Below are 68,536 nucleotides of genomic sequence, written 5' to 3'. Positions count from 1 at the left end.
AAGTGGGCCCTTTCCAGTCATGGTAGTGCAGGCATATAATCCCAGTAATTTAGGAGGCTGAGGCAGGAGGATCATGAATTTGGGGCTGGCCTTGGCAGTTTGGTGAGAACCTGTCTCAAAATAAAAAATAAAAAGCTTGGACTGTAGCTCAATGATAAAACACCCAGGGTTTAATCCCCAGTGCCATGAGTAGAGGAAAAAGCAGGGCTTTTGGAAGGTTCACTAAGGAAGAGCCCTATGAATGGGATTAGTGTCTTTGTTTTAAAATAAAAAATATCCCTGCAGCAGGAGTTATCACAAGTTCCAGACCAGCCTAAGCAACTTAATAAGGGCCAATTTTGAGAGACCCTGTCTCAAAAAAAAAAAAAAAAAATTTTTTTTTTAATTTAAAAATGTCTGGGAGTCTGGGGATATAGCTCAATGATAAAGCACCCCTGGTTTCAATCCCCAGTACCAGATGGGGAAAAATAATTCCAGGAGAGCTAACACGTGAGGGCACAGTGAGAAGTCTACAGTTTACAATCTAGAAGAGGCTCCTCACCGGGACTCAGCCATAGTGCACTCTGATCATGTTACTCAGCTTCATGTTGCAGTGACAAAATACCTGATATAGACAATTTTAAAGGGAGGGGGAGATTTATTTTAGTTCACAGTTTTAGAAGTTTCAGTCTATGGTCAGCTGACTCCATTGCTGTGGTCCTAAGGTTAAACAGAAGATCATGACAGAAGGTAATGGCAAAGGAAAGTCGCTCGGCTTATGGCAGCAGAGAGGGAAGACAGAGAGTGTCAGAGAGAGAACAGGTACAAGCACCATTGAGGATGGGTCCAGGGAAAAGATATAGTCTTCCTGAGCACATCCTCAGTGACCTACTTCCTCCACCAGGCCCCCATCTTCTACAATTTTCACCATCTTCCAGTAATGCCAGCAGTTATAAATCCCCTCAGTGGATTAATCCACTGATAGAGTACTAATTTGATTCTCTCTCTCTCTATTTTCTGGCTACATGAGCTGAGCAGCTTTCCTCTGCCATGCCCTTCTACCATGATGTTCTGCCTCCTCTCAGTCCCAAAGCAATGAAGGCAGTTGATCATGTCTGAAACCTCTGCAATTATGTGCCAAAATAAGTCTTTCCTGGGCTGGGGTTGTGGCTCACTGGTAGAATCTTGCCTGGTATGTGTGAGGCACTGAGTTTGATCCTCAGCACCACATATAAATAAATAAATACATACATACATACATAAATAAATAAATAAATAAAATAAAGGTCCATTGACAATTAAAAAAAATATTTTAAAAAAGTAAGTCTTTCCTCCTTTGTTTTTCTCAGGTGTTTTAGTCACAGTGACAAAAAGCTGACTATCATACTGATCTTGGACTTACCAGCCTCCAGAACTATGAACAGTTTTGTTGCTTATAAACCACCCAGTATTTTATGGTATTTTGTTATAACGGCACAAATGGACTAAGACTCCGTGCATATTGTTTTCTCTGTGAACTTGCTTTGTCAGTCATGCTCTTTGTCTTTAATTTCTTCCTTTTACCTGACTCTCTTCTTTCAACAGATTTATAGGAGTGCTTACTATGCAGCATAAAATACAACCCTGTGTCCAAGCCTAGGAACATGCTCAAGCCATGAACATACAAAAGCCTAACACAAAAAACTTCCCTTGACCTTTAATCCCTCCCTAGGTCTATTTTCTCTCACTTCCTTCTCCAAATCAGATTTTATCACTTTCCTCCCTAAACCTGTTCATTTCTTAGTTTTCTCAGTCTCAGTTCATGTGACCATGATCCAATTTAGAAACATGGATTTTTCTTTTTATTTATTTATTTATTTATTTTTGTACTAAGGAGTGAACCCAGGGACATTTTACCAATGAGCTACATCCTTAGACCTTTTTATTTTTTATTTTGAGACAGGGTGTCTCTGAGTTTCTGAGGCTGACCTGCAATTTACAATCCTGCCTCAATCTCCTGAGTTACTGGAACTAAAAGGATGTGACACAATACCTGGCAGACATGGACATATTCTAGATCTCTTGTTCTCCTTCTTTACTCATTAATCAAATCCTTGTTCTCTTCTGTTCTTCAAAATTTTTTCATGGGCACAGTGACACACACCTATAATTCCAGTGGCTTGGGGGGCTGAGGCAGAAAGATTGCAGGTTAAAGTCAGCTTCAGCAACTTGGCCAAGCCCTGAGCAACATAGTGAGACCCTGTCTCAAAATAAAAAAATAAAAAAAGGGCTGGGGATGTTGCTCAGTGGTTAAGTGCCCCTGGGTTCAATCCTTGGTACCAAAAAAAAAAAAAAAAAAAAAAAAACAAAGAAGAAATTAAAAACCACTATCCTGAAAAAAAACTAGTGCCTGGGGAAAGTGTCAGTTCTCCCCTTCTTCAGGAAACCTTATTAACCACAGGTCCCTACCTTTTGGATTATAAATAACTACCTCTAGGAATCTAACTACTCCCCTTTGAAGTGTAAACACCCCTTTGAGGCTTGGAACACAAGACCTGTGAAAGGAGCCAGTTTTTCCCCTTATCATTCTCTGCTTCTGTACACAGCACTTCCGCTAGAAACACCAGGCACAGCCCTTTATCATGTGGACTAGAAATTTTATGGCACCAGAGAGCCTATAAATGTTGTGAGAAGCTGGGGATAGGGGCTCAGAATTTGGAATTAGATCTACTCTGGGTTCTCTGATGTAAAAATAAAGTTTGAGTTCTTCCACTCTCCCAGTGAGGAGTACAGCTTCTTGATCAGTCTGATTCCTGCAACGTAATCAGAACGGTTCATTTCAAGTCAATTCTGTGGAACTCTCTTTAAGGAGATTTCCAGTGAGATTCTCCACAGGAGGCTTGATAAAAACTTTTAATTAGATTATAAGATTTCTTATCATTGAATATTTGCTGCTAATCTTCACAAGAGTGCATTTTCTCAAGTGTTAAATCGAGTTTTCAAATTGTCACTGAGGCCTTTCCAAGGGGGTGTTCCCAAACTAGCAATGTTCAAAGGATCATCTAGGCCAAATGTCTCAAGTAGAAAGACCTGCCTTCTCATTCACTAGCTGCACCAATCCGCCTGCAACTCAGGTGGAGCTCCTGAAAAGAACTTCAGCAGATAATCTTGGCAGGCTCTGGCTGGGAAATGCAGTGGTCCCAGGTATTGGATGACTTCCTGAACGGCTCTTTATTCTCTTCCAGGAACAGAGTACTATGAATGGGACAAATCTTCATATCCAGGGAGAACAAAAACAGAAATTATTCCTCTTCTCAGAGACTCCCATTTTGAGTCTGAGTGATTGAGATATACATGTCTGTCTGGGCTGCCTGGGGCTGAGATCCTCCCCTGCCTTCTTCCCAGGCTTGGCTCAGCTAGCCTGGGTTGATGTGCCCTCTTGTCCCTTCCCAAACCAATTACTCTCTCAATTCATCTCTTCAGGTGGTGCACCAAGGCCAGAAAGTTCCAGAAAGTTCGATCTACTTAGAATGTGCTTCCCAGTGTAGTCATGTGGGCCAGAAGCCAGTTCATATTGTTCAGGGGCTGCTGGACTTAAAGCCTCATGGGAGAGGACATGTCTCCAAAGGCTCCAAGGAGTTCCCTGAGAGAAGAGGGAACTCAACTCTGGACTAGTGGGGCTCTTGGCATATGTGATGGAAAATAATTTCCCACGTGCCAGGCAGAGGCGTAGACAGAGGTTTATTTAGGAAAGTAGATATATATTCAAGGGAAAATGGGGGCACCCTCAAGAGAGATGTTTGTAGGTAAAGCAAGGAAAATATATTCAGGGAAAATGTGCTCTCTAGCAGGACTAAAACAATAGACTGGTTCACTGATGTTTAAGAAATCCATGCACAAAACGAAATATCAGTATTTCTCACCATCCTAATAACATCTCCACTGACAGGAAGAGTGCTCTCGATACTCCTATTTCCTGTGCGAAAGTACCTGGCAACTTATCCCCACATGGCAGGGTAAAGCAGAGTGATCTGGTGGGCAGCTCAGTTTCAAATTAAAAAATAAGCATAAGAGATGAAGCAGGAGAGGTTTGGGGACAGTGGCTCAGTCTGTGCTGAAAGTCTAAGAGAACCAAAGGTGGTAAGCAAGCTGTATGTACAGCTCTTCTCAGGGGCTCAGGACAGACAGAGGGGATAGTAGTATGGGGTGAGGTAGGAACTTTGGTACAGAACAATGAGATTTCTTATACTGATGTTTGATATAAAAGGTTGAGAAAAGTTAGTCTTATGCACATGCACACACAGATTTTTGTTGTTATTGTAAAAGTATTTGGCTAAGAGCCAGAGTTCTCGCCAAAAATGGTTCTCTGCATAGACAAAACCTCAGGAAGAAACATCATACTTTAGAGTATATATGTGGTCAGTCCAGTTCAACCACATTCCTACCATGGTCCTTTAAGCCCCCTTCCCCATCCCAGATCAATTCATTCTTTTTCAAGGCCTTGCCAGCATGATCTTAGTATTCTGGCTATCTTACAAGTCTGGGGAAGTCTGGGGAACCAAGGCAAGTTATTTATCCTTCTATGTATCATTAACATTTTCAAGCAGTTTGATCTAGATAAAATCAGGGAATCCTTCAAAAGAAAAGAAAGAGAAGAGCCATACGAAAGGGAAGCTTCCAGACTAAGAAAAAGACCTCATAAACCTGTTCTTCTTCCTGGTGCTTCTATGTTAACATCTCAGGTGTGTCTGCATACACCTTCATATCACCTTTCTTTTTTTTTTTTTTTAAGAAAATTCTTTAATTTTTATGTATTTTTATTTTTTATTTTTAAATTTTTAATTTTGGGGTGGGGGGCACCAGGGATTGAACTCAGGGGCACTGGACCACTGAGCCACATCCCCAGGCCTATTTTGTATTTTATTTAGAGACAGGGTCTCACTGAGTTGCTTAGTGCCTCACTTTTGTTGAGGCTGGCTTTGAACTTGGGATCCTCCTTTCTCAGCTTCCTGAGCTGCTGGTGCCCGACTGTATTTATTTTTATTTTTTAAAATATTTTTTAGTTGTAGATGGACCCAATCTTTATTTTATGTATTTATTTTTATGTGGTGCTGAGGATAGAACCCAGTATTCAAGTGCTTCATGTACCACTGAGCCACAATCACAACCCTTGTATTTATTTTTAAATGGTACCCAATAGTGGGATTCATTATTTCTTAATTATATCTGCATATACCGACTGAGCTATATACCCAGCCCTACTTGTGTCACCTTTTACCCTTTTAGTCCACTCCACAGTTCCCTAAGCTTCAGCCACTTCATCATGATAGGGTCTCCCTCACCCAAACAGTTGAACTTTTCTTCCAGGAAAGGCAGTTCTTATTCCACATTTAGATTTACAAAAATCATTAATGAATATGAGTCATTTAACAAATACGTATTAGGCATCTGCTTTTTTGCAAAGCAATATAGAAATTCAAAAATGAAACAGGCTTTGTTGAAGCTAGCAGTTCTTAACTCTTGGTGTGCATCAGAATCAACTATGCCTGTTTAAAAATATGCAGATGACAGCGGAGGAGGTCAGGGAAGAATGGAGGAAGGATGGATTATGTAGAGAGAAATGAGGGGTGGGTGGGGGTAGGGCAGGAAAGATAATAGAATGAGACAAACATCATTACCCTATGTACATGTTTGATTACACAAATGGTATGACTTTACTTTGTGTACAACCAGAGGAACAATAGTTGTACCCCATTTGTGTATAATGAGTCAAAATTTTTAAAAAATTAATAAATTTAAAAAATAGTTATTTTTGCCTTCTTTCCTCGTTCTCAGCAGCTACTGCCATGAAGGTCAAGCTGTGCAGTTTTACTGGATACAAGATATACTCCGGACACGGGAGGCGCTACTCCAGGACCGACGGAAAGGTTTTTCAATTTCTTAATGCAAAATGTGAGTCAGCATTCCTATCTAAGAGGAATCCCAGGCAGATAAACTGGACTGTCCTCTACAGAAGAAAGCATAAAAAGGGCCAGTCAGAAGAAATTCAAAAGAAGAAAACCCGACATGCAGTCAAATTTCAGAGAGCCGTCACTGGTACATCTCTTGCAGATATCATGGCCAAGAGGAATTAGAAACCAGAAGTTAGAAAGGCTCAAGGAGAGCAAGCTATGAGGGCTGCCAAGGAAGCAAAAAAGGCTAAGCAGGCATCTAAAAAGACAGCAATGGCTGCTGATAAGGCTTCCACAAAAGCAGCACCTAAGCAAAGGATTGTAAAGCCTGTGAAGGTTTCTGCTCCCCCAGTTGGTGGAAAACGCTAAATTGCTAGATCAGATTTTAAAATAAAGATGTATCTGTAACTTAAAAAAAAAAAAAAAATTAAAAAATATGCAGATAACTGGGCACCAATTGGAGAAATTCTGATTCCTTTGGTCTGTGACATGAAAGTGTTTTAAAAGTTCACACGTGATTTTTCATGCCCTCCAAAGATCAAAACTATTGGAGTCATCTCTAATTCTTATAGAAAAACACTAGGCTATACACAAATAACTGAAATGTAAAGTAGAAAATAATAGGTATCTTAAAAGGTGCTGACAGTGTTAAAAAGAATTGAAAGGAGCTGTGTGTAATGGCATGCATCTGTAGTCCCAGCTACTTGGCAGGGTGAGAGCTAAGGCAGGAGGATCACAAGTTCCAGGCCAGGTTGGGCAATTTAGTGAAACCTGTCTCAAAAGTAAGGTCTGAGAATTTAGTTCAGCCTTAGAACACTTGGCTAGGGTATGCAAGGTCCTGGGTTCAATCCCCAGCATTGAAACAAACAAACAAACAAACAAACAAAAAGAGTCGAGAGGAGAAGAATATTACTTCCTGTTTAAGAGATTAGGGCAAAGTCCATGGAGTAAAGTGGAATGAATTCAGAATGAACCAGGTCAAAAGTAGTTTCTTATCTAACCTCTTCCACTCAACAATGACGCATGAGACACTGAATAGGCTTCATAACAGCAAAGGCACATTTTTTCATATGTAAATGACAAAGCCTGGCCATCAGAGGATTACTGTGACAATTTTAAACAATGAAATGAGATAGAAGCACATAGAATAATGCTGGATGCAGAGTTAATAATCAATAAACCATAATTTCATCTGAACTTGAGCTGGCATTTGAGTCAGGCTTCGAAGGATGGAGAGGATTTAAGCATTCAGAGAAGAGAGGGAAAGGAATTCTGGATAGAGGAAATCAAGAAGAGTGTTTATGTGCAATTTAGAGAGGTCCTAAGCAATTTAGGAAGTCCCTGTCTCAAAATAAAAATTAAAGGGCCTGGGTATCTGGCTCAGTGGTTAAGTACCTGGCTTAGTGGTCAAGCACCCCTGGTGCTGTCCCCTGGTGCCAAAACATAGCCCAGGCAACATAGGAAGACCCTCCCACCTCCACCAACCCCATACAACCCTTCCTCAAAAAAATTTGTGTTAGAGGGTGCAGCGTTCTTTTAAAATAATATTCATGAGTCACAAAAAATAGGGAAATGTTTATAAATTTTCCCTTTTTTCTATCAAGTATAATAAAAGCTAACGAAAATATATTTTGTGTATATTTAGTTTTCCCCATCAGGAATTCAGACAAAAAATAATTATTTAACATGTGAAATTCATTCTAGCAGGACTGGCAATGGTTCTAGACTTGAAAACACTGTAGAATATATATATATATATATATATATATATATTTTTTTTTTTTTTTTTTTTTTTTTTTTTTTTTTTAAGGGTACTGGGGGTTTGAACTCTGATCTATATCCCCAGCCACCCCTTTTAAAAACATTTTTTTTTGAGACAGGTTCTACATAAGTTGCCCAGGTGGTCCTTGAACTTTTGATCCTTCTGCCTTATCCTCCTGAATAGCTGGGATTACAGGCATATGCCACCATGTCAGGCTGCAATGTGACATTTTAAAAGGTGCTTTCCTTTTAAATTCATTCCACTTTACTCCATGGACTTCGCCCTAATCTCTTAAACAGGAAGTAATATTCTTCTCCTCTCGACTCTTTTTGTTTGCTTGTTTGTTTCAATGCTGAGGATTGAACCCAGGACCTTGCATACCCTAGCCAAGTGTTCTAAGGCTGAACTAAATTCTCAGACCTTACTTTTGAGACAGGTTTCCCTCCCTTCCTTCCTTTTTTCCTCCCTCCCTCCCTCCCTCCCTTCCTTCCTCCCTCCCTCCTTCCTTCCTTCCTTCCTTCCATTTTTAAAGATCTTGGACTCCCTGATTATCTTCTACAAAATCTTATATTGTACATTATTAACATAAATAAGGGGGTTGGGGTTGTGGCTCAGTGGTAGAGCCCTTGCCTTGCACACGTGAGGCACTGGGTTCAATCTTCAGCACCACATGAAAATAAATAAAATAAAATAGAGGTATTGAGTCCATCTACAACTAAAATTATATTTTTTTAATTTTTGTTTTTTAGTTGTTGATGGACTTTTATTTCATTTATTTATATGCGGTGCTGAGACTTGAACCCAGTGCCTCACACATGCCAGGCAAGCTTTCTACCACTGAGCCACAACCCCAGCCCTAAATATTTTTTAAAATATATTTAATAAATATTTTTAAATATTTTTAAAATATATTTAAATAAAGTCCTAAATATATTTAAAAAAAAAAAGTATGGGTTATAAGTTATATTATTGGTAGTACAGTAGAGTTTTGGTTCTCACCAAATTGTTTGAGTATTAACAAGCTTCCCTATTTTCAGCACAACCTAAAATATGTTTCCGAGTCCTATTCCTGTAAGAAAAACTTAAGATATGTTCAAATACTAAACCTTGCCTGTTAGGAAGACAGTATGCAATATGCTTCTCTCAGATGATACCATCTTTTCCAATCATTGCCAGGAATGCAATATGTTCACTGATTGCCTGTTTCATCTGCTTTACTTTGTATTCCCATTTTTGAAACTCCATTGCACTACTAAATTGACAATGCTAATTGGTATACCAGTATGTCTAGATATACTACATAATTAACAGTATATCTAAAAACTTGAAATGAACAACTTTTATTTGCTGATATAAGCTCTAAAATTACTTTTATTTATTTATTTATTTTTGGTGTCGTACTGGGGATTGAACCCAAGGAAGTTCTACCACTGAGCTACAGTTGGGCTCAAACTTGCAATCTTTTTGTTTTAATCACCCAGATTGCTGGGATTACAAGAATACACCACCACATCCAGTGATTCCATTCTATTTTTTAAAATTAATGTACTTTAATTCAAATTCTTTAAATAAATGTTTTTAAAATTAAAAGCCAGCAAAATATTAAAGTATTCTATAGTCCTGGATATTTTATTCCCAAAGCCCTTAGAAATGGCAATGCAGCTTGTTTCTTTGACTTTCTCTTTCTGTGTCTGCTTACACACATGTTCATCTGAGGATGATGTAACATGCTTGCCTTCAGCAACAACCTGAATTAGAACAGGGGTTCTTCCAGCAAGTAGACACTAGGACTGAAGGATCAATTTCTTATTGACATTTTGAAAACTGAGTAGAAGAAATATTGATTCATGGGCTGGGGAGATAGCTCAGCTGGTAGAGTGCTTGCCTCGCAAGCACAAGGCCCTGAGTTCGATCCCTAGTACTGCAAAAAAAAAAAAAGAAAAAGAAAAAAAAGAAATATTGATTCATTGGTTAAATGAATTGCAGTCTAATTATAGGGGGGTTTGTCGGAGTAAACTTTGGCATGCAACTACTTCCTAATTGTACATAACTTCCTAATCTATAGGGCTTTAATCCTGATTTTTCTGTGTCCAACACCGAACATCATCTTTTCCCTCAAATGGCACTTGTATGTGACTTTTTATTCAAAGGCATGCTTTTTCTCATGATCATATCTTTCTCCACCACACCAAGTTCTTGGCTGTCTCTAAGGCTTTGTTCCTGAAGTTGCTTCTGGTTCAAGACTACATGCCTTCTACATTCCATGATTGTTCTTATACTGCTCATCATTTTATTATGGGAGCCTGGAACATAGTTTATATTCAGTATCTGTTGAATGAATAAATGAATGAATTTGTGTTCAGGTTCAAATCCCATCCTCTTCAAAAAGACTTTTCTAACCTTTCTTGCTACAGTGATAAATCCCTCTCCTGAGCTTGAGGCACTCATTGTTACTACCACTATAATTTAATTACAGATTCATAGGATTCAAAAAGAGTTTAAAGGTTAGCTAATTTATTTCATTTTTTGCAAGGACTGGGGATCAAATCTTAGGGCCTCACACATGCTAGGAAAATGCTCTATGACTGAGCCACATTCCCAGCCCTACCTTTATATTATAAATAATGCAATTCATTAAATGGAATTCTTTTTTGGGTGGGAGGGGAGAGAATACCAGCTATTGAACCCAAGGGTGGTACTTAACCACTAAGCCACATTCCCAGCCTTTTTAATTTTTTGGCGGGGAGAGGGTCTTGATAAGTTACCTAGGGTCTCACTAAGTTGCTGAGGCTTCCCTTAAACTTGTGATCCTCCTGCCTCAGCCTCAAAAATCTCTGGCATTATGGGAGTGCACCACCTTGTTTGGCTTGAATGGCTATCTTGAAGGATGATGATCTTGGTTTTGTTTAGTGAATATCATTAGTGATAGGGAGTTGCCTTCTTAGTACCTCGAATCATTCTTGGAACATTAGTATATTTAGAAAAATTTCTCCTGAATTGAGCAACATTCTTGTGTCCTTCCTTCCTCCCTTCCTCTCTTCCTCCCTCCCTTTCTCCCTTCCTTCCTTCCTTTTCTAGAGATTGAACCTAGGAGTGCTTTACCACTGAGGAACATCCCTAGCCCTTTTTCTTTTTTATTTTCAGACAGGATCTCACTAAATTGCTGAGACTGACTTGGGATCCTCCTGCCTCAGTCTCTTGGAATTATAGGTACATCACACATGGCTCTTGTAATTTTCAAGACCAATTTTGTTCCAAAGTATAAAACAAGAAGTCCATTTGTTCTTCCAGGAGTTCTTCAGATAGCCAAAAATTGCTCTCTTGCTTAATAAAAACACACCCCCCCCCCCATTGGTACTTGCCTAGCTCCCATGAGACCCTGGGATCAATCCCCACAACAAAACAAACAAACAATCCCCTTTTGTTACTGCTTTTATAATATTATTCCCATCATTTTCGTTTTCCTGATTTACTCTGCTATAAACTCATTCTAGTTTCCCAGTGTTCTTAAAGTAATTTTGATATTGATAATTTTACTTTTTAAAAGTATGCTATTTAAAGTCGTAAAGAGGCTGGGGAGATAGCTCAGTCCGTGGAATGCCTGCCTTGTAAGCACAAGGCCCTGGGTTTGATCCCCAGCACCAAAAAAAAAAAAAAAAAAAAAAAAAAAAAAAAAAGTGGTAAAGTGCCCCATTCAGAGAATATTCTTCATAATAATATTTGTGATAATCCTTTAAACTCAGAACTTTGAAAAGTTAATTTCAAATAGATACCTTTAACAGGCAACTGACAACAGTTGGAGGACTAGGGTATCTTTGATGGAATAAACAATTCTGTACTTTGCAGTGTAAAATTTCCTTTCTCTTATCACTCACTATTTGAAGGTCAAAGGGATTTAAATAAATGAGTGACAAAATACTTATTTTGATGTGAGGAATAAAGTTCTTGGTTTAGTCTTTTTTCTTTTTTTTTTTTAAACTGGGAATTGAACCCAAGAATGCTTTACCACTGAGCTACCCTCCTTCCTTCCTTCCTTCCTTCCTTCCTCCCTCCCTCCCTCCCTCCCTCCCTCCCTTCCTTCCTTCCTTCCTTCCTTCTCTTTCTTTTTGCTAAAGGACCCAGAGGGACTTTACCATTGAGCCACATCCCCAACCCTTTTTATTTTATACTTTGAGACAGGGTCTCACTAAGTTCCTTAGGGCCTCCATAAATTGCTGAGGCTGGCCTCACTTGCAGTCCTTCTGCTTCAGCCTCCCAGAATTGCTGGAATTACAGGCATGTGATACCATACCCAATTTATGTAATCCATTTTTACACACTTAATGTATTATTAATATCTTTTGATGTGTCAGTATATATAAGCAAACTCATTCTTTCCAGGAAGGTTTGTAAACATTTTTCCAAATAAGCAAAATCTAACAAGGGCTTAGGCAAAATCATATATATAATCAGAGCTCAAACTTGGGGGCATGTCAGTCATCTCTGAGAGGTGTGTGTCACCTCGAGTGTGAATTCATTTGCTATGATTCATTTGCTATTCTTTTTTTTTTTTTTTGCGGTACTGGGGATCGAACTCAGGGCCTTGTGCTTGCGAGGCAAGCACTCTACCAGCTGAGCCATCTCCCCAGCCCTCATTTGCTATTCTTAAATAAATCCTTTTTTTTTAAACCTCATTTTTTTTGGTGGGGTTCTTTTTTTGTGTGTTTTTTTTGAACTGGGGGTCTTGCTTACTGATGCATTCTGCAGTTGTGTCTGGGACTAAGTTTCCAAATTGATGTCTCCTTCATTTAGGACCTCCTTGGATCTCCTCTGGTGATACTTTAGTTTTTCTATAGTAGGGACTGAACCCAGGGTTGCTCTACCATCAAGCTACCCCCAGCCCTTTCATTTTGATTTTGAGATAGGATCTTGCTAAGTTGCCCAGGCTGGCCTTGAACTTAGGATCCTTTTGCCTCAGACTCCCAAAGAGCTAGGATCACAGGTACCTGTCACTGGGCTTAGCCCAGTGATATTTCTGATGAGAATATTATCAGCCTTCTATTTGTTTGTTTGTTTATTTATTTATTTAGGCACTAATAGGGACTGAATCCAAGGGTGCTCTACTACTGAGTTACATCCACAGTTCTTTTTTTTTTTTTCTTTCCTCTTTTCTCCATTTTTATTGGTGCATTATTATTATACATAATAGAGAGATTTGTTGTTACATATTTATACATGTACATGATATCACAATATAATTTGGTCAATATTGTTCCTTAGTATTTCCCCTTTTCCTCCCCTCCTCTCTCCCCCTGGTCCCCTTCTGCTGCTCTACTGGTCTTCCTTCTATATTCATGAGATTTCCTCCCCTCCCCCAACAGACTCCTGCAACCTTTCTTTTCCTTTTCCCTCTCTAATGTACACATTTGAGAAAAAACATGTGACCCTTCACTTTCTAAATTTGGTTCATTTTGATTAACATAACGCTCTCAAGTTCCATCCATTTTCCTGCACATGACATATTTTCATTCTTCTTTATAACTGAATAAAACTCCATTGTGTATATATACCACCTTTTCTTTATTCATTCATTCATTGACAGAAACCTAGGCTGGTGCCAGAGTTTGGCTATTGTGAATTATGCTGCTATAAACATAGGTATGCTTGTGTCAGTATAGTATGCTGATTTTAATTCTTTAGGATAAATACCAAGGAGTGGTACAGCTGGGTCATATGGTGGGTCCAGTCCTAGTTTTGGTACTGGAGATTGAACCCATGAATGCTTTACCACTGAGCTACATCAACAGGCCTTTTTATTTTAAAAGAAGATCCTGCTGAGTTGCTGATCCTTGCTAAGTGGCTGAACCCAGCCTCTAAGTTGTAATCTTTTCTCAGGCTCCCAAGTTGCTGAATCACAGAAATGTGCCACCATATCTGGTCATTTATTTTTATTTTGAGTCAGGTTCTCACTAAGTTGCTGAGGCTGGTCTTGAACTTGTGATCCTCCTGCCTCAGCTTTCTGAGTTGGTGGGATTACATATATGTGCTGCCATGCCCAGTTTCAGCCTTCATTTAAAAACAATACTTTGAATTGTCATTATAAATATTATTAAATTGCTGATAATATCCTTCATTTCCAAGCAAGAATTGTCTTTCAATTCTTTGTATATGATTTATCCTTCATTCCAAGAATATTATCAGAAATGTTAAAGTTACTGAAAATAATTAAATCTCAAAACAAGTAAATACATTCTACAGAAAAAAAAGGTAGCAAGTAAAACAGAATTATAGAAAAACAAATTAGAAGAGTGGAGGGAGCCAGAGCCCTAGTTCTCAAATGATTTTACAATCTGGCACATAGTTATGATCATTAAATGTTTGCTAAATGAATGCAAATATTCAAGCTTACTAAGGATATTCTACAGCAGGACAATACATTATAATAAAAATGTTTGTCTTAACCAAAGTATCAGGTTAGTTAGCTATTTTCGATTTCAAAAATTTTGAGAACTTATTATGAGTTCAACATAGCACTACAGTCGTTAAAAAGACAGACATTTTCCTAGCATGTTGTAATTCAATGCCCTATAATCTAAATTTATATATTATAAATTACTTATTTTCTTTCTTTTTTTATGATGAAAAATTCACTTGGGTTGTTTAGGTATTAGTATTTTAAAGTAGCCCATAAATGAGCCATTGGTCCTGGATAGGGCCAGCCATAACAACATGTTCCAGCAACAAAATGAACAAAAGAACCTTTGGAATGCACCTGGTTGGTTCAAAAATAGCAGGTGGTTGTTTAAAGAAAAAAAAAAAAAAAGGACTGAGGAATTCAAAATTTTCTTTGAGGATTTTTGTTGCTACCCTTCCTACAATTACCCAGATTACTTTTTGACATCTACTTTGAAATCAGAAGAAGTCTTGCCATATGAATTAGCTCCATAGCTCTGGAAATTCTAGGTTTTCTTGACAGTATATTCTAAAAATGGTGATTCCTGCATTGCTTGCACATTTAAACTCATTCTATACTTCGATTACTACACACACACACACACAAACAGATATATATGTATATATATATATATATATTTTTTTTTTTGCAGTGCTGGTAACCAAACTCAGGGGCCTATGCATGCTTGGCAAGAGTTCTACCACTGAACTACACCTCCAGTTCTACAAACACATATGTACATGTACACACACACACACACACACATACATACACATTATATAAATTTTCAAGAGAAAGGGCATTTAAGGTACTTTTTTTTTTTGGTACTATAGATTGAACCCAGGGGCACTTAACCACTGAGTCACATCCCAGCTCTTTTTAAATTTTTTTATATTGAGATAGGATCTTGCTAATTTGGTTAGGGCCTCTCTAAATTGCTGAGGCTGGCCTTGAACCTGGGATCCTCCTGCCTCAGTCTCCCAAACTACAGTCCTGAGCCACCATACCTGGCTTAAGGAACATTTTTCTATCTTATATATAGATGTGTCTCTGTTTAGTAATAATTGAAATTTAAAAAATTATGATACTTTCCATTTTCCCACTTTCAGAGGCAATTAATTAAAATTATTTTTGGAGAATCTGTCATTAACCAATCAAGTATTTGAGACAACTCAGAACAACTTTTAAAATTCTCTTAAAAAATTAGAAGGTAATGGGCTGGGGTATACCTCAGTGGTAGAGTACTCGCCTAATGTAGCAAGTTTAAGACTTTGGGGTTCATCCTCAGTGCCTCAAAAAAAAAAAAAAAGTAGTACAAATTTATGCTTACGGCCAACAATGAAAGTGCAGAAACAGTTAATATTGGGGGGGGGGGGCGGTGGTGGGAGAAGGGAGGATTAAACCCAGAGGGTTTTTGGATTTTTACCACTGAAACACATCCTCAGCACTTTTTGTTTTTCTTTTTTAAGTTGGGTCAGGGTCTCACTAAGTTGCTTAGGGCCTCACTAAGTTGCTGAGGCTGGCTTTGAACTTGTGATCCTCCTGCCTCAAGCTTCCTAGTCACTGGGATCACGGGCATATGCCACCATGCTTGACCAGAAACAATTTTTATTTTTTAATTTTTATTTTTTGGTACAGGGGATTGAACCCAGAGGCGCTTAACTACTAAGCTGTATCCGCAGCACCTCCCTCTGTTAATTTTTTTTGTAGTTGTAGATGGACGACATGGCTTTATTTTATTTGTTCATTTTTTTTGTGGTGCTAAGGATCAAACCTAGTGCCTTGCACGTGCTAGGCAAGTGCTCTGCTACTGAGCTACACCCCCAGGCCTCCCCAGCCCTTTTTATATTTTATTTAGAGACAGGGTATAGTTAAGTTGCTGAGGTTGGCTTTGAACTTGTGATCCTCCTACCTCAGTCTCCCCAGCCTCAGGGATGCAGCACTGCACCCTGGTCAGAAACAGTTTTAAACCTATTTATTTTTATTACCATAAGAACTGAGATGACATTGAATAAGAATATCAATGGTCAGTCTTATTCAGACACAAGAACCACCCTTTGAGGCTAATTAGTAGATATATTAATGAGCATCATCAAGGCTTATTTCAAATGTAAAGAGACTCACCTGTGGGAACACCTCCAGCCAACTTCTTTTTCCCCAAGTTGGAACATGGAAGGTGGAGGTGAACCCAGATGGAAGTTATAGGAAGGCAACAATAGCCTCAATTCTTTTTCCATGCCTGTTTAACATACATTTTGCTCCATGCTCTACCCAGAACCATATATGAACTCCTAAGCTGGCACATCAAAATCGTTTTTTTTCTGTTATCCAGCCCCCTCCTGCATGACAGGAGTTCTATATTTTGCTTCAATAAATCCTACTCTTGTTTACTCTTCTCTTCCATGATAGACTGTCTGTTTTATTCTTCAAAGTTTTCGGTACAAGAACCCAGAGGAAATTGGTGAAGCGCAGAATCTAGTCTCATCTTAAAACTCCAGTTTCAGCATCATATAACCTCCAAATTCATTTTAGGTCACATAAATAATACAAACTAACTGAATGCACCACTGGAGCCACAGTGAACTCATTTTAGGTCAAACACAATTGTAAAGATGTTTTAACTTGAGATAAGCGTTTAATAAAAGTTTATTTTTCAGTGCTGGGGATGCAACCCAAGGTCTCACACATGCTAGGCAAGTGCTGTAAACTGAGCTACATACCTTGCCCAACCTATTATAAATGCTAAAATGTACATTGATTTATTATTTTAAAAGCAATTATCCAGAATTCAGAATTTTTGTGCACTGTTTTAGGCACTGGGATAGAAAAATGGGTAAGATGAAATCCTGCCCTTGGGCTGGGGATGTAACTCAATGGAAGAGCACTTTCCTAACATATGCAAGACCCTGGGTTCCATGCCCCCCAACCCCCACAGGACTGGTAAGGCTAAGGCAGGAGGATCGCAAATTCCAGGCCAGTTTCAATTTAGGGAGACTGTCAAAATGCAAAATACAGATTGGGGGAATATAGCTCAGCCATAGAGTGTCTTGGGTTTTTAAATCCTCAGTAACACAAGAAAGAAAACAAAAACAGAGAAACAAACAAAGGAAAAACCTTAGTAGAGGACTTCAGAAGTGGGTTTGTAATATATGTTCAACAAACCGGCTGTTGTATTAAATTAGCGTTTAAGAAGTATCTATTTAAATTCTTATTGTTGACACTATAGTAAAAGCGGTGAAACTTGTCAGCAGATGATAAAGTTTTATGGTTGATTTTCACACTTTTGTAGCTTGGGACCAATATCAAGTTTCTGGGAAAAACATCCTCTTTCCCCATCCTTCTATTACCATTAAACCAGGTCTCTGCCTTTGGGAGTAACATGTGTCCTTGGAACAAAGATGTATCACAATCGTTCATTTACTTTTTTCATTTTCCATTTTTCCATCTGAGAAGTTACTTCAGCCTCCGCCCCCTTGCCCCGCGTCTAGAATAGTTTAGGTTGTTAGATTATCATACATTCCACAGGGAAAAGCCTGCATTTCACTCACCATTTTTTCAATTTCCAAGACCACCAGTTAGTGGTATTATTTCTGGGTGACTGGAACACCTTTTACAAGCAGCTGGAGGAGGTATGCGAGTCCCTAGATTACTGGCTTTCCACCGACTAGTCTTTTAAGAAAGCGGCACTGTTCCCACGGAAATTAACAACCATTCAATTCTGAGAGGCCTGAAATCTCACTGCTGAAGTGGAGGAAAAAAATGGATTGTTATGGGTTGGGTGATTATGTGAGAAGGGCAAGTGGGAGTTGGTGGACGGGATGTCAAAACTGGACTTCATTAAACGAGTCATTCAAACTACGAAAACTAAATCTTTGCTGACGTAGAGGATTAAAAAATAAAAACCCAACTTAAAATTCAGCAAACGTGGGATTAGTATGAATTCAGTCTGGTGCTTACGAGACCACCTTCAAGTCACCGCAAGCCAGAGTCTGGGCACAGGTGTCAGAATTTTGCAAAAGCAGCTTTAAAACGACTTTCTGACCCCAAGTCGTGCGCCCCAAGAACTTTGGGCGTGCAAAGCCCGTCACGCAGCCTAGTTTTCTCTCTCGGTTGCTAACCTTTCCGCCTTTCCATCCCGCCACTCCCCCTCCGCAGTCGCCTCCAGCTAGGAGGCGTTTGTTTATGTGACGTCCGCCGTAGTAAGCTGTCCCCGCCCTCGCTTCCCTCTGGCCGCCCCGTTTCCCGCGCCGCGGTACTTCTCCCCTTAAAAGGACAATAGAGGTCCCGGGAGCGCGCGCGGCCGCCGGGCCTTCTCCCCTCCCAGCCCGTGACGCGCGCGCGCCCGTATGCAAATAAGTTCGATTCAAGAGAATTTTGTACCGGGAGCCGCGCGTGCGCAGAGGGAAAGAGGAATCTACACCTTCCCGTCCGGCGGTAGCAACTGCAGAACTGCAGGAGACAATCTTTCTAGACAAGGCAGTTGAGGAGGAGGGAGCGCTTGGAGGGGGTTGGTCTGGCGTGCACTCCGCACCTCGGGGACGCTATTGCGCGTGGATCGGCAGTTTTGGGAAGGTGAGTGACTCTAATCACTACTCTGGTGCAAAACTGTCTCACAAGGCTTTGATTTCAGAGTGTTTTTTTTTTTTTTTTTTTTTTTTTTTTTTCCTCTTTCACCTCACTCACCTCCCCCCAGCCCTTACACACACACACACAGGAAGTTTTATCTTGGAGATGGCATTGCTGGGAGCGCTGTTTCCGTGATTTTCAGACCCCGGGGTCTTTTGTGTGTACATGTTTAACGTGTACTTAATAATCGGGGAGGGTATGTGAGGTAAACCGAAAGTCGGGGGGTGGGGGGAGTGAGGATCCTGGGAATGACCGGGGAGTCGCGGAGTTGAGGGATCCACGCTGAAGGTGACAATGACTTTTCGCAGCCGCAGTGTTCCCTAGCGAAAGGGAGCCCGGTGGCTGGAAGGCCCGGCAGGAAAACGACTTGCTGGCAGTCGCGGGGCGGCCCGGGGTCGTGCGTCCGCGTGGGCGCGAGCCCGAGGAGGGTCGGGCGCCGTTGTGAAACCTCATTCCGTAGTTTCATCGCAGCCCCTTGCGAGTGTTTTGATAGGGTGGACAATAAACGCCATCGCTCGAAAACTAAGTTGCCATCTCCTTCCGAGCTGGCGGCGCTAGGGGGTTTAAATCGGCCTTCGGTGGTCAGCGCCGGGCTCGGCCGGAGCGCACGCGGCGTGGCGTTGTTTGCCGAACTCCGGGGGGATGCGGATGCGACAATGAGAGCAACACGCGGTCGCTTAAAAACAGCCTGGCTCCCACTCGCCTGCTGTCCGCGGACCGCGCCCAACAGCGGCGGCTGGCCGAGGTGTCTTGGCAGCCGAAGTTTTGCTCCCCATTTATTCACCTGTGGCGTAGGTGTGGGCTCTACGCGAGGGCTTCCCGTTCGTAGGGCGACCGCCCGCGGTGTAAGATGGCCAGTTAAGCTAAGTTACGGGGGGAGGGAGGCAGCGGCGTTGTCGGCGCTGCGGGAGCGAGCGAACTCCGGAGGGCACCGCTTTTTGTGCTCAACATGACAGACCACGTGCTTCGGGCAGTAACCCTGTTCTTGGTCTGAATGTCCAGCTCCTCGCGAGCAGTGGGATGCGGTCGCCGTCGGGCAGGTCCGGCCGGCAGGACAATGTGATTCGCTGATGATGGCGTCCTGCCAGTTTAAAAAGCAGAGTGAAAGTCGCCAACTCTCAGCCTGTGCGGGGCGGGCAATCCGGGCGTTTCTCATCAAGGACACTGCAAAACTTTGATTAAATGGGCTCGTTGCCGAGGGGAGGACGGGAGGACATTGCCCCGGACCCTCCGGACGCGGGTTGGGACCCTTCCCGGAGGTGCTCGTCATGTGTCTCGCCCCTGAGAAACACTCAGACATCCTTGATGCTGCACGTAGGCAGCGCCGGGCTGGACAGAAAACAAAGAGCTGCATGTGCCCGTGCGGGCCCCGCGGCGCTCGGGGCGACCGCCGGGCGGAGGGCCCTGCGGGCCGAGGGCCCCGAAGTTCGGGCGAGTGTCGGGAGGGGCTTTTGTCCCCCAGGCCCTCGTGGGGAAACTTTGGCGGCGCTACTTGTGCTAGGTGCCATGCTGCTGCGCTGGGAGGCGGCGTGCTTCCCTCACTCCGGGCGCGCGGGTGAGGCGACCGAGTCCGGCCCCCGGCGCTTCGGCCCCGGCGCCGGGGGCCGCGGCCAGCGAGGGTCGGGGAGAGCTAGGGCCGGACTTGTCGGCCCGTTACTGGTGGCCCGGGAGTCTGCGTCTGGGAGGTCTGTGGATTCGCCTTTGAAGTCGAACTGTTGCCATGTTTGAATTACGTCAGGGCAAAGCCATGAGGAGGAACAAGCCCCGGCAGCGCGGCGTGCGGGAGGCGCGGCCTGCGGGAGGCGCCAGGCGGGCCGGGCGGGCGCGGGGGCCCGTTGTTCCCACTCAGGTGAGGGAGGCGGCGGCGGGGACGCGGTTCACCTCCCGCTGCCCTCGCCCCGCGAGCGGCCCTTCACAGGAACTTTCTTCCCGACCCGAGATGTCTTATTTACCAACAAATCCACCAGGGAGCATTTCTATTTGCCGATCTGGTGTCTCTCTCCGCGGTGGCCGCGTGCCGAGGGGACGCGCAGTTTGGCGTGGGGTGAGACCCTGGGAGCGCACGCCGGAGGCATTTTGCTGCTTTCGGGGAAACGGGCGAGTGCGGCCGGCCCCTCCTCCCCGCGAGCGCGGTCTCACGTCCCGGGGCCCAACCCCGACGGCACCGAGAAAGCCCCGCGGGAAGTTTCGGGGCTCCGGGCTGCCCTACGAGGGAAGCGAGGGCTGTGGGCGAATTGTGGGCTTTGTGTACTTGGGTGTGGGAGGGGAGCCGAGAAGGGCAGGTTTGTTTTGATCGGGGTGGGTTTCTGGGGTGGGAAGGCGGTGCGGAGTTCGTACTGGTAGCTATGACCCCGTCAGCTTCTTTGTTTTTATTTTCTCCTTCTAACCTTCCATTACCGCAGGCCCTCGGAAGATCAGGAATGACTGTTTAGCCCAACAGGGACTCGGTACAGTACAGACAGTTTCCCCCCAGCAGTCCTTCTCCCTCTAACTCAGGTTGACCTAAGGAAGTTTAAGACAACTTTTTTCTTTTTCTTTTAATAATTAAAATGAATTTGACCTTGTCGTTAAAAGTACACTGAAAAAGCACCTGCTTTTGAACTGCGAGTTTGCCAGACTTGAAAAGTCCTTTAATAATTGATGTTGCAAAACTGAACACATTTAGTTACCCAATCTAAATTAAAGTCTGGGAGTTTGAAGTTCCGGAGCAAAGGCTGATAAAATTTCATGTGATGATTTGGGGGAAAAGAATCTTTTTTTGGCCTAGGTATGTGCGACTTAAGTATTCACTGCATTATCTTAGGGTGACCTTGAGGAAGCTAGCGTTGGGGGAGTTGGGCCTTTCAGAGATAACTGTAAGAGGCTGGTGAGGAAGCTGCTCCGGAAGATGACACTGGTAATGGCTAGCTAGCTAGCTGACCCTCCTAGCTTCTCCTTAGTTCCTGTGAACTGGCGTTGACCCCCACTTTGTGTGTGTGTGTGTGTGTGTTTTGGGTATGTGGCCCCAGGCGTAGCTCAAAAAATTATGCTGGTTTGACACATGGATGCTTCTTTGGTATTTGGGGTTTGCCTGCAGTCTAGACGTCAGATAAGCAGCACATATCCGTTGCTTCTTTCTTGATTTCTACTGTTTGAATCAGTTTGAGGGTTAGTCTAGAAGTGATCATGACTGGAAAATAATGTCCTTAATGTTTTGTCCATACACACCAAAAGTTCCATATAAACTGAAAGCCAGCTTTTCATTGTTTAATTTAATAAGTACATTCCTCCCAAGTTTTGGATGACCAGATTACAAATAATGAAAGGCAACCAGTGTTAGTACATTTCTGAAGTGAATAGCAAGAGCAGGTCAAATGAAAAACCTTAAACGTAGTAAATTTTGGTTTTCCTTCAGGCCACTATTTCTCTGGGTTATGTATTTGAAATACCTATGAGGTGCTTTGCACATAGACTGAGATTCTTTGATTTGTTTTCTTAGCGATTCATAACTCAGTTACTGGTAAAATTTCAGTAGCTTGGGAAATCTTACATACCATATAACTTAATGTTTTTGTTCTAATAATCAGATGGTATGTCCAATAAGATATTTGGTTTATCAAGGGGAATTAGGGTGGGAAGGACACAGGCAAGGCCTCCACTACCTCCTTTTTGTATTACTTTTGTGGGAGGTTGGAGATGAAAAGTCAGTGGGTAAAATATTCTAGAATCTTGATGGAGAACAGGCTGGAAGGCTGCTGTTTCACAGTATTCTTTTTTATTTCTGTATATCTGAAATCTGTATGGTCTCAAGCCTCCCAACCCCCAGTGTGTAAGTCAGATCTTGGGAAAATATTTGACCCTGAGCTTGGACTCAGGAACATTTATGTCAGCAACATAATTTGAGTGTGATTTTTACTTGTAAAATAAACTTACGCTTATTTGAAACCCAAACCAACTTTATAAGGTTGTTACCAGGACAGGTACATAGGTTGCTTTAGAAATGTCATTTTCTATTTAACTTAAGAGATGGTAGGAAGAGAAGAAAGGGAACACGTTTGCTTAAGTGCACTTAGGCTAGTGGTTCAGAAGTTTCTGGACTTAAGAACGGACACCTGGTTTCCAAAGCTGTGATCATCCATCTCTGAGTTACTCTGTGGTCCAGTTTTCTCATCTGTGAAATGGTAATCGTACCTATCTCATGGAGTTGTAAATTATTAAGCAAGTGATATGGTTAATAAATACTGGCTGCTCTTGTCCTCAATACAACATTGGTAAGTAGACATTTTACATAAGATAAAACTGAGACCTGTGTCAATTACCTTGCCCAGAGAAGCATTCAGTAAATGTCAGTGGAAAGAGTGAATGTTTGGCCCCTTCCCCCACTTTCAGAAACCGGTTCTGGGAAGACACTGCCCTCAACTCCTGGTTGCCTTTCCTATTCTGATTCAACCATTTTACATCAGAAAGTCCAGTGAAGACCTAGGAAAGGTCTTTTTCCTTTCTTGCTGATTTCTCCTGCCCACAGGAATGTCCTGTGTTTTTTACACTCAGTTTTGATTCTCTGGGGATTTTTGTTGTCTTTTGGTTCTCCAATTTTTCTTTTAATTATATATGCAACTAACATTTTTTTTTTTTTTTTTTTTTTTGTGGTGTTGGGGATTGAACCAAGGGCCTCATGCTTGCAAGGCAAGCACTCTACCAACAAATGTTAGGCAAGCCCCTAACATTTTTTTGTGTGTCCTGGAAATAATCTGGAAATCTAGTTCAAAAGACAGGTACTTGTTTTCAAGGTAGGGAGGTTTTCTTTTTGCAACAGTGATGTTCCACATATAATTTGCTGTTATATATTCAAGTATGAAAATTGCAGCTGAGCTAACTTAATTCATTTCTAGTGTTGTATTTAGTTGTTTCCACTTATTGATTATTGTAATTTGGTTAATATAAGTGTATGCTTAATTGTAGTAGTTCTCATTTCTTCCATTGTGGGGAGATTGTGCTAATCTCCCCACAATCCCACTTGAAATAAGCATGAAATCTCTTTTTCTACCAGTTGTTTTGAAAATTGTTGACCATTCATTCTTCTCTTTTACTAATTCATGCATTTTACTTTTCCTGGAAATCTTTAAACTTAACAATTCATAGACCAAAAGGTTATAGAAAAGTAACTCCTTTCAAAACATTAACTTTTTAAGAAAAATTTTATTTTCATCTTTATTGTGATCACCATTCTATGTCCTTCAGATTCATCTTGGCCAATCTACTCTTTGGGTAATTAGCAAATTCCACTCTTACAGTACGCACCTGGTTGTAATGTAAGACTCCCTGCCCTGCAACGGTTTACTATTGAGCTGAGGAGATAACGCAAACAAGTAGTGAAATCTTGTTTGGCAGGTGTTCTAAAACTGGTATGGAATAGTTTTGTAAAAATTCTTAAAAGAATTCTTAAAATAATTTGCCAGGTTTAGGGAATAGAAAAGATATGAGTAACAGGATGGCTAGTTATTAAAATTGGTCTGACATTCTTAGAATAGAAAAGCTCCAAGTTGGGAGTAGCTGGTAGGCAGGACTAAATCCTGAAGAGCCTTGAAATCTTTGGCAAGGAGGTTAGTTAGATACTATCCTGAAGGCAGGGTTGATATTGTGGAAGGGAAGATTTATATTTGAGTTTTAGGAAGGTACTTCCTGTTTGAAGGGTGCAGAGAATTTAGTTATGAGGTCCTGACAGATCAAGCATCAAGATGAGAAACAGGCAGTGGGGATGGAGAGGATATGAGAAGTGAAGAAGCAGATATCTACAGGCTCTCATAGGAAACTTGGTGGGGGGATCATGGAGAGTATGAGAAGGAAGAGACTGGTTGACTTCCAGATTTGTGCGTGTGAGACTGTGTGGATGATAACCAAGATAGGTAAACACAGGAAGAAGAGATTTAGAGGGGTTAATTATGTAAACAATTTAAAAGGGCATTTACAGGTTAGAATCATTCCAATTGACCAATTGGCTCTATTGAGCTGTAGCAAAAGGAAGAGGTTGGAGCAGGACATGAATATTGAGAAATTATCATTAAGGGTGTTAGTAACTTGCAGAGAGTGGATTCCCCCAAACAGAAAGCAAAATGACACTTGAAATGTAAGAGGAGAGAAAGAGGAAAGATCCATATATTTAAAACAAACAAACAAACAAACCAAACTGTCAGATCAGAGTGCCTACAATGTGCCAGTTCTTGTTGGTGCTTTACAGATATTCAAGAGTTTAAATTTATCCCCATTTTATAGATGAGGCAGGCAGCAGAGGGGTCAGAGAGGTTAGGAAATTTACTGAGGTTTGGGTCAGATCAAGTCTGTGTTTATCATAACCGCTTTCTTTTGTTTTCTTCTTGTCCTGGGGATTAAACCTAGTGCTTACTGACCTAACCTCTAACTGTTCACTTTTTAAATTTTTTTATTTGGGGTCTCTCTTTGTTGCCCAGGCTTTCCTCAAACTTGAGATCGTTCTGCCTCAGCCTCTTGAGTAGCTGAGATTATAGGCATGCACTACCATGCTTGACCCACATCCTTTTTCTTAATATTTTTGTCAAACTTGAAAATGAAGACCATCTTCACAGGAGTATGGGCCTACTTCATGACTGTAAATTCTCCTTGAAAAGACCAAGTTCCTCTTTTCCTGCAGGCACAGACTTAAAAGAAAACCTTCAAAAATAGAGAACCTTTCATTTAATTTATTGGATATATCCTGGGAAAGACAATTTACTTTTCTGTAATGTGCAAGTCTTAAATTCAAGGAAAAAAAAAGCAGTACACATACACTGGTATTTTCTTATACTTGTTTTATAGCATCCTTGGAAAGTAGAAGTGAGATTTTACCCTAATATTACAGAGGGGCAAATAAAATTAAAAGTGACTTCCTATTAAGTTATAAAGACAGAAGCAGAAATGGACACCAAGTTGACTCATAGTACTTTTTTCATTGCTCACTATAGTTACATTTTGTAACTGATAATCATCCCTTAAAAGCAAATAAAGACTCCAACCCCTTCAACTTCCGCATCCTCTGGAATCACTCTTAACATGGAATTGGGATAACTAGTATTTTTTTATACTGTCTAAAACTCAGACCTGGATTTGTGATTTTTTTTTCAATTTGTGGAGATTTAGCTGAAGGCTTGTTTTGAGTTTGGACCCCTTTCCTGTAGGATAAGTTTTAGGCTTCTCAGCCAATTATGGTTCCTGTAGACAGCCAGTTATAAATGTTTTGTCATATTTTCTTAGAGGCAGGGTGTGTGTGTGTAAAAGCTGTTGGCAAGGCAAGCAAGTGGGGGTCCAACACCCTTTTCTCAATTCTTCCAGGCAAATTTAAATTTTATCTCTTAAAAGTAATTCAGAACCTTTAGAGCTGGGATGTTGGCTGGTATCTAGAAGCAGGTGAGAGGAAATAATAATGTTTTATTGCTCCATGACTTCCTTAAGCACTGATGAAATATATTTCATTGTTGGCGAATACTACAACGAAGTGGCCTAGCAGCGGAAGAATACAAAGCAGTTAGTCCTGTTGACCCTTTTAAGAGTGTTGCTGCAGTAACACTGTTAGTGTTTACTGGATCCGTATTTACAGATGATTAAAGATAGTATACGATTGACGAAAATGGTGGCATTACCCATTACAGCAACTCAGGTATCCCACAGCATGTGATCAACAGTGTTTTTTTCTTTTTTTTTTCTTCTTTTTTAAAAATGCTTATTTTTCTTCCTTTCTCATCATCTTATCATTTAAAGCTTGGCTGTAAAGAAATGCATCTCTTTCCCTTCAAAGTTGTCTTTGGTTGCTTGGTTCCTTTTGTCTTTGTTCATCACTGCTTCCTTCCCATTTTACAAATCTTTTGCTTGTCTCTTCTGGGCAGTTTCCTTCCCATTCTGCTGTGTCTGTTCTGATTTCACTAGTCTATTCTGTAACCTCTCACGTGTAATGTATTTTCTAACGTGTATCTCTCCATCTGTACATCTTTGAGGAAGTTTATTTAAGCCCTCTGGGCTTCTTTCAGTTTCCTCTTTTAGTTAAATGAAAGGTGTGTGATGATAAACCAGAGTTATGGGGGAGTGATGCTCTTGGTTAAAAAAAGATAGCTGTATAGAAGGGAGCAAAGTGAAAGTAAGCTTCCTTCATGCTAGCACTCCTCAGGGGCAACTACTGTTTACTATTTTTTAAAGATCTATTTTTTTAAAAGTTTGGGTACTTAAGTTCTCACTTTTAAAGCATTCTGTGTGTAAGGTTCCACTTACGATTTTTATTCAACTTGCTTGTTATACAGAACAAGATATTTTGGACTTGAGGACAAACATGTATGTTTGAAAATATCAGTTTAATCTGACAATCTATGGACATTTAGGTTGTTTCAAATATTTGTGTGTGCGTGTTTAGGTCTAGGTTGTTGATTTTTAGAAAGAGAAAATGATGACTAGAAGCTATAAGGTTTTGGTATATTGCAGTTTAAGATGATTTTCACTTGGGAGGTTGCTCCCCTAATTTGTGCATATCAGAATTTCAATTCCCAAAATGGCATGGACAAATTGTGAAGTTAACTGTTGATTTACCACCTTTGGTTACTTCTCTTAGTTTTCTTCATCTAGTCCATTCAGGGCAATTTTTGAGTTTTGAAAGGTATGTTTGAGTGTAAAAAAGTCAGAAGGACTCTAAAAAGTGGAATTGGGAAGTTACTATATTGGAGGAACTACTGATATCCTTTAAAGCTATATATATACAAATTAAGGTGAACCTAACATGTTATATTTATAATAAGAACCCTCTCCATTTTTCCTAAGTATTACATTAACAACTTTATTAAGATTAAAAAGATAAAAAAGATACTGGACAGAAGTAAGTTCTTCAGCTTTTCACCCAGTTCTGTGCTAAATAAGATACTGAAACTGTAAAATATGCATTTCAGTATTCATACTATTTCCTGGGTAGAGCATAAAGTTAAATATTTGGTATTGATATTTTTAAGAGGTCATTTTCAACATCAGAAAACAAATGGTATTCCTGCAATATTGACTTGCTGAGAAGATTCTTTTTCTATATACTATTTATATTATACTCGGAGAACTTAAGTGTTGAATTAGGTAAAAAATTAGATATCATTTCATCTTTGGCTTCACATTCTCATTTGATTACATTAGAATTGACCCTTCACATCTTCGATATGTTATAAAAAAGTTATCCTTTTCTTGACTCATCAAACACCAACATTACATTCCCCATACTTTCATTAAGATGATCATTAGATTTATATGAAACTGAACAGCAAGTAGAAAAAACTGCAACAAATCAACCAGAATCACATGTTTGGAATTAATTTTTGGATTCTGAAATGTCACTTTCTTGGTCTGTTTGATATTTTATTCATATAGTTAGTTTTTTCTTACCATTTTTGCTGATTTTAGCTGTTCAACTTTGGGAGATTCACTTAAATTGGACAGAACTGTAATTTTGGTAGCTAATTTGTTTTTAACTTATAGTAATTTAAAAATTTGAGTAGTTGACTGATAGTAGCTAAGGAAATATGTCAGTGTACTTTGTCAAATATTTATCATCAAAGGTAAAGTGCTATGCAAATGACAGCTTTTTAAATAATTGATTTTTGTGGCGCTGGGGATTGAACAGAGGAGAGCTTTATTTACCACTGAACTACAGTCTCCAGCTCTATTTTTGAGGCAGGGTCTCACTAAATGACTCAGGCTGTCCTTGAACCTATGATCCTCACAAGTAGCTGAAATTATATAGGCCTGTACCACTGCATTTGGCAAATGACTGCATTTAAAAAAAAGTTTAGTCGTGAGGTTCTAAGCAACTTGGCAAGACCCTGTCTCAAAAAATGAAAAGGACTAGGGAGATGGCTCAGTAATTGAGCACCCCTGGGTTCAATCCATGGTTAAATTTTTTTTTTTTTAAAGGCACATTATTGAGTATTCTCTGAGACTAGTGCATTTAGTATATTTGGCAGTGTTCTGCAGTCATCACTGCTATTTAAGTTTGAAAGACATGACAGATTTTTATATTTTAAATCTGCCCTCATTTTTTGCTTTATCTCAAAACTTAATTTTCTTCTGCTTTCCCTAAATGGACACTTAAAGGTGAGATTGTATGTAGAGTCTGCCTTCAGCTGTAATTGTTCATCAGTTGGGAAGTAGATGGTGTTAGCTTCTATCTATTAAAACAGTGCTGAGTGGTGTGATGCTTTATCACAGAATAGATTCAAAAAGCACAAAGTTTAATAGCTGGCTATCATTTGAACAAATAGATTGTTGTGGGGAAATTATTTAATATTTCACAAGTATAGGACTAGGAAAGAGGTCTGAAGAACTATCATCACTTCAGATAACAGAAATTTCAAATTTAAAATCAAATTATGCCACACCCATTCTCTGCATTCTTAAATATATTCAGTCACTTGGTTTCAGAAGCCATTTTATATCCTTAGTCTTCCTCCCGAAATTTGGTAGGGGTGTTTTTGGTAGGGGTATTTGTTTTTCTTCACTGTACTTGGGAATCAACCCAAGTCTTTACACTGAGTTGCATCTTAGCCCTTTTTTTAAATTTAAAAAAAAAAAAATATTTTTGAGTTGTCAATCAACCTTTGTTTTATTTATTTATATGTGATGCAGAGAATCGAACCCAGTGCCTCACACTCGCTAGGCAAGTGCTCTACCACTGAGCCGCAACACCAGCCCCGTCCTAGACCTTTTTTGTTTTATTTTATTATTTTTTTTTGCGGTACTGGGGATCAAACTCAGGGCCTTGTGCTTGTGAGGCAAGCACTCTACCAGCTGAACTATCTCCGCAGCCCCCTTTTTTATTTTGAGACAGGGTTTTGCTAAGTTACATAGCCTTGAACCTAGCAATCCTCCAGTCTCACCCTCCCAAGTCTCTGGGATTACAGGTGTGTCTTACTATGTCCAGTCTGTTTGTTTTAAAACACAAATGAGTTTGTAGGTTAAAAAAAATTTTTTTTCCAGTTAATATCAGGGATCCCCAAACCTCAGAATAGTTAAACACCAACTACTGCTTAACTGGGTTGCTGTAAACAAAGCCCAATATGAAACCCCTGTGTATTTGCTGCAGATTCCCAGGTGCCTCTCAAGTGCAGGAATAAGCTCAGAAAAAGCCTTAATAGGTTTGTTAAGTAGTCAACCATTAAAAAGGTTCATGTGCTACTTGAATGTTGCATCAGGGCAAGTGTCTGCCATCTGAATCCATTTCTTAACACTGACTGGAAAATGGTGAAGCCTAGGGTTTAGATTCCCCTTAGATGTTCAGACAAGATTATTTTGAGGTGGCAGGGATGTGTGTGTGTGTGTGTACCTGGGATTGAACCCAGGAGCGCTTAACCACTGATCCACTTCCCATCCCCTTTTATTTTTAATTTTGACAGGGTCTTGTTAAGTTGCTTAGGGCCTCACTAGGTTGCTGAGGCTGGCCTCCGTCAGAAGAATTTTATTGGAACAAAACTAAGGTCATAGACCTGTGTAAAGAGGAATTATGAATTCTAAGATATCAGGCTAGTTTTCTGGTGTTTAGGAAGGATATTCCTCAGATGAAGAATGAAATGTCTTGCCAGGGACTGGTGAGTGAATTTGGTGGTCTCCACCAATAAAAAATCATTTAAGACAAACACTTGATTCAGTTCACATTTGCTGTTGGTTAAAAAGAAAGGCCCAGTCATAACATTCTGTTACAGCTTTCCAGTGTGATAACTGGGACAAACTCTGGCTTCTTGGCCAAATCCAGCTTTAGTGAAGGCAGTTAGCAACTTAGAAATGTTCTGAGTGCCGCATAGTTTTGCTCTTGTGTTAATTTGGTAGGTAAAGAAACAGATCGTGAGGGTAAAGATTGGGGAATTTATCTGTTATAGTATTTGTTTTGTGTATTAATGGAGTGAACTGGTTGTTTTTTGTTGTATGTACTTCCTTTGCCCTTGCTGAGAAGGGGGACTGAAGTTTCCTAGAGCTATTGATGATTTTAAGAGGAACTGTGGACTTTGACCTCAGTGTTAGCAGTGGGGTAGAGATCACAGGATGTTTCTAGGACTGAAGCTGTGTTACAATTTACCTTAAAACAGGAATATTCAAAGTAAAGGATTAACTTCTCTACTTTCATGTTCTATAATCCTGTCATTTGATACTGCTTTTTCTTTTCTTCTTAATTTCTTTTTCTAATATTCCTTTTTCCAAAGCAACACATGACCACTTTTTGGGGAGGACATTTTCTTTTCAGTTCTCATGTAGGTTGATTTGTTAGATTGAAAAAAAATCTGCCCAACAGGTCTTACTATGTAGAGGGTACTTCTTTATATTTCATTAAAAAAAAAAAAAATCAAATTCCCAAGCATTGAACTAAAGTGAGTATGAATTAAGAATGTTATGGTTTCTGTTTTAACAATTTTTTTTTTTTCTGGTACTGGGGATCGAACTCAGGGCCTTGTGCTTGCGAGGCAAGCACTCTACCAGCTGAGCTATCTCCCCAGCCCTTAACAATTCTTTAGGTAACTTAGTTTAGGCTTAATTGTTGAAATGCATGAGTGGTCTTCTGCATTGCCTTATCCCATTCTTCTGACTGCATTTTTCAATAGAATATCAAAAAGGAACATGTGGTTAACAATAAATCTGTTTAAAAGGGAAATTTCAGCTTTTAGCTAATTATTCTCTAATAAAAGTCTCTTAAGCTATTTTTAAAAACATTATAAAACCAGCTGGCCATGGTGGCACATGCCTATAATCCCAGCTACTCAGGAGGCTGAGGCAGGAGGATCACAAGTTGGAGGCCAGCCTGGGCAACTTAGACACTATCTTAATATAAAAAAGAAAAAGGACTGGGGACCTAGCTCAGTGGTAAAGCACCCCTGGGTTCAGACCCCAGTACCAAACAAAACCAGACCAACTTTTCAGAAGGATGGATGGTATTCTGTGGATATACCTCCTAAAACTATGATAATTAATTGATATTAATAAAAATTTTCTGTTCATGCTTTTGTATGATGCTTTTGTGATCATCAGTTGTTGGACCCTTGCACATATACAAATAACCTTTGCACTTGCCCTTTGGGGTTTAATTTCTATATTCATTACCATTTCATCACCTTTCTTAGTCCAGATGTGCTGATGGTAGATATTCCAAATTACTTCAAAGATGTACATTTTTGCATACAGGCATAGAGCTGTTTCATCCTTAACCAACCAGGAGAATTACGTTATTACGTTTTATTTCATTCTATGTTTTTTGGACGTTTGCTTTGCACTATTTACTGCTCTTAAGCACAAAGCCTCATAGAATATTTCCAAAAACTTAAGTATACTGAGTGAGCAGAGCAATGGTCAGGCAACAATAGCTCATTATTCATTTGTATTAATGATTAATGGAATTATTATTTTTAAAAAATTTGTTTAGTTGATGGACCTTTATTTTTATTTTTATTTTTTTATTTATATGCAGTGCTGAGAATCAAACCCAGTGCCTCACACATGCTAGGCAAGTGTTCCACCATTGAACCACAACCCCAGCCCTAGAATTATTTTTTCAGTACTAGTACCCAAGGCCTTGCACATGCTAGACAAGTGCTCTACTGCCAAACTATATCCCCAGCCTGTATTTATTATTTCTAAATTCTAAATTTGATTTCTGTGAAGCTTTCACTCTTCTTTCAGCATTTACAATTCAGGGCCAATGTTGACTGTTTAGAACTTCCCGTTTATTATGAAGAAATCCCCCCTAAATTCCCGTAGAGCAACGTGGTGTGAGTTGATGCATATTGAGCTACTTATGTGCTTAGTATGAATTAGTTGTCATGGTAAATGCACAAATTTCCCCAGAGGGAAATCACATTAATTGCAAAGGTGCAAAATACCAAGATGAATCTTAAGTTTTAGGATTTTTTTTTTTTTTTGGTGGTGCTGGGGATTGAACCCAGGGCCTTGTGCTTGCAAGGCAAGCACTCTATCGACTGAGCTACATCCCCAGCCCCAGGATGCGTTCTTAATTGTGTGTGATTTTTGTCATTTTGTAGGATTGTGGTGGAGTTTGTGAGGTTTTTTGTTCGTTTGTTTTTTTTTTGCTTAAAAACTTGGTTTAAAAAAAAATGCTCTCCTTTCTCATTTTTGAAATGAGTATCTGCTAGGCTAGGAGGTGATAGAGGCCTCCTAACCTGAGCTATTTTGTGTTTTATATACTTTCCATGGTAGTGCCAAAATTGGAGGTAGAGGCAAAAGTTCTTTCCCAGAGCAGACCTCTTCACCTTGGTCATGAAACACCCAAGTTGCTTGGGGTGGGGTGGAACAGAGAAAACTGTTTTCTTTTTCTTTCTTTGGTACCAGGGGTGCTTAACCACTGAGTCACATCCCCAGCTGCCCCTGCCCTTTTGTTTCTTTTGAAACAGGGTCTCCCTAAATTGCTAAGGGCCTAAATTGCTGAAACTGGCTTTGAATCTGGGATCATCCTGCCTCAGTCTCCCAAACCAGTGGGATTACAGGTGTGCACCACCATACCCAGATTAATATTTTCTTCTTGTATCCCTCAACAAAGCTGTGTCATTTCCCTTGACTTTGCAGACTACTGCCCAGAAGAAAAGATGTTTGGTTTTCACAAGCCAAAGATGTACCGAAGTATAGAAGGTTGCTGTATTTGCAGAGCTAAGTCCTCCAGTTCTCGATTCACTGACAGTAAACGTTATGAAAAGGACTTCCAGAGCTGTTTTGGGTAAGATCAATTGATGTTTGTACCATTTTAGAGCAGACAAAGTATGTGGAAATACTCCTAAGCAAAGAGATTGGAGCTATGTGCTAACAAAATAATTAAGATAGTTTATTTTCTAATCTAGGCTATTTTAGGCTCCTGTTTTTTTTTTTTTTTTTTTTTTTTTTTAATTTTTATTTTAGTTGTCAGGGGATCTTTTCTTTCTTTATATGCAGTACTGAGGATCGAACCCAGGGCCTCACACGTGCCAGTCAAGTGCTGTACCACTGAGCCACAACTCCAGCCCTTAAAGGCTCCGGTTCTTAAAATGAATGAAACAATACTCACATCCTCATTTTTTTTTCCCCATATTATTAGGAACTACCAATCAAATTGTGAGCCCCTCCTAGTTTTAATTGGACAAATCCTTGTGTTACCTTCAGGACATATAAAGAGATTTTTTAAAAGATTATCCTTATTCTCTTACTAATAGTGGTTCTTGGTATTTCTTCTATATTTTTCTAAATAGTAGAAATGTACTGTAACCTAACTTAACAGAGGAAGATAACAAAACTTACTGTTCTGCCCTGAAACCTGCTCAGGGTATTGTTTTATAATTATATTTCTCATTTATATTCCTAATTTATGGCAATAAACCTTTGCTTAATAAGATGAAATTTATTATCCAACAAACACTGAATAAAATGTTTATTTTTTGGTGGCACTAGGGATTGAAGCCATGGGCACTCTGCTACTGAGCTATACCTCCAGCCCTTTTTTTATTTCAATTTTTTGGGGGGCAGGGGTGGGTATTGGATTCAGGGGCACTGCTGAGCCACATCCAGTCCTATTTTGTATTTTATTTAGAGAGAGAGTCTCACTGAGTTGGTGAGGGCCTCGCTAAATTGCTAAGGCTTTGAACTTGAGATCCCTCTGCCTCAGTCTCCAGAGTCACTGTGATTACACGCATGTGCCATAGCTCTTGGCTATTTCAATTTTGAGGCAGTGTCTCTCCAGGTTGTTGAGGCTGAACTCAAATTTCTGATTCTCTTGCCTCAGCCTCTGAGTTGCTGGGATTACAGCCACTGTCTGTGCCTTGCTTAATGTTTAAGGTTGAACCATTTTCCCATATTCCAAATTTACTTGTTTTTGTATTTATAATACAGGAAGAATATACTAAATGAAAAGTTCCTTAGAGATACAGCCTAAAAATATTTGACAACTAATCCTATAGATTTTTGTCCTTATAAAATCACTTTAGAAACTACAATACGTCTTTTTTTGTTGGGAAACTGAAATGTCATGACCCATTATTTTACTTAAAATGTGGTGTTTTATTGCTTAATGAAATATCTACACATTTCAAGAAAGATTAGACAATATTATTTAAAACCATGGTGATCAGGCTTTCTCCTGGGTCATAAGTCTTATTAATATTTTCTAAAAGTATTTAAAACTGATTTATTCTGTTTTTTTTTTTTTAATTACCAAATTGGAGTTTGTAGAATTGATTCATTGCCTCTATAGACGTTAATTATATTTCCAAAATATATCCCTGAAACAAAGGGACTAGGTGATCTACAGTGATTAGAAATTGCATCTATAAGTCATAAATGAATATTTTTTTTTTTCAGGAGAAATGTATTTGCGGGTATCCTTTAAAGTAAAGGAGACTAATATAGCTGTGATTGTTTCTTATCAGCTTGCATGAGACTCGTTCAGGAGACATCTGCAATGCCTGTGTTCTGCTCGTGAAAAGATGGAAGAAGTTACCAGCAGGATCAAAAAAAAACTGGAATCATGTTAGTTCATCTGTCTTTAGCAATTATATCTCTATTATAGTTAAAGTAAGGTGAATTTCTAGTTCCGGAAGTGATATATTCCTAGGACGGGAAAGTTTGAAGAATAAAGAGAACACGACTTGCTGCTCAGATATAATCATTTACTATGTTGATATGTTTAGAATAGAATAGCCTGGTATGGCATTTCATAAGGCTGTATCCAGTACACCCCCCTGCTTTTAGAAGTTCACAATGCTTAGAATAACATGTTTATTTGAATTCAGGTTGCTACTAATGGGCATTTAGGTTTTAGAATCAAACCTGGGTTTGAATCTTGCCTTTACTACTTATACTAGTTGTGGACTTTAGGAAGTTACATTTATTTACAAAGGACACATAGCTACTATGAGAACAATGAGATGTATATAAAGCACATAATAATTAGATCAAAGTTGTTATTAATCTATATTTAAATCTATTTGAATTCAAACTGGCAATGTAAATGTGTGTTCAGTTAGCCCTTTTATTTTCCTATGTCATTAGAACTTTTCATTCATTTTATTTATTTTTATTTTTAATTTTTTTTTTTTTTTTTTTTTTTTTTTTTGCGGTACTGGGGATCGAACTCAGGGCCTTTTGCTTGCGAGACAAGCACTCTACCAGCTGAGCTATCTCCCCAGCCCTCATTTTTAAATTTTTTGATAATTAGAACAACATGATTGTTTGTTCCGAGCTGGGGGGTATGGCATACCCCAGGCACATGCTCTACTGTTGAGCTCCCCCTTAGTCCCAAGTCTTATTTAATATGATCTCTTTTTAATTCCATGAAATTTGCACAAAGTATTGTTTATAAGTAGGCAGGCATTTTTGTTTATTTGTTCCTCTGTATTACCTTTACTCTGTTCTTTGGTGACATTGTTAAATTATTGTGATACATTTATTTGGATCCATTACCTTATTAAATATGAGTTTTTCTTAAATAGCTTATCTGAAGACCAAAATTCTGATTTTGAAGGTGATGGCAACCATCCTTTTTACATATACACCTGCAAGTAGTAAATGTGAATGAATGCATAAGAAATGGGACCATACATGGCTAGATCAATGGCCAGGCTAGATAGTGGAGAGAGCATGCTCTCGCCTTTGCAGAACTGACCTCAGGAATTAAGGTATACAGTGAAAAGAACATGAATAATAGGTCTGAAGACGTTGGTTTCAATCTTGTCTCCCTCGCCAGTCACTTTGATTATCTACTGTCTTAGTGGAAAAAGGCAAAATATATAATTTTATTATTGCCTTTATTTTCTTCAGTCTAAAATTAGAGTAACAAAAGAGCCCCCTTAATGCTTTGTGATAAAATCAGAAATAAATGAAGACTGCTTGTACATTGCTATACATCATCCTGTAGAACTATTAGTTGTTAGGACTGATTTTTCTTCACCTGGTTGGGTCATAGAGTAATGATTAACCCATAACATAAATCTAATAATTTTTTTTAAAAGAATTTGAAAACAAATACCTAATAGATAAATAGTATTCTTTATATTATATAATGATTAAAGATTCACATGAATTCTCAGACACATTTTATAAAGCTGGTTCTCAAAACAGGCAGGGGTCTGAACCAAAGGGATACGTATACTCTTCAATGATATTAAATATTCAGTGTTTTCTTCCAGGTGGTAGATGCAAGGGCAGGACCTAGTCTAAAGACTACTTTGAAACCAAAGAAAGTAAAAACTCTATCTGGAAACAGGATAAAAAGCAACCAGATCAGTAAACTGCAGAAGGAATTTAAACGTCACAGTAAGTTTGATATTTGAACATTGGTATGAAGAGTAATTTTTCAGGTTTTATTTTGTTTGGGGGTTGTATATGGTATGTGCGGACAATTTTTCCCTGTATTTCTTCTTCAGCCGACTTGGTAGAGATCTTAATTTTATTTCTGTGAGATCTTAGATTTTGATCTTACAAAAATACTTTACTGAGCCACTTGTTCAGATTGTACTGAGATAACTTTGATGTCTTTATAAACATCTTAATTTTCTAGAAGGTACATTCTATCTTATTTACTTGATTTTTATGCATAAGGAAATTGAATTTGGGAGATGTGCAGAAAGATGTGCCATATTTTACTGCATAATTATTACTATTTTTTTTTTTTTTTTGCAATACTGGGGATTGAACCCAGGGCCTTGTGCTTGCAAGGCAAGCACTCTACCAACTGAGCTATACCCCTGGCCCATTTACTGCATAATTGTTGCAGATTTTATGCCAAGGTTTTTTGTGAAACAGTGGGGTGTGAACATTATGTGAATCTCTTTAAAAAAAAAAAAAAAATTCTTCTGACGTTACCCAAAAATGATTTATTACTTTCTTTGATTCAGGAGCTTGAAATGCTTGTGAATGTATATTAAAATCAAGTAGTCCAAATCAATGCACATTATTTCTTTGTGACAGTTTAGTGAACATTTTTCTGGTCTGAAAACTAAGCACATTAGTTGTTAAGGATTTGTGCTTTATAGTTGAAATATTACACTTCAGAAAATTTTACTAGTGTTGCAAAATATGGATGTAAAAATTGCGTGCGAAAATTCTGCTCCTGTATCATTGTTTTTGTTGTTTGACAGCACTGTCCTTGGTGACACTTGCTTAGTACTGCAGCACTCTAAACAAACCATACAATATGACTTTTAGAAATATACTGATAATGAGCTTGCACAGAGAATTCTAGACTTGGGGTTTGCAGTGCCCAAAAGGACAAAAGTGCATCCATATGCCACTGGTGAATACATTGCTGCTCTGTTTAATCTTTTAAGTGGCATGAAGAACAGGATTAATTATACCATGTGATGATTATGCAACGAAAGGTTATAAACCATTTTTTTGACTGAAAAATCAGAGTGCAACAAATATGCAGTAAAATACAGTAAGCCAGAAAAGCTGTATTCCGTGCTACAAAATATCTGTTACTCACAAAGTGACTCATTCGGGAGATTGAGGCAGGAAGATAGATCACAAATTCATCGGGAGATTGAGGCAGGAAGATAGATCACAAGTTCAAGGCCAGCCTGTGCAGTTTAGTGAGAAGCTGTCTCAAAATAAAAAAAGGTTGAGAATGTGGCTCTGTGGTAATGGGCCCCTGGGTTCAATCCTTAGTACTGCCTTAAAAAAAAAAAAAAAAGGTACGTAAATAATTAGCGAACAATCTGAGATCAAACCCTGGATTTCTGGAAAGTAACTTTAGAAATCATAACTCACAAATGAAGTAATGCCAGCTTCCAGACTTTTAGGTATAAAGGCACCTGTGTTGTGTGAGAATACTATGAGGTTCATATACTATTACAGAGAGTTGTTTGGGGGATGGTGCTATGGTCACATAACTGTGAAAGACAGGTTTACTAACTAGGAAAAGTAGGGAGTGAAGGAGAACTAATTTTTGATCACTTTGGTACACTTTACATCTCATTACCTCCATTATTTCCATGTTATTGCTTAGGATAGGAAGCATAGAGAGGTTATTTAGCCTTGACCCAGGTCAGTTAGTAAGTGATTGAAATGAGTTTGACTACAAGTTTGTCCAACTTGAAAGTCCTGTGTTCTTTCCATGAGGCATCTGTTTTCCCTGGTAGCAGAATGAATGCTATAGGACTTAGGTCTTTCCAAATCTGTTAGTAACAGCATTCTTAGTAAATAGGTGTTAAAGTTTCCCTTTAGTTACGCTAATGATATATTTAATTTATGGTTACTATTTTAATGTATTGATAGAAAAATATTTAAGTAACATAAAAGTGTTTGTGTGTGTATGCATTTTAATTATGTGTTCCTTCTTTTAACCAATTGTCACCCACCCTCCAAAAAAAGATTTAATACTACCCTTCATTCTGTCTCGATGTTTAAAGGAACATTTTGGAAATTGTAATATTCAAGAGAGGGGAATTCATTATTCAGAAAGTAATGTTACTTTGAACTTACCTAAGGAAATATGTCCAGTGTACCTTAAAGAGTTTTATGATAAAGCTGGGCTGAGTAGTGGTTGGAGACTGAAAATAAGTCCCTTTGATAAAGTGTATTAATATTTGTAGCTCAGACAGAAACAGGTTTTTCTCAGGTACATTGTGAATTACTACTAGCTCCTGTACACATCATAACAGTTGGGGACATTGCATTGTGCAGTGTACTAGGGATTGAACGCAGAGGTGCTTTACCGCTGAGCTACATCTCCAGCTCTTTTTTATTTTAAGACAGGCTCTCACAAAGTTACTGAGCACCTCAGTAAGTTGCTGAACCTGGCCTCAGACTTGCAGTTTTCTTGCCTCAGCCTCCCAAGTCTCTGGGATTACGAGTGTGTACCACCACACCCAGAAAAACATTGTTACATGGTATCCTGGAAAGGCTTTTGACCTAAGGATTTAAAGATTTGGATTAAGTTATGGTTCACAGTTGGGCTGGTGTCCCATATATATCATCCCAGCAATTTGGGATGGTGAAGTAGAGGATTGTAAGTTTGAGGCCAGCCTCAGGAACTAAGTGAGGTCCTAAGCAACTTAGTGTCTCAAAATTTGGGAAAACAAAATCAAAAACAAACAAAAAAAACTTGGAGCAGCTTGGGAGGCTGAGGCAGGAGGATCACAAGTTCAAAGCCAGCCTCAGCAACTTAGTGAGGCTTAAGAAATTCAGTGATACCCTGTCTCTAAAGAAAATATAAAAGGGACTAGGGATGTGGCTCAGTTGTTTAGTGTCCCTGGGTTTAATCCTTGAAAGGGTGGGGATGTGGTTCAGTGGTAAAGTACCCCTGGGTTCAATCCCTAGTGCCAACTAAAAAGAAATTAGTTTTTATCACTAAGCAACATGTGACTGTGGAGTCATTCTAACATTTAACCACAATATCCTAATTGGAGAAATGGGGATAATCACATAAAAAAGGATTTTGTAACATACAACAGAGTCTTAGCTATTTTTTATTATTTATTTTTAGTATGGTGGATTGAACCAAGAGGTGCTTTTACCACTAAACTACACCCCTACTCCTTTTTATCTTTTATTTTGAGGCAGGTTCTCACTAATTTGATAAGGCTGACCTTGGAATCTGCTATTAATTCTCCTGACCTAGGCTCCTATATTGATTGGATTTAAGGGCTTGTGCCTAACACCTGACTTGCTATTTTTTTGTGGGGGGTGGGGCAGGGGGCACTAGGATTGAACTCAAAGGTACTTAACCACTGAATCCCATCCCTAGTCCTTCTTACTTTGTTTTATAAATTTTAAGACAGGGTCTATGTTGCTGAGGCTGGCTTTGAAATTGTGATCTCTTCCAGCAGCCTCTGGAGCCACTGGGATTACAAGCCTATACCACCATGCTTAGCTTGCTATTTTTATGGCATCCTTCCCAAAATCTACAGTAATTTCTGGTTGCTATAGAATAAATGTTGAAAGTCCCTAAAAAGTCTTTTTTTAGGTCCTATTTTAGTGAAAGCATATTTGAGCTATATCAGTTTCTGTGATACATATTGACTTTCCTTATTACTTATTGTATACTTATTACCTACCTCATGCTATTATTTTTGGGGGACAGGGTTTCTGTATTGCCTAGGCTGGTCTTGAGCTCAGATTTTCCAACCTCGTGTATACTACTATACCAGACTGATCTCATGTTGTTACCTTAATTATTTCTTTGTACCTTTCCAAATCTTAGCTACTTTAAGACTTTTAAGATTGCAGGTTTTTGAAGAATTTCTAGATTTACATTTTAGAAGAGTTCTTCACTATGTTTATATGTAGTTATTTGTATATATTCTCAAGTTCCCAGAGTTTGAGTTTAAACCATACGGAATTATGGTTTTCATAGGTTAAAAAAAACAGGATAATCTGGCTCCAGTGGTGCACACTTGTAATCTCAGCTATCTTGGAGGCCTAGGCAGGAGGATTGCAAGTTCAAAAAGCAAGCCAAAACTTCACAAGGCCCTAAGCAACTTAGACACTCTCAAAATTTAAAAAAGGTGTGTGTGTGGGGACAAATAGCTGACTTTTCAAATAGCTTGAAGATGATAATCACTTCTTAGGATAATGAGCTTTCCTCAGTAGTGTAGAGCTGACTTACTACTAAGGGTAATTATTTGAAAGGTTTTTATTCCGCTACACTTATTCCTTTGAAGCTTTCTATCTTTAAGGATTTTGTTAGTTTTTTATGATCTTGAATACTGTTTACATTGGAAATAAATTAACCTACTAAAACACTCATAGTACTTTCAGATATATGATCTTATGCTATTTTAAGTAAATGACTATTAATACAAACTTGTGATCTATAGGTAAAAGTATCCTTTATTCTTTTTTATTTCATGTAGCATATAACGTAGGACTTGGTACTTAATAAATGCTTAATAAATATTTGATTGGTTTTCTGAATTATAGAATTATTCTATCCGTTTGTCCTGGGAGCAGGGAGTTTTTAGTTTAAAGGAAAAGATATGTGGTAAATTACACCCCTATTTATGATGATGCTGGCTATGATATAGCAGAACTGTATCCTTTTGTCACAGTATCAAACAGAAGATTTATTTTCTGGCTTTTAAATTTATATAATGATTTCTGGGGGCAAGAATATTTTAGTTAGGTTTAACTCTGCATCTAATGAACTGCCTTTATTCCTTAGTAAATCAGGATCTATTGGTTTTCCTTTATAAGTAAGGTATTTTTCTATAGCTGATTTTAAGATTTTCTTTCTCACATTCCTCCAGGACTACAGTGAAATGAATATAGTTTTTGTTGTTGTTGTCATTGTTAGTCTTAAAGCATCATTTGTTTTCACTGTGTTCAAATTTTGTAATTTCTGCTCTTTATTCCAGTGAACTATTTTAGGTTTCTCTGTCCCCTCTGTTGTTGAACCTATTTACTGAGCTATCCCCTGCCACTCCTTATCAGGGGAGGAACAGAGACCTTCTATCTATGAGCCACACTCCCAAACATTTTTCATGTTGATACAGTGTCACATTAGGTTGTTGAAGTTTTCTTGACCTTGAGATCCTCCTGCCTCAGCCTCCAGAGCATTAGGATTATAAGTATGGGCCACTGACCTGGCTTATGTTCTCATTTGTTTCAAACATTTTCATGATTGCTTATTGAAGTGTTATGTTGTTATGATTGCTTTAAAACGTTTGTTAGATAATTCTAACAGCTATCTTTTTGGCTATGGCATCTCTTTTCATTCAGTCACAATCTGGTTTTTGGTATGATGTGATTTCTGGTTGAAACTTGGACACTTTCAGCTTACATTGTAGGACTTTGCATCTTATTTAAATATTCTGTTAATGGACACTTGTTGGACACTGGCATCAGGGAAAGGGGGAAGAGGTGCCATCACCGTGTATTGCTACTTTTTTAGAAGTCAGGTTCCTTAGTCACCATTGATATCTGAGGTGAGGCCAAGGTGTTCCTTGTTATTAGTGTGTGTGTGTTGGGGGGCAGGCAGGATTTTTAAGGCTTTCACATGGTAAGTTGTTCTTGGTGGGCCACAGTGAAAGTTCTGACTCTTCACTAGGCTTCCTCTGACATCACCCTGGTGGAAGTATTGGTGCCTCAGAGCAATTTAGTGAAGGTGGGACTCTAGACTCTTCACTTGACTTTTGCTCAGATTGGTGGGCCAGTGGCCACCTTTTTTTTTTTTTTCCAGTGTGCAGCTGGAGCAAAATCATTTTTGTATAATAAAAGATAACTGTCTTGAGACTGCCCTTTTCCTGAGCTTTTATTGGACCCTTTGTTTTGGGGGGTGGGCAGGGAGTCATCTGTTTCCATTGTCATTTTTGGTTTTCTGACACTTTACTTCCAAAGTTGGGATTTATGAGGTAAAAGAAAATTCAGTAAAAGTAGGTAATATGATCATGACTGTGCCATTCCTTCCTAGGGTCTCAAGCTGCATAAATGGTCATCACCTTTCATAGTTTTAGGTTTGTTTTATATGTAATGCACAAGGTTTTTAGCTGTAAAAGTAGGAGGAATAGAGAAAAATATATATATTTCATCTTCTTGGAAGCAGACATTCTCATTTAAAAAATTACTTTTGTACAAATATCTTTACAGTAGTATAGAAAATAAATTATTTTTTACTTTTTCTTCTTTTTACCAATTTATTCAGTCTTAAGTCTCTATGTTATATGTCCCTGACTTAGGATTTTTTTGATTGTATGATAGTGTGAAAGCAATATGCATTTAGTAGAAGTAGTCCTTCAGATTTTGAATTTGGATCTTAGGCTAGCTATATGCAATATGATTCTCTTAACAATGCTGGGCAACCACAACAAGCATTAGCTCCCAATCAGCTATGTATTCAAGAGAGATAACAACTGATACTTTATAGTGTACTGTTACTGAGCTATGATGTTTGGTAGACTAGGTGTATTGAACTTATTTTTTATTTAGCATTACTTACACTGGTCTTATTTGGATTTAAACCATTTAAAGTTGAACAGTATCACTAGTTGCATTTACATGTAATGAAATTGAATTTTTTTCCCTTTATTACAGATTCTGATGCTCATAGTACCACCTCAAGTGCCTCCCCAGCTCAATCTCCTTGTTATAGTAATCAGTCAGATGATGGCTCAGATACAGAAATGGCTTCTGGCTCTAACAGAACACCAGTTTTTTCCTTTTTAGATCTTACATACTGGAAAAGGTAAGTGCAACAGAAAATCTCTTTCTAATCAGCCTCCCATCTTAATTACAAGAAGCATTTCCCCACTTTTATAACAATTTAATGGCATTTGACAAATTAGCTGCTAGCACACATGATTGGAGGTAGATTAAGCAGGAATTTAACAGAGTGTTGGAATTTTGTATGTTCTTCCTATTAAAAATTAAAGTAAAAACACATCAGGGCAACAGAATTTCCTGTAGTGGAGTAGACTATTTTGACAACTTTTATCACTAAAAAAGCACAGTTGCTAGTCATACATTTTTAGAAATCTTTAAGACTTCTTTTAGAACTTTTTAAAAATGTCATTAATGGGTAGGTGAGTTAATAAAGAATTCTCAGGACAAATGTTAAGTGAATGTATGACCTGCAGGTCCAAAAAGAGATAATACACCAGGGAAAGGGGGAAATATTTTCAAAGAGAAAGTACTTAAGGAATTTTTTTCTCGGATTCAGGGAACAAGTGAAAAGCAAGATAATAAAAAATTTCACCCATAGACATCGTGTAGTGAAAAACTACAGAATATGAAAGACAAAACAGAACTGTAGGCAGTGAGAAAACACATTATTTTCAAAGGAACATGAATAAAGAAAGCAAGAAAACAGTAGATTGATGTCTTCAGTGGACCAAGAGATAATACCTCTCAACCTAAAATTATATATAGCAAAAATATCTTTTTGTGGAAAAGGGCATGAGACATTTTGACTAGGAAAAAAAATTGGGGCCTGCCAAGAAACCGACTCTCAAAGAGGCAGAAGGAAAGAGATTCCACATAGAGATTCTGAGAGGAGAGAAAGATAAAATAAAATAGTAAACATTTAGGTAAATTTAAACACTAAATAGTAGTTGTAGTAGTGAAGAAAAAAATAAATGCACGATAATTATAGCATTTTAACTTGAGGTGATGGAGGTTGTAGGTAGTGTCCACTGTTCTTTGCTTTTTGATAATAAGCAGACTGAATAACTTTTTAGAATTTGATAAATTAACTGTAATCACTAAAAGAATAAAAAGAGAATACAGAGAAGAATGGAGGGGCAGGAAAATACAGCATAAGAGTAGTTTCCTATCCAAAAGCTTGCAAAACAGGAGAGAAAAGACATAGATTACAAGTGGGACAAAAAGAAAAGTATAGTAATATGGTAAAATAGGGCTGGGGATACAGTTCAGTGGTATAGCTTTTGCCTAGAGTGACACCCTGAGTTCAATTCTAGCTGCACTGCCCAGAACAAAGTGACAACGTGATAGAAGAAACCTAAATCAATTAGTGCGTGTGGGCTGGGGTTGTAGCTCAGTGGTAGAGCACTTGCCTAGCATGTGTGAGGCACTGGGTTCGATCCTCAGCACCACATATAAATAAGTAAAAATAAAGGTCCATTGAGAACTAATTTAAAAAAAAATTAGAGTGTGCGTGCTCTCGTGTTCTCTCCCCCATCTCTCTTCTCTCTGTCTATCTATCTGTCTGTCTATCTGTCTGTCTATATAGTAATGGTTTCAGGTATACAATCCAAAATTGGATAATCAAAGTCCAACTATATTGTGTCACATTGATATAGGATAAAGTTTTAAAAGTTACAGAAAAAAGGTATTTAGCAAACAAAATGATAATAAAAAGCCGGTCCCTGTATAATTGTTAGTTAAGAAGCCCATTAGACCAAGAGGAAGTATAATATAAATTAGAAAATATTTATAACTGAACAAAAGCTAAACAACATCACAAACAAGATGTATGAGATGAGACTAAAAATGTAGATAGGAAAATATTTATTGCTGGCCAGGTGCAGTGGTACATGCCTGTAATCCCAGTGTCCGAGGGGGTTGAGGCAGGAGGATCATGAGTTCAAAGCCAGCCTCAGCAGAAGCAAGGTGCTAAGCGACTCAGTGAGACCCTGTCTCTAAATAAAATACAAAAAAGGGCTAGGGATGTGACTCAGTGGTCCGGTGCCCCTGAGTTAAATCTGCAGTACCAAAAAAACCAAATATTTATTCCTTTAATGCTATAAAAGACTAAAAATGAATAATATGTATCTAACATAAAAGTTGATAAAACTTGATATAAACAAAGTAAGGAAATCCTAAAGGTAAGAGTAGAAGGCTGGAGATATAGCTCATGGATGGAGCACTTACCTAGCACATGTGAGGTCATGGGTTTGATCCCCAGCACTGAGGCTGGGATATTGCTCAGTGGTTAAGTGCTCCTAGGTTTAATTTATAGTTGTAAATAAAAAGAAAGAGAGAGAGACACTTTACACAAAAGAAGTCCTGGGCTCAGAGTGGCAAGTTCTACTAAACACTCAAATGAGTCTAATTTTGTACCAACTTTCCCAGACCATAGATATGGATAAAAGAAAGCATAGGCCTCAGACATTTTTTATAAAAGGCAATATAACTTTGATACCATAAATAACCAGACTACATTTATTCTTGGGATGTAAAAGAAAATCAACAAATATGATTTGTGTAGTTTTTGATTAAGGGTACCATTTTAGTGGTACAGAGAAGGTGTTTCACTAATGCAAACATTTCTTCAAAGTTTAAAACATTTATAAAATAGACATAGAGAACTCCATTTCCTGGGTAATGGATATATAAAAAAAGTACAGCCAGCATCATACTTGTGATAAAATGAAAGCATTTTCTCTTTAGATTAGAAGTAATTCAAGGAGAGCTGATGAAATAGCTCGTTTTGGAGGGCGCTTGCCTAGCATGCACAAGGGCTGCGATTCGAATCCCCGGCCCCTCAGAAGGGACCTGAAAAAAAAGAGAAGTAATTCAAGGACTGTTTGCCATCACAGAACAGAATTTATGCTTAATCAGTTTGGTATTTGAATATCTTTTACCATAGCATTAGAAAATATTTTTTAAACCCAGTAGTAAAATAAGTTAAACAAACAAACTAGTAGTAAATACAGAACCCTTTATGTAGAAAGTACCTAAAAAATCATAATTATTGAATAACATGGTAAATAACTAGGGCATACCACATTTGTGGATATAGTAAAATTGATTGCTATGGATATGAATCAGAGTGACAGTTAAAACCCAAACATATTTGTAGAACTTACCAAGTTAGATTTAAAATTTGTATAGAAGAACAAAGCAGAATAATAAGAAAGATGTGGGTATACTTGTCCTAAGAGAAATCAGGACATATTACATAGCCATAGGAATTGTCATCCCTGGGTAGGAAAGGATTTCTTACAGGAACGTACTAAATCCTAAAAGAAAAGATAACAAGTTTGGTTACATTATAATTATGGACTTTAAATTCATCAAATGATAGCATAAGAAAACTGTAATGAGGGCTGAGGATGTGTCTCCTAGCCTAGGAGTCCCTAGGTTCAGTTTCTTGTAAGAAGGAAAAAAGGGGATATCTAACACATCTGACAAAAGATTAGAATGTTGAATATATAGACTTAAGACAAACCAACAGAAAACTGGACATAAGACTAGGTGTCACACAAATGAAATGCCTCATTAAATGAAAACGTGTTACAAATTTTCAAGGAAAAATAAGCTAAAATTGCATTTTATACTCACTATGTTGTTAAAAAATAGAGTAAGATCTATGTATTTTCAAGTGTGGAAGAGGCATTGAAATGTTGGTTATGAGTATAAACAATTATAACCATATTGATTAATAAATTGGCATTTCTGAGTAAAGGTGAAGATAGTCCCATTCCTGTATCCTAGCAACATAACCAGAAAACCTTTAGGATATATATCTTGGTATGTATAGCAGTGTTTGTAAGAGCAAGGAGAGTGAATAAATAAAAAGTGGTATATTCACAAAGTGGAATGTTATGCCTAAGTTAAAATGAAATAAAGTTCCCTAACTATATGTGAATCTCAGTTACTCAAGGTTGAGTGAAAACTTAGAGAATACATTGTGAGATTTCTGTGTGTGTGTGCGCGCGCGCCTGTGTGTGTTTTGGTACTGGGGATTGAACTCATGGGTTGTTTACTACTGAACTACACCCTACTTCTCTTTTGAGAGGATCTCACCAAGTTGCTGAAGCTGACCTTGAGTTTACTATCCTTCTCCCTCAGTCTCTCAAGTCATTGGGATTATAGGCATGTGCCACCACACCTGGCATATGTGTGTGTGTTTGTATGATGGGCTGTTGAGCAATGTGTTTAAAGATGCAAGCAGGTAGCAAAGCTATGAAATGTAAAGAAAAAGGGGAATAATTAGCCGCAAATTAAAAGAGGAGAGAATAAAGTGGAATTGGGGGTAGGACTGGAAAGGGTTATACAGATGAATTCATTCTTATGTAATCCATGGGTATTTTTGTTTTGTTATCTTTAAAAACAATCTTTAAAAATTTTTTAATTGGTATTAGAGATTGAACCCAGAGGCACTTTAATGACTGAGCCACTTCCCAGCCATTTAAATTTTTTATTTTGAGACAGGGTCTTGCTAAGTTGCTTAGGGCCTTGCTTCGTTGCTAAGGCTGGCCTTGAACTTGGGTTCCTCCTGCTTCAGCTTTCTGAGCACCTAGGATTACAGGCACACACCACCATACCTGGCTGATGTCCTCCTTTTAATGCCTTTATGTATACTTGATAATGCAGGTATATATTTTTATGTCTTTAGAACTTAACTGAAGAAACCACCAACTGTAGATTTTGGTGGATGATTTTTTTCCAAGAGTTAGTGATAGCTGGGCGCAATGGTGGATCTGTAATCTCAGCAACTCAGGAGACTGAGATTTAGTGAGGCTTTAAGCACTTAGCTAGACCCTGTCTTTTTTTTTTTTTTTTTTGGCGGTACTGGGGATCGAACTCAGGGCCTTGTGCTTGCAAGGCAAGCACTCTACCAGCTGAGCTATCTCCCCAGCCCGAGACCCTGTCTTAAAATAAAATATACAAAGGTTTGGGGATGTGGCTCCGTGACTGAGAAGCCCTGTGTTCAATTCCTGGTTAACCCCCCCCCCGCCCCCTCCCGCCAAAAAAAAAAAGGTTGATATTTGGAGGAAACAGTTAACAACTTTAATAGTTAGCAACTTCTCTGAAACAGACTGCAATCTTTCAGAATGCTTTCTTCCTCCATACTACTTAAGAAAATGCCATTGTGGAATTTAAGGAGACATGAGTATTAGGGTAACTCCAGGAGCCCTCTCACTGGGAATGTGAGAAGATTATAAAATTACAGCCATGTTGGACTGGTTATTATAATGATGAGCAGGGTTATTTGTTTGTCTTTGGTATTCTTTTCTGCTTTATTAATAAAATTTTGTTCTCTATTTTTTTCTTTTAGACAGAAAATATGTTGTGGGATTATCTATAAAGGCCGTTTTGGAGAAGTCCTCATTGACACACATCTATTCAAGCCTTGCTGCAGCAACAAGAAGACAGCTGTAGAGAAGCCAGAGGAGCAGGGGCCAGAGCCTCTGCCCATCTCCACTCAGGAGTGGTGACTGAGGTTTATGTAGAAGGGGAACAAAAATGATTTAAATTTTGAAAAGACCACAAAGCAACAAACTGACCTTCCTATTTTTAACTTGGATACCTGCTATTCTGCCAAAAGACATTTTCTAGAATAGTTTTGAATGGGTTATTTTTCTTCCACTCCCACAAACTCTGAAGCCAGTGTCTAGCTTACTAAAAGAAAAAAGTGTACATAATATTTAAGATGCTGAGTATTTCATAGGAAAGCTGAATGCTGCTGTAAAGTGCTCTTTAAGTCTTTTTTTTTTTTTTAATAATCCCCTTCTAATGAATGAAATTAGGGGAATTTCAGGGGACAGAGATGGGATTTGTTGTATGATAAACCATATGTAGTTTTTAGTCTTTCTATATTGAGAAGCAGTGGTTGGGGCATTTTTAAAAGATGGCTGGCTACACTTGTTTTCCCTCATGTTAGTAGATTTGTCATAACTCAATAACATGTCTTGCCCCTAGAGGTAGTTGTTAATAATTTTGAAATATTAAGGTCTCGCCAAGTTTCTGATGATTCAAACCTGTACTACTGATGATTAAGCAGGACAGACTGAGCTTTTTGGTGCAAGTACCTTGAAGGAGGAAGTAATTTCTAAATACACAGGAGCTTGACAGTGTATGTTGCATCCTGTGTCACCTTCCTTCATATTAATATTTGTTAAAGATTTTAATTTATGTGAAACTTCTCAAGCAGAATCAAAGCTCCTCTTGGGGAAGTGGCAAGTACGTGGGATAGATGAGATCCTATATGAATAGTACCAAAGCATTACCACATGGTGGAAAACACACTCTTAAAAATGTTAAACTGTATGCAAGTCTTCAGGATGGCAAAACAGGTTAATGCTTCTTGGGCACGCTGCTTGGAGAGCTTGTGAGTGTGTAAATAATTGACTTTGTGTTACATGACTGGTGACTTCATTGAAATCTGCACAATTCAGTTTTAGCTCTGGATTACTTCAGTTGACCTTTGTGAAGGTTTTATCTGCATAGAGTAGGTGTTTGACTTGTTTTAACTTGTAGGGGTTTTGGGGTTTTTTTGGTCACTATTTAAAGTAAAATTTACCAAGAAAAAAAGTGTGTTCATGCTAAGGGGGTTAGTGTTGGTTTGGCTTCTTTTAGTCAGGCTTTCTGAACACTGAGATTTGCTGAATGTGGAACTTTTCAATTCTAAAATACTTATTAAAAGCCTCTCACTTGAACCCAAACCAAAGTATTCTTATTGCTTCTTTCCTAAAAGTTCAGAAAGAAAAATAGCACCAGTTCAAACTTTTCATACACGAGGGAGGAATATTTGCCTTCCTTATAATAACATGACTCAGTGCTTATTTCTAAAGCTGAATTTTAAAAATTGGATAATGTCACAATTAGGAGTGAGCCACTTTTTATGGGTACCCTATAGTTTTATAGTTCTTAGTCTAAACTTATTTTATATTTCTTCCTTTTGAGAAAATACCTACATGCTACAAGCCACCTTATGCACAGACTACACAGTGAGTTGGGTCGGCTCTCCCATAGCCTTTGAGGTGTATTACAAGAGTCCAGCCATTATCACCCTCCTGAGTTATTTTGAAATGGTTTTTTTTTTTTTTTTTTTGTACATTTTGGCTGCAGTATTGGTGGTAGAATATACTATAATATGGATCATCTCTACTTCTGTATTTATTTATTTATTACTAGACCTCAACCACAGTCTTCTTTTTCCCCTTCCACCTTTCTTTGCCTGTAGGATGTACTGTATGTAGTCATGCACTTTGTATTAATATATTAGAAATCTACAGATCTGTTTTGTACTTTTTATACTGTTGGATACTTATAATCAAAACTTTTACTAGGTTATTGAATAAATTTAGTCTTATTAGAAAATAAAGGAACTGTTTTGTGACTTTGTATTAAAGATCTTTGGTCAGAATAACTAATGTTTTTGGCCTTAACAGATATTCCATTTGAGCCTGTAGTATTATAACAAGATATGGGCAGGGCGGTAGTGGTGATCCTCTTTACTCAGAAATACAGACTTCAGACTTTCAAGTAAAGAATTTTTTAACTGACAGGTAGTTATTAACCTAGTGTGTAATGATGTTTTTGATAGTGAAAAAAGGTTCCCAGTCCTTCAAGGTCTATGATGTGATTTCATTGTCTTTGAGCATAGTGGAAAGCATCATTGAGATTTTAGAAAAACTATAAAAAGTTGGAAGGGTAGCATTTGGCCTTTAGGAGTCAGACCTGGGATCTCATATTCCTATCTCTGCCTGTTCTTATTATACATTTGAGTAATAACAGTTTAGAGGGTTTTTTTTTTTTTTTTCCCCCCAGATTTAACTTTTATTTCTCTCGATACTTTGAAAAATTGTCCTCAAAGAGTATTTCATTGTCTTATACCCAAAATTGCTATTGAGATGTCTGAAGATAATCTAATTCTTGATAGGGGTGATTTCATGTTTCTTTCTGGACTCTTCAGATTGTCACGTTACGTATGAGGTAGTTTTCTGGGGTCCCTCTATCATGGATTTTGTATTTTTGGTGCTGCTAGGCACTGAGGTCGTCTCAGTGTGAGCCTTCGTATCTTCCTCTAATTCTGGGATAGTTTTCAATTTTTCAGGACTTTCCTCCCCAATTATCTTTCCCTCTCCTTGGGGGACTCCTATATTTGAATACAATGCCTTTGCATTGACTTTTCCCCCACTCCTTCCATCTCCTTATCCCTTCACAGGGATCTCCAGGTTAGCTGACCAACCCAGTCATTCTTTGGCTTCATCCGTTGTGCCAGTCACATCACCTACCGAGTTCTTCATTTCTGGTTGGTTAACTGAGCTTATCTGCTGTCAGTTGTGCTTTCTCTCAGGGTGTTTGCTCTCCGTGGGTGTCTCCTTTCCTTGCCCTGGGAGCTTATTTCCCTGTGGACATCAGCCATTTGGGGGATGAGTCTCTGAGCGGGGAGCGGAAGCCAGACCTGAGCTGGCATCTGTCCTGGTGCATGAGGGGCAGGGCTTTACCCACAGGTGGTCAAGACAGCAGAGCCAGCCACACTGCAAATGTGTTTTATCACAAGCACCCACTTGCTAGGGGAAATTCACAGGGCTTCTAGTTCCGGGCCATTTCAAACCCTGCTACAATATATATTTTGGCACTAATATCCTGTGTACTTTGTGCAAGTATTTCTGTAACATATTTCTAGAAACAACTGATGAAGCAAAAGGAATGCCAATTTCAATTTCCACAGATGCCAAATTCACCCCCAAAAGGGCTGTATCCCTTTCCACTGCTGCTAACAGTGCGTGAGAGCAGCTGTACCTGTTTGATCTCCACAGGGTCCTGTCAGATTTTACTCTCTGCACATGAACTTTTGAGACAGACTTCCAGCCCCTCCTGTAAAGCAAGTCTCACATGCAAAATGCCACAGCAGGTTTCAGCTTGTCCATGACTCTGCTAAACAAAAGGCCGCTCTTGTCCACCAAGGTAAATAAATGGCCAGCATTGATTACTGAGCGGTCCTTTCATTCCTTCCGGACATCTTTATCAGGAAGAGACCTGAGAGAGCTAAGATGGCACCTGGCAAAGCTGCCTTCCCCACCTCTAGATGAGAACACGTGTGGCCAGGCAGCATCCCATTTTGTTATGTTATCCAAGGATGCTGTAAATACATCAATGGTTGGATTATTATAGTAGCACTCATGTGTGACAGTTCATTGGAAGGGACATCATCCATGAAGAGCTGAAATCCAGTCTCCCTTCATGGATCAAGGGCCTTTTTTCTTCCTCAGCTACCAAGAATGCTGTCAAGCAGTTACCTGTAAATTGACCATGGTGTGTGGAAGTCCTCATCCAATGTAGGACTTTCCCAGTTGTGCTCAGCGAGTCTTAATGGATGGGCATCTACTGCTTAATAGTCTGGCACTCTTGCTCAACCAGTGATTAATCCATATGCATATGCCAATCTCAATCACTGTAGCTGGAGCTGATGGTAAAGAATTCCTTTCTTTCTTGGTGGTCCAGCTGTTGGGACTGAGGCCAAGGTTGTCAAAGGCCATGTTCCTTACTGTGTGAAGGAAGGTCATCTGTTAACAATAATTAATAATAGTTACTATATTAAGCCTTAGATTGCAGAAAGCAAGGGAGACACTATAAGCTGCAAGAGTCACAGAACTGAACACATCCCTCTTGGTCGGGCTACTGTAGTTTGGGGCGGTGGAAGCTGCCGGGCTCGCTTGAGAGCCTTCAGGCGGACGGCTTTAGAGGGGTTTTGAATGTGGTTTTATATTTGGGTTTATTTGTTTATTTTTTTTGGAGACAGAAAAAGACTTGGCCTCACAATACTTTTTCCTCAGTAACAACCACACCCAGCTTCTTTACAAAATTATGAAGACTCTCAAGAGGCATAATCCACATTAAAGTTTTTAAACACAGATTGTTTTATTATCTGGGGAAGACGATCCTATAGGTCAAACTCGTTGAGATTTAATATACGTGTTGGGGGGATTGAACCTGGGACCTCATGCATGCCAAACAAGTACTCTACCACTGAGCTCCCTGCTTCCCAACCCAATTGAAGTTTAAATTTGCTTTGAAATAATCCAGATGATTTTGCTGCCACCTAATGTAGTTTGAAGTTGTCAAGTTAACTTTGAACAGTGGAAAGGTGATAGTACCTGTATTATCAATTTCTCTGTGTGTGTGCAGTTACCACAAACTTGATGACTTAAAGCAAAATTTGAGGTATGTGCTATGGCATCTGCCTGTATTCCCAGCAACTCAGGAGGCTGAGGCAGGAAGAGTGCAAGTTTAAGGGCAGCCTCAGCAATTTAGTGAGACCCTGTCTCAATAAAAAATAAAAAGAGGGTGTAGTTCTGTTGTAAAGCACCCCTGGGTTAAATCCCCCATAACAAACAAGTGAAGTAAAATCCCCAAAAAAACAAACAACAAAATTTAGCTATTTCTGTTGAGGCAGTTTAGTTGGGTTCTTTGCTCATGGTCTTACAAGGCTATGACCAGGTGTGAGCTAGGCTGCATTCTCACTAGTGATTTGGTAATAACCTAGTCCTGACCCGGTTGCTCGCAAAATTCTTTTCCTTGCAGCTATAGGACTCACCGCCCAGACTTATTTCAGACTTATTTCATCAAGTGTCTAGAGACAGTCTACCAGCAAGATGGAGTTTTTTCTCAAGTCCTGTCCACATCCAAGAGTAGAGTATTAAATAAGGGAATCAACATCAAGAGGTGCGGTGTAGGGTTCATGGGGAGGTACTTAGTTTGTCTGCCACAGCATCTCATTTTTAAACTGAATCTCTTAAAATTCCTGCAAGTAAAAGAAAAAAAATAACTCCCATTATGGTACTTTTTAAACATCATTTAAAAGTAAACAACAGCCCATTCACATCATTCCTATAAAAGTAGAGGTGCAAAGGAGACCATATAACTAGAATAAAATCTGCTTTTCTGATTCCAAAGCCTTTGCTCTCCAACTGGCCGGGGCCCTCTTGTTACACGTGGGAGCAGTTAGCTGGGTCTCTTCTGCTTCCCTTATTGTTGAAGGCTGAAAATGAGGGAAGAGTTTTACCCTTGCAGAGAGGTTGACCTTTACTCTGGATTAAGTCGGTCTTTCCTTCCTTGCTTCCTTCCTCCCTCCCTCCCTCCCTCTTTTTTTTTTTTTTTTTTTTTAGAATTTTGCCTCTTCATGGAGAAAAGTTTCCTGAAGGTTAGTGAAACAAATATCCTAAAAATTAATGTAAACTGCTTGTTCTGCAATGAAGAATGGAAGATCCCAGGGAACCTTTTCAGTTTTCTAACACCCCAGATTTAGCAATGTGCCCTGGCAATCATTTTTGTGTGATGTTCAGTGAACTGGGAAGGGAGGAGAAAGCCAAACTGGATCAAAGATAGATAATTTCACAGGCTCATGTTCTCAAACAAAGGGGCTGGAGGGTTCTGTCTAACAGTTTCTCAAAGCTGTGGAGTTTGGTTACTCATTGTAATCATGAGAATGCTTTAGGTATCAAATTCTTTGCACCCTGGATAGAAACTACTTGTTATTGTATGACGAGAAGGGGGTCTTGGACACACTTGGTTACAAGCTTCAGCATAAAAGAGTTTAATCATTCAGTCTAGAGAAAGAAGAAAGATTTTCAAAGCCTGCCCTTTGTCTCAGTGACTGAAAGGGGGAAATTATTAACTCTGTATGCATATGAATTTCTTGCAAGGAGGTGGGATTGTTTTATGTGTATGTTTATATTCAAATCTCTAAAATTAGCAGTGTCACACACCTGTAATCCTGGCAACTCTGGAGGCTTAGGGAGAAGGATCCCAAGTTCAGGCCGCGTCAGCAACTGAGTGATACCCTGTCTCAAAACAAAAAGGGCCTAGTATATAGCTCAGTGATAGAGGGTCTCTTGGTTCAATCTCTAGGAATAAATCAGGTCCCTTGTAGTGTTAAAACTGGACAATTAAACTTCAATTTTTTAAATTTTATTTTAATCTTTGGTGGTTGTTTAGGTTTTTTTTTTTTTTTTTTTTTCTTTTTTCTTTTTTCCTTTTTGCATACTGGGAATTGAATCCGGATGCTCTACTGCTGAGTGACAGACACCCCAGTACTTTTTTTTATTTTGAGTCAGGGTCTTGCTAAATTGCCAGGCTTCAGTCTCTCCAGAAGCTGGGATTACAGGTGGGCCCAGGGCTATGCTTTTTTGTTTGTTTGTTTAAATACCAAGTGTATTATTGACCTTTAGCTACTTCTAAACAGTTCATTCTGCCCTTGCTACTACAGGTTTACTCCAAAGCCCTCATTGTATTCCTCCAGGCTCTTCACACCAGTTGATGTAATCAGTGGTTTCCTTTTTGGAATAATAATTATTATTTTTGCAATGCTGGAAATTGGACCCAGGACTTCCATGCTCTGTTATCACCAGCCTTCTTTTGTTTTTAAATTTTTATACCTTTATATTATTTGTTTTTATGTGGTAGTGAGGATTGAACCCAGTGCCTCACACGTGCTAGGTGAGCACTCTACCACTGAGCCACAACCCCAGCCCTCCAGCCTTCTTGAGATATTGACTGATAACCCTGACTTCCAGGTTTTCTCTTAATTCAGATACTTGTTGATTCAGGCTTCACCTTCAGCCTTCTCAGTCCATATCTGTTCTAATGGTCCTAAATATCATGTAAGATTTGTTGTGAGTTCTGTCTGGAGAGCTTTATGTCTATGTGTCAAAGTGCTGGCAGAAAATTGATGACCTATTTGAAATTGAATTATTTGAGGAAAGTTTAATAAGGAACTTTTTACAAAATGTGCACAGGGTGTAGAGGTTCCCCAAGGGAGAGTACATTTCTTAGGACCAATAATGTTGGTGCTAGTAAAAAAGGTTGGTGCTAGGTCTAAAGGTTGAGGGAGGAAGTAGTCAATGGAACCAGGAGATGTAACAGGCCATGTAAAAAGAGAGTGAGGGCTTGGAGGAAACAGCAGGAACAAATAACACTTTCCATCATCAGTGCCTCCATACATTCTTCCCTCTGACCCATCTCCCCACCATCATATAACTAAGCAATGTCTACTTGTTCTTGAGGTTTTAACTCAGGCACCACTTGGCTAGATCTTCTAAAACATTCTCTTCAAAACACATACATGGGATTATATCCTAAGTGAGTTCCATGAAAGCAGGAACCATGTGTATTTTGTCACCATTATAGCTCCCAAAGTCTTTGATGTCAAGCCAATGCATTTCATTTAAGAATTTCTTTAAAATATTTTTTTCAGTTGTGGTATTGAAACCTGGGCTCATGCATGCTAGGTAGTTGTTCTGCCATAGTGCTACATCCCCAGCTTTTAAAAATATTCTGTTTATTTATTGGATAATGGAGATTGAACCCTGGAATGCTTTATCACTCAGGTATATATCCCTAGCCCTTTTAATTTTTAAAATTTTTAGACAGGGTCTCCTTTAAGTTACTGAGGCTCTCAGGAAGTTGCTGAGCCTTGCCTTGAACTTGTGTTCTTCCTGCCTCAGCCTCCTGGGTTGCTCAGATTATAGGTGTGTGCCACTATGCTCAGCAGTGCATTTTTCCCTTTTACAAATGAATAAATCTGTAGTGATACTGTGACAGTTTTAAAACAGCCTTTTATTCAAGTACTGATAAAGCTCCTACATCCAATGCCCTACTGAGTGTTCTAACAGTTATTTGACACTTGAAAAAACATGGGGCTAGAAATTGTAAATCCTTTTAATATCGCTAGGGCATAAATGAGTAAATGATGGGATTAGACTTGGATTCAAATCTTGGTTTTTCTACCTTCTGACTTTATTAATCTCTGATAAACTTTCTCTACGTTCATTTCCTCTTCTGTAAGCTGGAGAAAACAATCTCTTAAAACATTTGTAGTAAGAGCAAAATGAGAGTATGCATCCTAGTGGGCCTATCCTATACATAATAGGTACGCAACTGTGAGTTTGTTCCATCATTGGTTCTTTCAGACTTTAGTGCTGAAGTTTAATTGGATATGCTTGGAATGAAAATTTTTATGATTACAGTGAATACAAATTCACATTAAGATCCCCACCAGTACCATTACCACCACAAAACAAAAACCCTAAAGCATTCTTAGGTTTCAGTGCTTTAAGGAGAAAATGTATGCTGCACAAGATTATTATACTTTGGCAGCACATGAATCCCAGGATTGGGAACTTGTATAGAGAGCACAAGTGATGCCAGGTATTATTAAGCTGCACGAAAGTGCCAAAATCCAGGGGGTGGCCAAGTATGGCTCTCAGGGTGATTTTTCAAAGTTCAAACTTGACTGCTGTAACAACACTGTGGAATCAATTCATAAAACATGCTAAAATGATACAACACACCTCTTTGCCTCAAGGGCTAAAGCGTCAACTTTAGTGTCTTCCTCTAGTTGAAAGTCCTCGAACAACTGCAAGGGAGCACCTACCATTCACACTGTAGGTTACAGAAATGGCTCCCATTCCCCCAGTTACTCTAACACCAAAGGGCATGATTCCAGGGGTGCTTATAACCCCTAGTGGACTGAGATGACTTATTAAACTCTCCTTCAGACAGATTTCAGGCCTCTGTGACCTCTTTCTTTTCCAAGTAAATCAGTGACAAGAAGTGAAGTAGTGATAAGAGCAGGGTTATTTCTAAAACATTGTTAGGGTATCAGTCTCTGAATTGCTGACAGGAAGAAGTCTGCCCTGATATAGTTAAATATAATTCTCAAATTTTTGAAGGACTAAGACCATTTCATTTATTCCCAGTGAAGTATGAATTATTGAGAAGGTGTCATTGAGAAATGCCAGGAAAAACTAAGCCCTCTGGTGCCAATTTAACCAGTTGCTCTTCTATGGAGGCTGAGTGCCTTCTCTTATATGTTGCTACCTGAATGTCCACGAGGTGGAGCCAGTCACACGTAGTATGTATGGCACCTTGAGAAGGTTTTTTTTTGGGTCATCCAGTTTAGCACCCTCATTTTACATATGAAGAAACTGACCTAACAGTGACATAGCTGTTCATTATAGCACTAAAACAAAATAATCCATTGCTTTGTCTGTGGTCAGCTAAATTATTTCAGCTCAAATATAAGCCTTAGAAACATTTTTTAAAACTTTGGCAAACTTACTTGCCTGTGTTTAACCAAGATAGTTTTAAGTAAGAACTAAGAGACAACCTTTACCTTTTTCTGCAGTTGGATTATCTATCACAAAGGAGAAAGCAAGCAAACTCCTGTCTTCGATACTATTGTCCCGGATGAGTGCTGTTGTGAGGGATGCAATCCTTGGATATCACAGATTCTGTGACCCACAATTCTAAGCCTGTGGGACAGCCTGTATGTTCAGTGTATTTTTGGAGACTGGGTGGTCATACAGTTGAGGATAGAGGTCATCAAACCTCAGAACCTCCAGTTAATCAGGCTGTGAATGCAGCACATTGCCATGCCTAAAGCTATGGCTCCCGGAATGTTAAGTGCAGCATTGGCTCATGGGGGTTACAAAGTAAAAGAACTTTTCTTTTTTTTAAATTTATTTTTATGTAGTGCTGAGGATGGAACCCAGTGCCTCACATTGCTAGGCAAGCGCTCTACCACTGAGCTAAATAAAACTCCAGCCCATAGAACTGTTTCCTTTCTCATTCTTTTTTCTCCTATCATTTTTGCTTATTTTATAATATATGTAATATTAGTATAGTGCTATGTGTGTATAATTCATATAAAGGAAAAAGATTTAGTTAAAAAATATTCAAAGTCACTTCTCTAGAGAAGTGGAGGAGTGGTAGAGGGTTGGGAATAGTCATTTTAAGTCCAACAGATCATTTAAGTGAAATATTAGAGAAAATGGGTTTATGGACCATTTCTAGATCTGAGAGAGAAGGGGGGATAACAGTTGCCAGAACTCTCTTATATTACATGCTTATCAAATGCTTGCTTCTTCTCCCCATGTAAGTTTCCTTCCCTGAGGCTTTATTACATAGAATAGTGTGGTTTTTTTCAGAATGGGATATCTTTATTGGGGAGTAGAGTTAGTAAGCATGCCTTCTCATTGGTGAAAGACCAGGTGGGACAAAAACAAAAACCTAACCCTGGCTGTTACCTGGGATTTCTCATTCCTTCCTTTGCCTCTCATTGAGTTGGGTATCCACATTGCTAAGCCCCAAACATTTTTTTCTTAATCATGTGAAAAATCTATAGGAAAATAGTAGGAGTGGTCAAAGTGATATATTCAACAAGGATAGGACTTTCCATTTGCCCGTGAAACTACTGGGGGCATTGTAATGGGCTATGACAAATAAAATTACTAGCAAGGCTTTTTAAGCAAGGCTGAGAATGGATGGGGGGAAATCAGCAATTTAGATTTAAAGTTAGCAGTTGTAAAAATGAAGTTCCACAGCTGTCCTAACATGAAAGGTAATAAAGAGTAAGGAAATCTTAGAAAGAGGTGGTTCACATGGAGCAGAATCAAGACTTAACATGGTGGGAAAAATATTATTAGTGGATGCTCCAGATGAGGAAAACTTATTCAGGAAAATGAATGTAATTCCACAGCAATGAAGTAATAGATGTTGCAAGGTGTTATAAGTTCATTTTTTATTCAATCATCTATTTAATAAATACTGAGTTCCTGTTCCACATCAGCCACTGAACTAGGCTTTGGGAATATTATGGTGGACCGCACATTATCCCTGCTGTCAAGTGCCTTACAGTCTTGGAGAACAATACAAATGCTAAGACAGGGATAAATACAAGGTGCTGTTAGTATATGGAAAAGATTCTAGGCCAGGTGTGGTGGCACATTCCTGTAATCCCAGTGGTTTGGGAGGCTGAGGCAGGAGGATCACACGTTATAAGCCAGCCTCACCAACTTTGTGAGGCCCTAAGCAATTCAATGAGAACCTGTCTTTAATTAAAAAATAAGAAAAGAAAAAGAAAGATTAACTAGTGAGAAACTGGTTTTAATGCCAATACCCAAAATTCTGTAAGTTAAGCAGATATCTGAGAAACTGAAAAACAATAAGTATTTAGACAAAAGAAACAGTTTAACTGTTTCTTAACCAAAAAAAAAAAATCTTTTTTTTAACAAGTGTTAGGCTTTCTTGGTACACTTATTTTCAAAAGTTTCATCGAAGTATAGTATTTTTGAGTTTTTTGTTTTGTTTCGCAATGCTGGGGATCAAATTCAGGGCTTTGTACATGCTAGATAAATGTTCTACCCCTGAGCTACATACATTCCAGTATAATACATACTGGAAGAAACACTTAAATGTACATACAGCTCAAGGGATTTTAACAATTGGGCACATCTATGTAACTTGCATCCAGTATAAGAAACAGAAAAGTACCAGAAGCCCCTCCACCTTCTGTCCCATTTCTTCCCAGTCACTACCCTCCTCAAGGGTAACTGCTATCCCAATATTTAATAATATAAATTTATTTTGCCTGGTTTTTGTACTTCATATAAATGAAATTGTGTAGCATGTACTCATTTCTGCCTATTTTTTGTTTTTGCTAAATCTTGTATTTGTAAGATTTATCCATATTTTTACATACAATTTTAGATAATTCCCAAACTGTATAGCATTTTACTATGTGAATATGCCATGATTTTTTTTTTTTTTTGAAGCATTTGGATAGTTTCAATGAACATTCCTAGTACATGTCTTCTCGGGGCTGCTGTTATAGCTCAGTGGTAGAGTGCTTGCCAAGTACATGTCTTCTGTTGAAAATACAGATGCATCTGGACGCTTGGGGCATGCCTGTAATCCTAGTAAGTGGAGGCTGAGGCAGGAGGATTGCAAGTTCAAAGCCAGCCTGGGCAATTTAGGGAGACCCTATCTCAAAATAAAAAATAAGAAGGGCTGGGAATGTGGTTCAGTGGTTAAGTGCCCTTGAGTTTAATCCCTGGGCTACCCCTCAACCCCCACAAAAAAAAAAAAAAAAAAAAAAAAAAAAAGAAGAAGAAGAAAGGAAGAGGAGAGGGAGGGAGATGAGAGTGGAGAAAAAGAAAGAAAGGAATGGAAAATACGGATACATTTCTATTGTGCATCTAGAGGTGGAACAGGCATAGAGTATAAATATTTTTAGTGTTAGGAGATACAGGCAAATTGCTTGCGTAAGTGTTCATACCATTTTATACTCTACATGAATGAGCGAGAGCTCCAGAGTTAATTCTGGAAGAAGGAATCTGAGAAACTTAAACATAACTTGACAAAAGAAACAATTCAACCACTAAAAAGTTAAACTTCCCTGGGTGCACTTTCATATTGGTTGTTAGTATATCCTCTTCTGCAATGTTTGATAAAATTATTTCTATTAAATTATATCTTTTTTTCTTATTGATTTATAACTGTATGTGCAGTATTGGGATTGAATGTCGGGGTTCTCTACCATTGAGTTACATCTGAACTCTTTAGTTTTCAGTTTGAGACAGGCTCTCACTAAGTTGCTTAGGTCCTCACTAAATTGTTGAGGCTGGCCTCAAGCTTCTCAGCCTCCTGAGTTGCTGGGATTATAGGCATGTGTCAACATGCCCAACCTGCTTGATTCTTTGCCAACCTCTTCAAATGAGTTTGTAGGACTCAGTTTGCTATTGTTGTAGATTAAATTCAGGGCTTCCTACATGCCAGGCAAGCATTAAAGGTAAGCATTAGACTACTCAGTTATACCTCCACCCTTAGTCCTAAACTATGTTTGAAGAAGACATTTTAGTTATTATTATTATTATTATTTTTTCCACTTTGTGAGACAACTCAGTCACTACTTGATTGGATGGGTTTCTTATTCTTTTGACTCCCACCTCCTGCCTCATTACCCAGTACTGGGAATGCAACCCCTGGGGCACTCTACCCCTGTCCTTTTAATTTTTTATTTTGAGATAGGGTTCACTTAAATTGCCATGGCTGGCCTTGAACTTGTGATCCTCTTGCCTCAGCCTCCTGAGTTGCTGGGACTACAGATATATGCCACTGAGCTGAATTTATTGACATTAATAATATATAGATATATAACATATTAGAGGAGTTTTGCTCATGAGTTTTTTGATAATGAATTTTATTCACAATATATAGGGTGCAATGGGCTCATGCATTAAACATGACCCTTTTTACATCAGACCAAATATCCATAGCTAATAAAGCAAACTGTTCAACTTTAAAATATATGTAGGTGAGTTCCAGGACCATGGAAAATAACCCAAATGCACAGAATGCTCAAGCACCTTATATAAAATGTACTAAACTTTCATGTACTCTATGCAAATCCTCCTGAATAATTTGTTTTGTTTTTTTACATACTTCAAATCATTTCTAGATTAATTATTGTACCTAAGACAATGTGCCATATAAAAGTTGTTCATTATTTATAGGAGAATGAGAAGACAGTCAGTCGGTATAGCCACAATTCTGCCCCTCTGCCAAACATATTCAATGTGATTGGATGAATCTGCAAATGAGGAATCCATGGATACAGAAGACTGACTGTATTCTCATTTAAAGACAAGGTAACAATGTTATTTAAACAAAGAAATTGCTTGTAAAACCAACTTTCTACCCCCATTCCCCGCTTCCGGATCAGCCTTGGTCTTTTATCTTTTGCTCCAGAATTCAGTGTCCAGCTTATGTTCTTTTCCAGTAGTGATTTATGTTCTACTGCTATGTAAGCAGTCAATAGATGACTGACATCAAAGAGGTTTCTTTCCCCCTATGACCGTATCAGCACTGACGAAATACTGGAAGGGAGAACAGAGATCTTCAGTGGTTTCTACTGTATAGCTCCAAGGAATGGAAGGGTAGAAGAAAAGCAGGTTATCCATATTTATAAACTGGAGGGTGGACTGGGGCTGTGCCTCAGTGGTAGAGCACTTGCCTTTCACATGTGAGGCACTGGGTTTGATCCTCAGTACCACATAAAAGTAAATAAAGATATTTTTAAAAAGAAAATTGGAGGGTAAAGGGCATTTTACGTAGATGAACTAGGAATGCTACCCACAAACGGTTTTTGCAGGTTCTCACCTACTCCTCCATGCCTTCTTTTTTCTTTTTTTTTTTTATAATGTATTTTTTTTTATTGTAAATAAATGGGATACATGTTGTTTCTCTGTTTGTACATGGCGTAAAGGCATACCATTTGTGTAATCATAAATTTACATAGAGTAATGTTGTTTGATTCATTCTGTTATTTTTTCCCTTCCCCTCACCCCTCCCACCCCTCTTTTCCCTCTATACAGTCCTTCCTTCCTCCATACTTGCCCCGCTCCCTAACCCTAACTCTAACACTAACACTAATTCCTTCCCTCCCCCATTATGTGTCATCATCCACTTATTAGCGATATCATTCGTCCTTTGGCTTTTTGAGATTGGCTTATCTCACTTAGCATGATATTCTCCAATTTCATCCATTTACCTGCAAATGCCATAATTTTATCATTCTTTATGGTTGAGTAATATTCCATTGTATATATATACCACAGTTTCTTTATCCATTCATCTGTTGAAGGACATCTAGGTTGGTTCCACAATCTGGCTATTGTGAATTGAGCAGCTATGAACATTGATGTGGCTGTATTTCTATAGTATGCTGATTTTAAGTCCTTTGGGTATAGGCCAAGGAGTGGGATAGCTGGGTCAAATGGTGGGTCCATTCCAAGTTTTCTAAGGAATCTCCACACTGCTTTCCAGAGTGGCTGCACTAATTTGCAGCCCCACCAGCAATGTATGAGTGTACCTTTCTCCCCACATCCTCGCCAACTCCTGTTGTTGCTTGTATTCTTGATAATCGCCATTCTAATTGGGGTGAGATGGAATCTTAGGGTGGTTTTTATTTGCATTTCTCTTATTACTAGAGATGTTGAACATTTTTCCATATGCTTGTTGATTGCTTGTAGATTTTCTTCTGTGAAGTGTCTGTTCATTTCCTTAGCCCATTTGTCGATTGGATTATTTGTATTCTTGGTGTAGAGTTTTTTGAGTTCTTTATAGATTCTAGAGATTAGTGCTCTATCTGAAGTATGATTGGCAAAGATATTCTCCCACTCTGTAGGCTCTTTCTTCACATTGCTGATAGTTTCCTTTGCTGAGAGAAAGCTTTTTACTTTGAATCTATCCCAGTTATTGATTCTTGCTTTTATTTCTTGTGCTATGGGAGTCCTGTTAAGGAAGTCTGGTCCTAAGCCGACATGTTGAAGATCTGGACCTACTTTTTCTTCTATAATCTGCAGGGTCTCTGGTCTGATTCCAAGGTCCTTAATCCATTTTGAGTTTAGTTTCGTGCATGGTGAGAGATATGGGTTTAGTTTCATTCTGTTGCATATGGATTTCCAATTCTCCCAGCACCATTTGTTGAAGAGGCTATTTTTTCTCCATTGCATATTTTTGGCACCTTTGTCTAGAATGAGAAAATTGTATTTATTTGGGTTTGTGTCCATGTCCTCTATTCTGTACCATTGATCTACCTTTCTATTTTGGTACCAATACCATGCTGTTTTTGTTACTATTGCTTTGTAGTAGAGTTGAAGATCCGGTATTGCAATACCCCCTGTTTCGCTCTTCCTACTGAGGATTGCTTTAGCTATTCTGGGTTTCTTATTCTTCCAGATGAATTTCATAATTGCTTGCTCTATTTCTGTAAGGTACATCATTGGGATTTTAATTGGAATTGCATTGAATTTGTATAGCACTTTAGGTAGTATGGCCATTTTGACAATATTAATTCTTCCTATCCAAGAACATGGAAGATCTTTCCATCTTCTAAGGTGTTCTTTAATTTCTTTCTTTAGTGTTGTGTAGTTCTCATTGTAGAAGTCTTTCACCTCTTTTGTGAGATTGATTCTCAAGTATTTTATTTTTTTTGATGCTATTATGAATGGGGTAGTTTTCCTAATTTCTCTTTCTGAAGATTCATCACTTATGTATAAAAATGCGTTGGATTTATGAGCATTGATCTTGTAACCTGCTACTTTACTGAATTCACTTATGAGTTCTAAGAGTTTTCTGGTGGAATTTCCAGGTTCCTCTAAATATATAATCATGTCATCAGCGAACAGGGATAGTTTGAGTTCTTTTTTTCCAATTCGTATCCCTTTAATTTCTTTGGTTTGTCTTGTCTAATTGCTCTGGCTAGAGTCTCAAGAACGATGTTGAATAGAAGTGGTGAAAGAGGGCATCCCTGCCTTGTTCCAGTTTTTAGGGGGAATGCTTTCAGTTTTTCACCATTTAGAATGATATTAGCCATGGGCTTAGCATAAATGGCCTTTACAATGTTAAGGAATGTTCCCACTATCCCTATTTTTTCTAGTGTTTTGAGCATGAAGCGGTGCTGTATTTTATCAAATGCTTTTTCTGCATCTATTGAAATAATCATGTGATTCTTGACATTAAGTCTATTAATATGGTGAATTACGTTTATTGATTTCCTGATGTTGAACCAACCTTGCATCCCTGGGATGAAACCCACTTGATCATGGTGCACTATCTTTTTAATATGTTTTTGTATGAGATTTGCTAAAATTTTGTTGAGAATTTTTGCGTTGATGTTCATTAAGGATATGGGTCTGAAATTTTCTTTCCTTGATGTGTCTCTGTCTGGTTTAGGTATCTTGTTTCTTTTTTTCTTAGGAGAAGATTTCACAGTGACTGTGTTGCCCAGGTTACCCTCTAATTCCTGGGTTCAAGTGGTCCTGCTACCTGAGCCTCTCTGGTAGCTACAGGTGGCATCACATACCCAATACCATACCATCTCTTCACGTGGAATATTTAGAAAAAGATGAAACCTGGCCCAACAATCTGACAGTTAAGGTACAAAATGAACCCTCACAATGATGGAGAATTCACAATTAGTTTCTGAAAGACTAGTTTCTTGTTGATTTTAGTCCTTTGCTTACAAAGAATAGTTACATACACACATACTCACACATACTCACACATGCACACACACACACACACACACACATATACATGCACACACATTTGCGCTGGCTGGCCTCAGACTTGCAATCCTCCTGCCTCAGCCTCCCAAATTACTGGAATTATAGGCATGTGCCATTGTGCCAGGTGTAAATATAAAGAACTTTTATAACTCAACAGTAAAAAGAAAATCAACTGAATTAAAACTTGGCTAAAGGATATGCATAGCTATTTCCTGAAAGAAGATATGCAATTGGCCAGTAAGCACATGAAAAGATTTTCAACTTCATTAGTCATTAGTGAAATGCAAATCAAAGACCCAATGAGATACTGCTTCATACCTATAGTGTAATAATAATAAAGGAGAATAAAAAGCTTTGGCCAAGTTTTGGAGAAATTTGAACTTTCATACATTATACTGGTTGGAGTGTAAAATGGAACAGCTGCTGCTGGAACACAGTCTGGTAATTCCTCAAAATGTTAAACGTGGAGTTATCATCTAACAGCCATTCTACTTCTAAGTGTATACTCAAGAGTATTGACAACATGCCCATACAAAACTTGGATAAAAAGGTTTATAACATCATTATTCCCAATAGACAAAGAGTTAGAAACAATCCAAATGCCTATCAACGGATCAATGGGTAAACAAAATGTGATATAACTAGCTGGGTGCATGTGACAAACACCTGCAACCCCAGCGACTTGGGAGGCTGCCTCAGGAGGATCATGAGTTCAAAGCCAGCTTCAGCAACTTAGTGAGGTCCTAAGTAACTTAGTGAGATCCTATCTTTAAATAAAATACAAAAAAGGGCTGGGGATGTGGCTCAGTGGTTAAGTGTCCCTAGGTTCAATCCCCAGTATCCACCCCTGCCCCTGCAAAAAAAAAAAAAAAAAAAGTGTCATAATTTACAGTTGAATAATAATTTAGACATAGGGAATGAAAAGAAAAGAAAAAGTGAAATACAGTGGCACACATCTGTAATTCCAGTTAGTTGGTAGGAGGCTGAGGCAGGGGAATTGCAAACTCCAGGCCAGTATGGGTAATTTAGTGAGAACCTGTCTCAAAAATAACATTTTAAAAAAGGCCTGGAACTACCTCAGTGATAGAACCCTTGCCTAGCATGTATGCAGTCTGTACCCCTTCTCCAAAAGCAGGGGGTGGGGGACGCAATATTCCAAAACATGTATGAATCTTTTGTGTGTGTGTGTGGGGGGGGGGGTCCTGGGGATTGAACCCAGGTGTGCTTAATCACTGAGCCACATCCCCAGTCCTTTTCTTTATTTATAGACAGGGTCTTACTACATTGCTTAGGGCCTTGCTAAGTTGCTGACGCTGGCTTTTGTGGTGGGTGAAACCCAGGGCCCAGGGTTATGCCACGTGCATCTAAAGATGGCGACTGGCAGAGAGCAAACGGCATCCTGATTATGCCTGGAGAAAGGCAGGAAGCGTTTACAATTGGCTGTATGATAATCAGTTCAGCCGCCTAGCACGTGGACAGGTATACTTTACATGTATGCTTGAGCAAGTGATCACTTGACCTTTAACAGGATTTGATGGACATATCTGGTTACAATTGCTTATGCATGAGACTGCTTATATATTGAGGGTGCTATCTGAATAAGGGGGAAGCTGCTTCATGAACTTTGGAAGAGTACGTGTCTTTTGTTCGCTTCATGAACTTTGGAAGAGTACGTGTCTTTTGTTCCGCTGGTCGGGCTGAAAGAGCAAGAAGTGTCATGAGCCGCTTGAAGCAATCCGGGCTAGGAAGCAGAGGTTTTCGGTAGCTTTGAATTCATGGTCCTCCTGCTTCAGCC

At 38.8% G+C, this 68,536-nt stretch overlaps 1 protein-coding gene and 1 pseudogene across 6 annotated transcripts; both read left to right on the top strand.

The window, feature by feature from the left end:
• The first annotated feature begins 5,797 nt into the window (after window positions 1-5,797).
• On the top strand, window positions 5,798-6,278 carry LOC306661195 (large ribosomal subunit protein eL24-like; annotated as a pseudogene). Its single transcript has one exon. The product of its transcript is annotated as a large ribosomal subunit protein eL24-like (transcript).
• Window positions 6,279-18,492: 12,214 nt separating this feature from the next.
• Window positions 18,493-51,206, top strand: SINHCAF (SIN3-HDAC complex associated factor). Of its 5 annotated transcripts, none has more exons than XM_079139461.1 (6): window positions 18,493-18,676; window positions 33,302-33,449; window positions 35,128-35,227; window positions 36,886-37,012; window positions 43,730-43,880; window positions 49,158-51,206. In XM_079139461.1, exons 2-6 carry the CDS (start codon window positions 33,322-33,324, stop codon window positions 49,315-49,317), a joined length of 666 nt encoding a protein of 221 aa, XP_078995587.1. In that variant the 5' UTR covers window positions 18,493-18,676; window positions 33,302-33,321; the 3' UTR covers window positions 49,318-51,206. The 5 variants fall into 5 exon arrangements, with proteins under 5 accessions (XP_078995587.1, XP_078995591.1, XP_078995588.1 ...); XM_079139465.1 differs by lacking the exon at window positions 18,493-18,676 and adding an exon at window positions 20,323-20,415; XM_079139462.1 differs by lacking the exon at window positions 18,493-18,676 and adding an exon at window positions 20,456-20,579.
• Window positions 51,207-68,536: the final 17,330 nt, after the last annotated feature.

The sequence above is a fragment of the Sciurus vulgaris genome (genome assembly GCF_902686455.1).
Source record: "Sciurus vulgaris genome assembly, chromosome: 5".
Lineage (NCBI taxonomy): Eukaryota > Metazoa > Chordata > Mammalia > Rodentia > Sciuridae > Sciurus > Sciurus vulgaris.
The sequence above is the reverse complement of the archived record's forward strand: the minus strand, read 5'-3'. Positions and strand labels throughout refer to the sequence as shown.

Bases quoted from the DNA above. Each gene is read 5' to 3' on its own strand.
- SINHCAF (XM_079139461.1), top strand. From the start codon at position 33,322: ATGTTTGGTTTTCACAAGCCAAAGATGTACCGAAGTATAGAAGGTTGC. The intron at 33,450-35,127 runs GTAAGATCAATT...GTTTCTTATCAG, and splicing joins GACTTCCAGAGCTGTTTTGG to CTTGCATGAGACTCGTTCAG. The intron at 43,881-49,157 runs GTAAGTGCAACA...TTTTTCTTTTAG, and splicing joins GATCTTACATACTGGAAAAG to ACAGAAAATATGTTGTGGGA.